We start from the raw sequence: 72,089 nt of genomic DNA on the forward strand, positions 1-72,089 counted from the left end.
CACGTAAAGGTTTTGCATTCTTTAACTCTTGTATATGCCCCAAATGTTCATATCAACAAGTTGTTAATGACTGTAATAGCAGACAGTTGTGTTCCGTTTATTGATGAGCATCTTCTATTGCCGTTCACATTAATTGTTTGTTGGTTGAATCAGGTTTACTAAGTGATGAAGGATTATGGGAGTTATGGCCAAATACCTAAGTAAAGATACCCGTGTTAGTGTAGCCCAAGTGGGAGATTGTTGGGTTGTGGGCTTAACTAACACTAGTCCATTATTTGGGCCCATATTCATTTAGGTTATTTAGTTAGCTGTATTACTAACTTTACCATCGTGGGAGTGGTTAAGGTTAGGGTTTTATATTATAAATAACTTCTTAGGTCTCCGTAACAATCACACGTAATATTTGGGTTTGAGGTTGTACTCACACACACTCAAACAAAGGATTCCAAAGAGTGCAAGGCATCAGAAGATACAAGGAAGAGATAGAAGGCAAACCTACAACAAGAACACTAAAGGTATTTATTCATCTACGCTTCCGTTGATTGTATTCATCATATACATGTTTTAATTATTATAGAAACAATATATATCATCATGTATCCAACACTAATTGTAGCAGCAAGTCGTCCAATGGAAGCAAGAAAACAGACATTTCAAATTGTTTGAAAATAAACTAGTAGTCCTTTTGGTAACCTATCATGCACAAAATAATCCAATAAAAGCCTAGGTTACAAAAGAAGAAAATTTTGTTTTATACAATGATCTTAATTATATAACCTCTTCGGAATTAATATTTCACGACAATAGGAAGCCATATATACACATGACATCATACTAATAAGTTAAAGAAAATAAATATCAACTATATGATTAAATTGGCATGAAATAATTTCCTAACAAAGACCAAGCATGCTGATTGAGGTAAAACTAGAAATTAAGAACAGTATAGACATGGATCCATGAACTATTTTCTACATAACACAACCTAAGAAACCATACAAATGTGATTATAACTGCACCCCTCCGAGCTTGAGCAATGTATTGAGATGCAACTGTGGTCAGAGCAACAATCTCTGCACATGGATATAACAAGAATATTAAGTCATTTATTCCAAGTTTATAATCACAGACCTGCATAAGATGAAGTTAAGCTCAATTGGGCTAAGAGCTTAAGGAAAGAAGCATGAACTCACAAGTGAGAAAATGCCACAGAGGTGATTAGATAACGCACAGGGTCCTCCAAAGCACCCTAGAAGCTTTTCTCATAAGGATGTTCCTGAGATAGGTTCCCATATGGCAATGTAGCAGTTCTTGGCATTGACTACTTGTAAAATTTTCTCAACAGCCTAGGCATGACCACCCAAGCCAACATGTTAGCAGTCAACTACAGATATATTTAGACGAAATGTAAGTTGAAATTATTAGTGTAAGTGCAAAATTTTAACATATCTAACCTCGCCAAATATCCCAGCTAGACTATCATCATTGTGAGCAAGGAAAAACCACCAAGATTGTATCTACAAAGTGAAAATTCAACTTCAATATTGACATTTTCATTGTAGACTTTTTGTTCGAGGTGGGGATCAATGACCAAAGTATAATACCCAAAAGATTCAACTAATCTAAACTCGTTTGGGATAAAGCTTGCGCAATTTCTACTTTCATGAGATGGAGATGATTTAGTGCACTGAGGGCCTAACATGTTTTAACATAAAAATTCATTCATTAATGAAAGTGCAAGAGAACACAATGAGAAAAATAAATCAAAGATCATGAATGTGCATATAAAATAATGAACCAGATGTAAAAGAATATATGCCTTCCTTTGAACAACCATGGAGGTTTGGCATGATTAGAAGAGCGTTTTGCTTCTCCAACTCCCAAATCCTTGCAAACCTTGGAGCAACTTAACTGCCATGTATTGTCAATTACCACTAGGGGGTTCTAGAACAAAACTATGCTTTATTAAGCACATAACATAGAAGTAATACAAATGAATATAAAATATGTTATTGAATTTGAAATAAAAAATAAAAAAGAAAAGAAAAAATTCTATTACCATTCAAATCTAAATTCATCACCGGATGAGTGCCCTGTGTATTGTCATCTCTAGTTGAAGAATGAACCTATAATTATAGCACGTACAATTTTCTGTTTCAAAATTATTCATAATAATAATAAATAAAATATTTACTCCACAAAATACAATAACTGGAAAGAAGAATATTACCCATGGACATGTCGTGGTGTTATGCCCCAAAGGATTGCAACCAACAATAATCCCTTATGCTATTAACATCTTCAATGCATGAAACCAAATGAGATACTCTTGGTATTCCTTTGCTTACAGAGGGATGTGACAAATCAAGTACTAGAGGACCCGTTGGTCTTGAAGGACACAAATTGGCAGTTGAAGTGCTAACAGTCGGTTGCAAACTCAACACCTCCTTAAGACCATCATTCAAAATTATAAAAGCAACATCATACCTCTCTTGTGAAATTGATCCTTCAATTGCTAACTAGTTGGCAAGGTCATGTAGAATCCAAACAGGTTGTTGACGTTGTTCTTGAGATGAGCCTTCGCTAGTTCTAGATCCACTATTATCCGTACAAGTAGCTTTTGTCCATCCATGCAAAATATACTTCATGGGAATCTGAGATCTGTTTGTTATCACATAAATCTTAAGTATGTGCCTGCAAAGTATACATTTTTGCTCAAACAACTTACAACTGCAACTAATGACTTCTCTCTTGATTATCCAACACAAACAGCACCCCACTCTCTTGATCTCCCCATTTTAAACGAACCTTATACCTATCATCATCGCAAAGCTCTACCTTAAGACCAAAAGAATTATACCACTCAGTTGAGAAAACATTAAACACTTTTTCCATGAAAATCTCAGCAGCTTGATGCTCAATTTTATGAGCAATACTACAAGCAGAGATGGAAGTGATGTTGGTGACATCTTCTTTGGCTTCCTTTCCTCGCCTTTTCTTTATAGTCTCTTCATATTGAGTTACAAACTCACTAACTAGGGTAGATGGTGTAAAGAATCCCTTAAAATACTTATTCATTGACTCTCATCTTTGAATCGTACTCATACCAGCCAAAAAAACATTATCAGAATAACATTTCACTCAATCTTTCCATAACTTGAATTGTCTTTTTAACCACTTATGATTTTCTAAAAGGTATCTCTGTATCATCAAATGCCAACTCTCCTCAAACTCTTCTGGTGTCCTTGAATCATTAATAGAACTGTTGTAAGTCGATTTCAAGTCAGGAAGTCACTTGTACAATGGCCTCATGTGTTTGATCTTGTGTTTCTCCAAATCCCATCCATAGAGTCGATGGAAAGTTGATAGCAAAACTTGCTTATTGCTCTCAATATTGCTAGATCTTCATCAGTCAATATTGCCTTCAGTTGTATATTATGCATAGCTTGAAGCCATTTCCTAAATAACCATATAAATGAATCTTTTGTTTCATCAACTATTAAGCCACAACCAAGCAATATACACTACATATGATGATTGACACCAATGAAAGGGGCAAACACGAAGTTATATTTATTCTTTTTGTAAGTAGTGTCAAACACCACTACATCACCAAATTTAGTATATTGTTCCCGTGCTCGAGAATCCACCCAAAATATCCCAGTCATTTGTTGATGGTTGTTAACTCAAACTGCATAAAAGAATCCAAGATCTGAAGCTCTCTTGCTATCCAAATAGTTAATTTCTTGTTGACAATCAACTCCTATGGACTCCTTACGTTTGGATCAAAATAAATTCTCCAATGTATTGCTCTCCACTAGCAAAATTAGAGCAATACATTTTAAAATTGGCATTATTTGGGACTATCGAATCCTATAACTATGCAACCATTCTACCAATTCAACTATACCTCTTCTAACTTTCTAGTGAGATCAAAGTCTAAAGGACTCTTGTTGATCCCCCATTAGATGATTGTGATTATTTACCCATTATCATTCCTATTCTTTATCCTCATTAAGGCTTCACAGTTAGTTTTCTTTATTACACGAGCCTGATAATCCTTTCCCCATCTTTGCTTGTCATTACCCCATTTTTTTACCTTGGTTTGCACAACAAATGATCTGCTAAGGACATGTTTATCAACCCTAGAACTCTCCACCCTAAACTTACGGACTGGAAAAACCCATCTCCTTTGCATAATTAGTGTAGTAACTATACGCATCACCTTTTGTCTCGAACTGCATGCCAACGGATGGATCAAGTTCATGAATGGACGTTTTTACTTGTTCTATGGTTGACTCATCACTAATAGACACAAATGGTGTGTTGCTATCCTCATTCTCATCACTATCAGAATAATTAATTTCTTCTTCTTCTGAGCTACTCTTGTCATCATAACCATCATCATCCTCTTCATCCGCTGTAGTCACATTATCCCTATTATCATTCAACACATTTGTCTACCTAATTATATTATGCTCTCTCGTATTGTTTTCCTCACCAAGGAAAGATGCATCATTACTACTTGGTAAGGGAACCTGGCCCTCTAAGGTTAAATGGTCATGTGACCAGTTCCTATCCATATCCCTAGGTAATTAATTGTACTGCATACTTGCAAATAAAACTGACTAACAAATTAATGTCACACCCAATCTCAGTAATTTTCTATTTATATGTACTACATATTTTCATATCAAATAAATAAATAAATGGACTTTAGTAGGACCAATAGTTAATAAAAATAGATAGTTTAACCATTGCAAAAAATCTTATTGGGAGTAGTGGTGGAAGATTGATCTTAAAAAGGGAGGGGGGGGGGGGGGGGAATCAACAAATCACCTGTGTAGGAACAAGGAAAAAATTATTAGAGAAAATTAGACAATTTAATCAAGACAAATTTGGTATACATAAAATTCTAGTACATTTCTTTAACCCGTCAATATAATAGGTCTAAAAGATTATCAAAATTTGACAATAGATTTGGATGTATACAGAGTTATTGTACCGAGTTCAATGAGTGCGAAAGTTAGAATTTGACAAGTAGGTTTCTAGGTTTCTGATTATAAAATAGAACTATAATATCAATTAGATACAAAAAAAATAGCAAGCCAATAATGCTAATTTAAATGATGATCAGATTAGAATTTGGCTCTTGGACAAAATAATTTTTTGTTAATCCCAATTCAAGAAATTGCATATGGTTGCTGGTATATGAATGAGAACTAGATTGAGGGATAATCTAATAACTCTATCAAACCAAATATGATATGTACATAATAGTGATAGACATCTCTAATTAGTCAGTTTAACATGTCTATAAAGGTGATCTAAATTTGACAGACGGATTCAAGGATGACTACTACTAGGAGTAGGAAAGTTGGAATGATACAGAAGCCAATACGACATGCCTTTGGGGTTTCATATTAGAGCAAATAAAAACTTTCAAATAAAGAATAACTAGAGGCCATAAAACAGATACAAAGCAGGTTTAAAAAATCTGAACGGAAGAATTATAGCAAGAGAAGGATTTCAGAAAATAGATGGGATGTTGAAGTATGTATAGGACACCATCTATAGATTTCAGTAAGTACAATGAAACAACAACCTGAAACTTCATCGATAAAGTTAGCACAAGAAATATAAGATTTAAAAGTAGTTTGGATGGGAAGATTTGTTTTTACACTAAAACTGTGATTACAACAACAAACAAAAGTTCAAAATAACAAGCTAGAGAAAAATATAGCAAAATTTCAGACATGAAATTTATACTTAATTTAGGAGAGAAGAGAATAAGTCAGGTCTAAACTGTCAATCCTATATGCCAAGCTTAACAACTGAAAAACTTCCTTATTTGTATTATGTCTAATTGATGGGGTAGGTTACATATTTAATGATCTTCAAAAGTTTTCAAATCATCTTATAAATTAACTCATAATCACTTTGTTGCTCTGACTTTAAGATAATAGGCTAAAAACAAAACTCTTAAAAGCTGTTAATTTTCTTATCGAACTCAACCACCGACAACAACCTAAATCCAACAAAATAAAAGGACCAACTTAAAATATTACTATCCATCACTTGTTTTGAATCCATTCAACTGCTACATAGCATTGTATGAGCCTCTATACTAGTTTAGAGGACTAGAAGCAAAAGAGTGGGAATTAGGGTAAAGCTTTTTCATTCCTTCCTTAGCTCATTCCACCAGCTTATAAAGATCGATGACTGTAAATACCGGTAGAGTAGGAAAAGAGATTTGATATTCTGTCATTCCCAATCATAATCCCACCAATCCAAGACAATAACTAATTTCGTTATAAGGAAGTACAGGGAATAATCCTTTAAATATGCAGGGAGTTTTCCTATGAATGTTGATCATTTGGGAGGCCCTGTGGCAGTAGTTGTTTCCCAAGAGTGAAGGTTTGATTTCAAACAAGTTAAGAAAACTTAGGAATGTAATGCGTACCTTAAAGAGATGCTGTGAAACGAAATTTCTTTTTCACTTCTTCAAGATGACAACAAAAGAACTACTGCAATCAAAGGGTCCAAACTTGATGAATGCAGATGAAATTGTTACTCTAACGGCCAGTCCGCTAGCGACAATCGATCGTTGTTTTCTTCTTTTCTTTTTGAAAATTTAATCGGTGTTGGAATGTTAACTAAACTAACCCATAAATAATGGGAAGAAAAATACGAATTTTATTAGACAGTTTAGATTTAGTTAATAAATTTGACCGTAGAAATTTAAAGCCGCTAACATATTCACACATCCATTCACTACCACTTCCCAATTTAGATTCGTAATTTGAAAAATCAGTTGTAACAAGTCCTAACCCTATTTTGTTTCCCTAATTTTTTTCTCCCTTTTAGTTGGAACAAATCCGACGTTCCGAGTTTTAAAAGAGTTTGATAAATATAAACGCTAAACTTACCACGTTGGCAAGCAATCACCTCTTTCAACCTTCTTTCATGGTATCTCAGCCATCGTCGTAGGCCTTCAACAATATCAATTTTTTTTGCCGATCACTCACCTCTCAAACCTTGTTAGTGTTAAGCTACTCGGATTTATGTTAGTGACTTGTTTCCAAGTCTGTTAACTTGTTTCTTATCTATCCAGATTTTATGCAAGTGATTTTCAGTTGAAGTTTGTGTTGTTACCCAATGAAAGAAGTTCCATCGAATCCACTTTTGTTTCTTTTCCTTCACTTGCGTTGAAGGTTTCTCTTACAAATCTGTTGGTTGAAATGCTCCACTGTTATGTTCAATGATTTCTCAATAGTGGCTGAAGAAAACTTGGTCCTTCATTTTTTCCTGAATTAATCCTTAAAAGGGTTTCTGCAACTAGGATTTTGATGTGAGATGGCAGGAAGACGGAGGACTGGGCTGAATTCTGCAAAGAAGCAGCGACAGCCTGACTTTCAAGTGAAATTATCAGGGACAAGATTTGGGGAAGAAAGGGTTGATTCGTAACTGGAGAAAATGAAACCAACACAAATGGTCCATCATCCATAGACACCAGACTGAAGTTTGATTACAATAAAAGAAAAATATTTCTAGATGCAAGCAAATTTTTATTCAAACTATAGACACACAACCCATGAGGAACATAGATTTTTATTTGCAGTTAGAATTTTGCCACATATACAAAATTGAATTGGACGGTTGTGAGGAAAACAGTCAAGTTATATATTACATGTTTAAAATTTACAATACTTACAAAATCAGTGCCTAACTCTACTCACTGGATCACCTAATTTTCCAAACCCTAGCTCCTCCGCTTCACCTCCCCCTCCTCTGACCGTCATCGTTGCTGGTTGGAGAAAGAGCACAAAAGAGGTAAGGAACTAGACGTCTGTTTTATTCTTGGTTTCCCTTTCCTTTGCATTCAATTTCAGAACCCAAATCCTAAGATCCAGTGGAATCAATATCAGAAATTGAACTCAACTGGATAGCAGTAACAAACACTGACACAGGCGTGTTGATGAATAGAGGGTAGCAAGAACTTCTGTTTCGTGAATAATTCCACAGCGCTTGCAAATCAGGATTAACTCATATTCTAATTCAACATAAAGGCATCTCGTTGAAATTCTAACTGTCCACTGTTGAATTCTGTTGGGGAGATAAAGTTTTAAGTATGTCCGCAAAAATCTATCAGCTTTTCACAAATGCCCATGTTTGTGTATGAGCTTTTCTGGAAGGAGTGATGGTGTTGGTGAGCGTACTTTTTTGGATGGATCAGAGCAAGAGAATGAATGGGTAAGATTATTGAGGCCTTTTGGCCTTCAAGAATGTAGAACACTGTTTACCAAAAAAAAAGAATCTAAAACACTCAATTGAATTACACCAGAGCGGCTATGTAAGTTCCAAGAACTCCATTTCGATGTGCCTATGTCGATGGCCATTTTGATTGGGCTGGCACGCAGAAGGGTTAGAACCATCAATAGATTATTGTTGCAGATGAAGGAAGCAGGGTTGGTTTTCAAAGAAGCCCTTTTATATTGATTATGAAATGGTATGGAAAACTAGTACTTTTCTTGGGGAAGAAACTCATGTGCTAATGGAAATGAAGGATGTATTTGGCTGGAACCACGATGATGGCAGAGGTGGAGGTGCAGCAGTGGGGCACCATAGGTTTTGGAAAATTGGGGATCAAGTCGAGTAGATTTAGAGACTTGATTTTATAAATGTTGAAAATTTAAACCTTTGAATGCAAAATCATAATCTTATTTTACATATAAAACCCACAATTCACTCAGAACCGTTCGATTCAATTTTAACAGCAAGCTGCAATCACACTGATGCACATAAAAATCCGAGGAACATGATGATGTAATTAACACTTTCTTATCATTTCAACTTCATTGATAATTAATTCCTACCATCAAACCTGCCCAAGCTACAAAGTTAAAGTTGGACAAAAGGAAAAATAATTGAAAAACCAAAGTGCTACTAGCTAAAACAACATATTCCAAGATCAAAACAACATTCAAACTTAGATTCATTATTTTTTTTTTTTTTTAGAAATGATTAAATTAAACATAAAAAGGAAAACACAGAAGAATTCAAAAATACTCCTAAATAGGAAAAACTTCTTGTTGTAATCCTTGACATGAAAAAAATCGCAGAGGAACAATTCAAAGATACTCCTAAATAGGAAAGACTTCTTCTTATAATCCTTGATATGAAGAAATTCGAAGAGATGTTCTCCTTGCCATGATGATGTGACATTTCCTTTACAAAAATAAATATAATAAAAATTGTTTGGAGGCCATTGGTATTTGCGAGGCATATATTTAGAAGACTCAAATTATATGCATTTTCTTATCTAAAGTTTTTCTAAGGAAAGGTGGTTCGACATACCTCTTTCCACCAACGAAGCATGAGAATTTCAAAGATAAGATATATATTGTACTTTTAATTTTCAATGAATGAGAATATATATGTAGTTGGTTTCATCCAATATCTTAGCTGTTTGATCATAAACTAACAAAGATTTATAAGACATCGAAAATGTAAAACAATATTATAATTCTCGTTGATTTAACAAACTCCAAATTTAAAAACAATCAATTGAAAAGGCATCAAGCCTCTTATAGTTTGATTTCGAAAGAAATAAGACAGTTGTGTTTGTTTGATTGTTAACACGATAAAATCATGCATTCATAAGATAAGAGTGATATGATAATCACAATACAAGAAATGATATTCGTTTGTTAACGCCAAGCTAGTCTCTTGGGGAAATTTTTGGCAACACCCGGTGAGTTATCCCCTAAAATTAATGCTTCCTTTTGAGTTATTTAATTTATCAATTAGACTGAAGGAAAAATATATTAGTGACATCCCTTTCTATTACGCAATGAGAGTTAAGTGCTGATTAGGCAAGTTAAACTTGTTAAAAAGACAAGAATACCCTTGAACAGAAAACTCTACACTTGATTTGTCTTTGTCTTCTATTGTTTGCAACCACTCATCTTCTTCCATTATTGCATCTTGATAATTTCTATTCTAGCACAAATCTTTTACCATCTTCTTCCATTATAATATAGGTATAAACTATAAATCAATAAATAAAACTAAGACTCTTAGTGTTAGTAATAGTGGGTCTAATTTATAAAATGTATAACTTTAAGGAATTCCATTAATATTAGGAAGGAGTGGCGCAAAAAATTTCCTAATTTCTTATGGAGCCTGAAGTAAGGGTGTCAATTTACTACTTGTGAACTGTTAAAATTGAACCAAATCAGTCCGTTATAGTCCGAATTGACCAAACCAAACGTTAATGGGCTTAGGTGTCAAAGTCCAAACGGTTTTGAGCTGATTCGGGCCAACCTGTGTGCGGAACTAAATGGCCTGTTATCCATGACACGTGGTTTTTATTAAATGCTATATTACATTGTTTATGGTGCTAGCATTCTACTACTGCTTCCTCCTGCATATGGCGTGCATGATTTTCCATTTGGTTTTCAGTTGGAGTTTCTGTTTTCTTTTGGAAGAAATTGTGATGGCTAAAAGAATCTCTCTAATTAATCGTTCTGCAAGGAATTTTCCCACGTCTCATACTGTTTCCACCCAAGCAACAAATTGAGAGGTGATTTTTCATCTCTTTTGGGAGCTCCGTTTGTCTCTTTCATGTTTCATTATCGCATTTTTTTCCCCTTGTGTCATCTAAATTGTATTAATGGATTCAATAGGCTAAACACCCAACCTAATTCAAGCATTTCTTGTTTCTAAGAATATTCAAAGATAGATTGATGTTTATCTTGAATAACAAGTCGAAATAATCTGAACTTTTACTGCTCTGTTCGTAATCATTATTTAGCAACAGAGCTACAAGTTTTTGTGACTTAATTTTTGTTTTTTCCTGTTTTCTATTTCCATCCATCTAATTTCTTTTTCTTTTTTTGTTTTGTACTAGTGCTTTTTTAATGCTAGAAATGTAATGCCGTCTGCAAGGGTCGAACCGAAGACCTCCCCACTGAGAAGCATGGATCTTTACCACTCAACCATTTAATTTCTTTATTTCCTTCTTCCATTATCTCGCTTTTATATTTTCTATTTTACTCAACGGGAGAAGAAAAAATAAAAGAAAATTAAAAATCAATAAACCGTTAGTTATAGAGAATTTTTTTTGGGTAATTTTCATCTGGACCCCCTGAGGTTTGATCCATGTCATTTTTAGTCCAAATAAATTGACACTTTGCATCTACCTCCCCTGAGATATCCAAGAAGATCAATCAAGGACAAATTTTGATTTTTATGACTAAAATACCCTCACATCTATTCTACCGTAAGATTTGCATCATGTCTTCACAATTAAATCTAACGGTGAAAACCAAAAGAGTGGGGCATATGTGTAAATAAGTACTTTTAGATTTACGTTCAAAGGCATAATAATTCATTAATTTACAAAATAGAATCCCACAGCGTCCTCAACACTTCTTCTTACTTGCTGGGCAGAGAGATCCGATTGATCAAAAAACCAAAACCCCAATCTTAGGATATGCAAATCGATGCAATGGATGGTAGATATCCTGGCCGGACAAACCAGCAAAAGGCTAGACAAGAGCACCAGTACCCCTTGGAATCACAATACCTTTGAACCCTAAGCCAGCAAGAACTGAGTACACAAACTTGAGTAGCAGGACGAACTAATACTCACCAACAATCAAAAGTTTTTTCCCCCACCATTTTCTTTTCTTTGGGGCTTGCAGAGATCTTCCGTCTTCTCAGACTTGAGGTTTTTCTTTCTTCTAATTCATTGCTCAGGCACAAAATAATGAAATGAAAGAGTACAATCCAAAATTTATAGAGGAAGAAGAAATGATTGGGGGAAATTCAATAACGAAAATTTCAGAGAATTGTACAACACCAAAAACCAAACACGTTTCCTATTCTTTAAATATACCAACAAAAGGAAATTGCATATGGTTGTTGGTATATGAATGAGAACTAGATTGAGGGATAATCTAATAACTCTATCAAAACAAATATGATATGTACATAATACTGATAGACTTCTCTAATTAGTCAGTTTAACATGTCTATAAAGGTGATCTAAATTTGACAGACGGATTCAAGGATGACTACTACTAGGAGTAGGAAAGTTGGAATGATACAGAAGCCAATACGACATGCCTTTGGGGTTTCATATTAGAGCAAATAAAAACATTCAAATAAAGAATAACTAGAGGCCATAAAACAGATACAAAGCAGGTTTAAAAAATCTGAATGGAAGAATTATAGCAAGAGAAGGATTTCAGAAAATAGATGGGATGTTGAAGTATGTATAGGACATCATCTATAGATTTCAGTAAGTACAATGAAACAACAACCTGGAACTTCATCGATAAAGTTAGCAAAAAAAATATAAGATTTAAAAGTAGTTTGGATGGGAAGATTTGTTTTTACACTAAAACTGTGATTACAACAACAAACAAAAGTTCAAAATAACAAGCTAGAGAAAAATATAGCAAAATTTCAGACATGAAATTTATACTTAATTTAGGAGAGAAGAGAATAAGTCAGGTCTAGATTGTCAATCCTGTATGCCAAGCTTAACAACTCAAAAACTTATTTATTTGTATTATCTCTAATTGATGGGGTAGGTTACAAATTTAATGACCTTCAAAAGTTTTCAAATCATCTTATAAATTAACTCATAATCACTTTGTTGCTCTGACTTTAAGATAATAGGCTCAAAACAAAACTCTTAAAAGCTGTTAATTTTCTTATTGAACTCAACCACCAACAACAACCTGAATCCAACAAAATAAAAGGACCAACTTAAAATATTACTATCCATCACTTGTTTTGAATCCATTCAACTGCTACATAGCATAATGTATGAGCCTCTATACTAGTTTAGAGGACTAGAAGCAGAAGAGTGGGAATTAGGGTAAAGCTTTCTCATTCCTTCCTTAGCTCATTACATCAGCTTATAAAGATCGATGACTGTAAATACCGGTAGAGTAGTGATGCGGATCAATTATACTTCTGGATCCGACTGAGCCTCCTCTCGTATCCGGGACGATGAGCCCTGCAAGAAAGGTTAGATGCGGGCCGGCTTGTGTGCCGGGCAGCCACCTCCAATGGCAAAGTCAGATGATGAATAGAGTGAGGTCTCGTGCAAAAGCTACACAAGATTATACTCATAGTGTATTGGTTGCTTACCGGAGGGGTATGTCTATGCTTTTATATTGTAAGTGTTACCTTTTATGTATTTGGTAAGTTAGCCCGACAGGAGCCATCGTATCCCCGAGGATTATGCCTTTCCATTATTGGTTCCAGCAGGATAGTCGGTGGAGTTGACTTTCTCAACAGGGAGAGAGTGCCTTATTTGTTGAGCGTGATGTATGCTGTGGCCAACTTAATCGGTCACATCTCGATTGACCGTGGAGCCCCATTTGAACATAGCCCGTTGATACAGGTACTGGTGTGATAACCCGTTCGGACATACTCCTAGGATCGGGTAACACCCGATCACCCGGGTTGGGCCTGGTACAGTCGGGTTATACCCGTTAGATATAATCTTCCCGTATCATAAGCCCCCTATCCCGGTCGTTGTTTGCAAGGTTCGAGATAGTAAGAATAGACCATCCAATGAATTTTTAGGAAGGTACTGGTTATCCATGGCTGTAGTAATAACCGGATGTTGTCCCGAGTGTTTAGGGTAACTCCGAAGTCTTCTTCCTTGATCTCGACCATTACTATGCATTACTCGGGGAAATGTAGTTCAAAACTGAACTCGTTGCTTATCCTGGTCGATGGGAGGACTCTCCCCTTGAACTCTGTTTGGTATTCTCAGGAGACTCCAGGAGTATTCTTAACGGATGCATTAAATGTCTGCAATGAAGTGACCAGCCATTTTTGTAACGGCTTTCCTCGAGGACCTCGCCCAGTCTGGGAACGACACGTCAGGCGGCTAGGTGTAGGTTCATAATGAGTGCTTCGGGGGAGGTGAACCGTCTCCACTTTGTAACCGTTGATCATCAATGGTCGTAACTGTCTGATTGAAGAGTGTAACACCTCTTCCGGCAATATAAATAGGGACCTTCCCTTTCATTTTCTTTTCACTATTTTCTTTGCTCTCGACTAAGAATTGCTCCCGACTAAACTTTCAAAGTTTCTCAAGCCTTCCAAGTCTTCAAGCAGTAAGTTTTCTTCTTCCTTATGGCCTCGAGGAAATATAAGGCCCCGAAGAGGCCAAAAGTGAGCTTGAGGGGTTTTAGGCATCAACCTAAGGTTCCCATTCCCGTATATCGGGAGAAACGTCGTCGGGCCTAGGGGTACGCTAGCGAAGGTGATAGTGATCAAACCAGGAAATTCAACCTAACCGGGGATCGTCTAAAGGACCTTCATGAGCAAACCTTAGACGAGGAGTGATCTGGCTCCTCTAGCAGCTCCACCGAAGACGACGATCCTCGGCTTGTTAGGGAAATTCTTGAAATGTTCCATAAGGATAAGGAACAGCGTGAAGCTCAGCCCCTGACCATTCCATCTATTCAAGACGAAGTAGAGCCCGAAATAGAGGCCATTCCCAGTGTTGAATCCCGAGAAGGTCCTAATTAGGATTCAAACTTGAATCCTGCCGTTGCCTCTGACTCTGCCACACCTTCTGTTGAAAGCGTTCTGAGACCCGAGTCTACTGCCACATCCCGAGACCCTCCAGCTTCAACTTCTCAAGCCTTCTTGCAAACAGATATTTCGTCTACCTCCCGGTCATCAAGATCAAAGGCTCCTCCTCATCCACCTTTTCAACGCCCCAGTGGTTTTCGGGGGCCTATTCCCCGAAAACCCGATCGTAAAGAACTGGACTCTGCTGCTCTACCGCTGGCCGAGTCTGAGCCTTTGAGTCCTTGGCATGTTAGTTTTGTCCAGAACTCCTCGGGACCAGAATTTTACCTCTGTTCCCTTTTTCCTAAAGACTTAGATAGATTTAAACTTAGCTTTGGTATACCCGAGGGATATCAGATTATTCTCCCAACAGATAGTCAAAGGGTGAACAATCCTCCAAAGGGATTTTTTCCCTTGTATTATGATGCCTTAATCGGGGGGCTGCGTCTTCCTTTGCACTATCTTTTTATTGATGTGCTTGACCACTACGGGCTTAGCCCGTCTAACTTGAGCCCGAACAGTTGGCGGATCATGATCGGGTTCGTCGGCTTCTGTCAATCCTTGGGAGTTTTCCCGACTTTCGGCCTGTTCCACCATTATTACTCCCTTCATCCTCATAGCCAACGCGGTTGGTTTTTCCTGTCCAAGAGAATTTCCTCTTCTCAAGGAAATTTTATTTTAAAAGACTCCCTCCCATCCACCACCAAGAAGTGGAGGGAATTTTATCTTTTCTTCAAGCCACCTTCTCCCGAGCCCTTCCTTACTCAGTTCCAGGAAGTACCCAAGGAGAAGATTGATCGTCTAAATATCCCAGTCGACCTATATCCCGAGGAGGAGAAATATGTCGATATCATTAATAAGGTTGACGATGATGAACTCGCAGTCCATGGGTATTCCATGGAGTATGAGTCAGTGCTTCGGCTATGGGGTTGCTCCTCGAGTAAGTCTCTGTTTTTACTTGGTTTTTTCTCGTACATGTTGTACTGACCTGATATATCTTCTTTGTCTTCCAGTGAGCCATAACATTTCTGAGGATGACCTATTGGCGATAGCGCTCGGGAGTATGGACGAGGCAAAAAGAAGAAAGCCTGTGCCTACCAACAAACCGTCTGCTTCGGAAGTGTTGAAGACCAAAACTCCAGCACAAGTTTCCGCAAGAAACTGACGCGGATCAATTATACTTCTGGATCCGACTGAGCCTCCTCTCGTATCCGGGACGATGAGCCCTGCAAGAAAGGTTAGATGCGGGCCGGCTTGTGTGCCGGGCAGCCGCTCCGATGGCAAAGTCAGATGACGAATAGAGTGAGGTCTCATGCAAAAGCTATACAAGATTATACTCATAGTGTATTGGTTGCTTACCGGAGGGGTATGTCTATGCTTTTATATTGTAAGTGTTACCTTTTATGTATTTGGTAAGTTAGCCCGACAGGAGCCATCGTATCCCCGAGGATTATGCCTTTCCATTATTGGTTCCAGTAGGATAGTCGGTGGAGTTGACTTTCTCAACAGGGAGAGACTGCCTTATTTGTTGAGCGTGATGTACGTTGTGGCCAACTTAATCGGTCACATCCCGATTGACGGTGGAGCCCCATTCGGACATAGCGCGTTGATACAGGTATTGGTGTGATAACCCGTTCGGACATACTCTTAGGAACGGGTAACACCCAATCACCCGGGTTGGGCCTGGTACAGTCGGGTTATACCCGTTAGATATAATCTTCCCGTATCAAGTAGGAAAAGAGATTTGATATTCTGTCATTCCCAATCATAATCCCACCAATCCCAAGACGATAACTAATTTCGTTATAAGTAAGTACAAGGAATAATCCTTTAAATCTGCAGGGAGTTTTCCTATGAATGTCGATCATCTGTGAGGCCCTGTGGCAGTAGTTGTTTCCCAAGAGTGAAGGTTTGATTTCAAACAAGTTAAGAAAACTTAGGAATGTAATGCATACCTTAAAAAGGTATTGTGAAACAAAATTTCTTTTTCACTTCTTCAAGATGACAACAAAAGAACTACTACAAGCAAAGGGTCCAAATTTGATGAATGCAAGATGAAATTGTTTTAATGAAACCGATAAAGAAGGAACAGAGGAAGAAGAAAGAGACGTTACTCTAACGGCCAACCCGCCAGCGACAATCGATCGTTGTTTTCTTCTTTTCATTTTAAAAATTTAACCGGTGTTGGAATGTTAACTAAACTAACCTATAAATAATGGGAAGAAAAATACAAATTTTATTGGACGATTTAGATTTAGTTAATAAATCTGACGGTAGAAATTTAAAGCCGCTAACATATTCACACATCCACTCACTACCACTTCCCAATTTAGAATTCGTAATTGGAAAAATCAGTTGTAACAAGTCCCATCCCTATTTTGTCTCCCTAATTTTTTTCTCCCTTTTAGTTGGAACAAATCCGACGTTCCGAGTTTTAAAAGAGTTTGATAAATATAAACGCTAACTTACCACGTTGGCAAGCAGTCACCTCTTTCAACCTTTGATCAACCTTCTTTCATGCTATCTCAGCCATCGTCCTAGGCCTTCAACAATATCAAATTTTTTTGCCGATCACTCACCTCTCAAACCTTGTTAGTGTTAAGCTACTCGGATTTTATGCTAGTGACTTTGTTTCCAAGTCTGTTAACTTCTTTCTTATCTATCCAGATTTTATGCAAGTGACTTTCAGTTGAAGTTTGTGTTGTTACCCAATGAAAGAAGTTCATCGAATCCACTTTTGTTTCTTTTCCTTCACTTGCGTTGAAGGTTTCTCCTACAAATCTGTTGGTTGAAATACTCCACTGTTATGTTCAATGATTTCTCAATAGTGGCTCAAGAAAACTTGTTCCTTCATTTTTTTTCCTGAATTAATCCTTAAAAGGGTTTCTGCAACTAGGGTTTTGATGTGAGATTGCAGGAAGAGGGAGGGCTGGGCTGAATTCTGCTAAGTAGCAGGGACAGCCTGACTTTCAAGTGAAATTATCAGGGACAAGATTTGGGGAAGAAATGGTTGATTCGTAATTGGAGAAGATGAAACCAACACAAATGGCCCATCATCCATAGACACCAGACTGAAGTTTGAAGTTTGACTACAAAGAAAAATATTTCTAGATGCAACCAAATTTTTATTCCAATTATAGACCGAAAACGGTGGAGTTATATATGTAAATATGAAATTTTGATTTTACATGTTTAAAATTTACAAAATCAGTGCCTAACTCTACTCACTCGATCACCTAATTTCTCAAACCCTAGCTCCCTCTGCTCCACCTCCCCCTCCTCTGACCGTCATGTTGCTGGTTGGAGAATGTGCACAAAAGAAGTAAGGAACTAAACATCTGTTTTATTCTTGGTTTCCCTTCCTGTGCATTCAATTTCAGAACCCAAATCCTAGGATTCAGTGGAATCAATATCCGAAATTGAACTCAACTGGATAGCAGTAACAGACACTGACACAGGCGTGTTGATGAACAGAGGGTAGCAAGAACTTCTCCAAATGCATATGGTTGTCCCACATATATAGATTGCTGGAAAGTTCTCCTATTTTTGTAACTCAAAGGTCATTGTGGAATAATTCCACAGCGCTTGCAAATCAGGATTAACTCATATTCTAATTCAACATAAAGGCATCTCGTTGAAATTCTAACCGTCCACTGTTGAATTCTGTTGGGGAGATGAAATTTTAAGTATGTCCGGAAAAATCTATCAGCTTTTCAGAAATGCCCCATGTTTGTGTAAGAGCTTTTCTGGAAGGAGTGATGGTGTTGGTGAGCGTACTTTCTTGGATGGATCAGAGCAAGAGAATGAATGGGAAAGATTATTGAGGCCTTTTGGCCTTCAAGAATGTAGAACATTCAATTGAACTACACCAGAGCGGCTATGTAAGTTCATAGAACTCCATTTCGATGTGCCTATGTCGATGGCCATTTTGATTGGGCTGGCACGCAGAAGGATTAGAACCATCAATAGATTATTGTTGCAGATGAAGGAAGAAGGGTTGGTTTTCAAAGAAGCCCTTCTATAGTGATTATGAAATCGTATGGAAAACTAGTTTTCTTCGGGAAGAAACTCATGTGCTAATGGAAATGAATGATGTATTTGGCTGTGAACCTACTTTTAGATCTGCAAGTGGTGCTGGAACATGATGATGGCGGAGGTGGAGGTGCGCAGTGGGGCACCATAGGTTTTGGAAAATTGGGGGATCAAGTCGAGTAGATTTAGAGATTTGATTTTATAAATGTTAAAAATTTAAACCTTTGAATGCAAAAACATAATCTTTTTTTACATATAATACCTACAATTCTCTCACAACCGTTCGATTCAATTTTAGATACGTGCAAAATCCTAAAGGTCAACAGCAAGCTGCAACCACACTGATGCACATAAAAAATCGGAAGAACATGATGATGTAATTAACACTTTCCTTATCATTTCATTATCATTTCAACTTCATTGATAATTAATTCCTACCACCAAACCTGTCCAAGCTACAAAGTTAAAGTCAGAAAAAAGTAAAAATAATTGAAAAACCAAAGTGCTACTAGCTAAAACAACATATTCCAAGATCAAAACAACATTCAAACTTAGATTCATCATTTTTTTTCTTTAGAAATAATTAAATTAAACATAAAAAGGAAAACACAATTCCGGAACAAAGAGGAGTAATTCAAATATACTCCTAAATAGGAAAGACGGATAACTCTTCTTGTAATTCTTGACATGGAAAAATTCAAAGAGGAATTCAAAGATACTCCTAAATAGGAAAGACCTCTTCTTGTAATCCTTGACATGGAGAAATTCACAGAGGAACAATTCAAAGATACTCCTAAATAGGAAAGACCTCTTCTTGTAATCCTTGATGTGAAGAAATTCGAAGAGATGTTCTCCTTGCCATGATGATGTGACATTTCCTTTACAAAAATAAATAGAATAAGAGTTGTTTGGAGACCATTGGTGTTTGCGAGGCATATATTTAGAAGACTCAAATTATATGCATTTTCTAATCTAAAGTTTTCCAAAGGAAAGGTGGTTCGACATACCTCTTTCCACCAACGAAGCATGAGAATTTCAAAGATAAGATATATGTTGTACTTCTAATTTTCAATGAATGAGAATATATATGTAATTCGTTTCATCCAATATCTTAGCTGTTTGATCATAAACTAGCAAAAATTTATAAGACATCGAAAATGTAAAACAATATTATAATTCTCGTTGATTTAGCAAACTCCAAATTTAAAAACAATCAATTGAAAAAGGCATCAAGCCTCTTATAGTTTGATTTCGAAAGAAATAAGACAGCTGTGTTTGTTAAATTGTTAATACGATAAAATCATGCATTCATAAGATAAGAGTGATATGATAATCACAATACAAGGAATGATGTTCGTTTGTTAACACCAAGCTAGTCTCTAGGGGAAATTTTTGGCAACACCCTGTGAGTTATCCCCTAAAATTAATGCTTCCTTTTGAGTTATTTAATTTATCAATTAGACTCAAGGAAAAATATATTAGTGACATCCCTTTCTAATACGCAATGAGAGTTAAGTGCTGATTAAGCAAGTTAACCTTGTCAAAAAGACAAGAATACCCTTGAACAAAAAACCCTACGCTTGATTTGTCTTCGTCTTCTTCTATTGTTTGCAACCACTCATCTTCTTCCATTATTTCATCTTGACTATTTCTATTATAGCACAAATCTTTTACCATCTTCTTCCATTATAATATAGGTATAAACTATAAATCAATAAATAAAACTAAGACTCTTAGTGTTAGTAATAATGGGTCTAATTTATAAAATGTATAACTTAAGGAATTCCATTAATATTAGGCAAGAGTGGTGCAAAAAATTTCCTAATTTCTTATGGAGCGTCAAGTAAGGGTGTCAATTTACTACTTGTGAAGTGTTAAAATTGAACCAAATCAGTCCGTTATAGTCCGGATTGGCCAAACCAAACGTTAATGGGCTTAGGTGTCAAAGTCCAAACGGTTTTGAACTGATTCGGGCCAACCCGTGTGCGAAACTGAATGGCCTGTTATCCATGACACGTGGTTTTTATGAATGCTAAATTACATTGTTTATGGTGCTAGCATTCTACTACTGCTTCCTCCTGCATATGGTGTGCATGATTTTCCATTTGGTTTTCAGTTGGAGTTTCTGTTTTCTTTTGGAAGAAATTGTGATGACTAAAAGCCTAAAAGAATCTCTCTAATTAATCGTTCTGCATGGAATTTTCCCACGTCTCATACTGTTTCCACCCAAGCAACAAATTGAGAGGAGATTTTTCATCTCTTTTGGGAGCTCCGTTTGTATCTTTCATGCCAGTTTCATGTTTCATTATCTCATTTTTTTCCCCTTGTGTCATCTAAATTGTATTAATGGATTCAATAGGCTAAACACCCAACCTAATTCAAGCATTTGTTTCTAAGAATATGCAAAGGTAGATTGATGTTTATCTTGGCAAATGGAAGGGGATGCCAAGTCGAAATAATCTGAACTTATACTGCTTATTCTGTTTTCTCCCTATCTTTCTTTTCCCCTTCCCTTCCCCCCCCTCCTTTTCTTTTCCCCAGGAAAAAAAAAAAAAAAAAAAACAAAACCAATTTTTTTTTTTCCCCCCCCCCCCCCCCCCCCCCCCCCCCCCCCCCCCCCCCCCCCCCCCCCCCCCCCCCCCCCCCCCCCTTTATTGGATCCGATCCTGTATTGACACCCTCCCATTACCTCCAGTTGTCCGTTAGATTTTAGACACGTGGATCATTACAATCGAATGAACATAAATTCATCTGAAAAAGTACAAATTTCTAAGTCCCAATTCTCTCTCATCTCCTTCATCGTCTGTATCTCTCGATACTAAGATTAGGTTCCATTGTTGCTGCAAATTGATTTAGAAAAGGGTTTTAAGACTTGGAGAGGTAGGTTCTGGATGGATTTCTCAGATGCGGTTCATTTGATGATGAATTAAAATTCTGGATGCAGATTCAAAATTAAAAATAATAATAATAATAAAATAATAATAATAAATAAAAAAAAAGAAAAGAAAGAGAGAAAGAAAAAAAAAAAAAAAGGAATGAACTTTATTCACTGTACCGTAAGGTTAATATCATTTTACCAAAGTTGCATTGAGAAAACATCATTTTATTCATTGTCGCGAGTTGAAGAGGGAAAAACGCAGAGATGCGACTACGCCGGACTGAAGATGGAGGCGATGAAGGAGATGAGAGAGAATGGCTTTATATTCATCCGATTGGAATGATCCATGTGTTTAAAATCTAACGGCCAACTAGAGGTAATGGGAGGGTGTTAGTACATGAGCAAATACATTAAACACCCTACTCTTTTGATTTTTACGGTTGCATTTAATTGTGAAGAAAATATGCAAATCCTACGGTAAAATAGATGTGACGGTATTTTGGTCATAAAAATCACAAATTGTCCTTAATTGATCTTATTGAATACCTCAGGGGAGGCAGATGCAAAGTATTAATTTTTTTGGACTAAAAATGACATTAACCTAACCTCAGGGGGTCTAGATGAAAATTACTCTTAATATAATAAAATAATGGGATAATTACTGTTGCCCCCTTGTACTTTAATTTTATTACTACTTTATCCCCTGTACTTTTTAAAATTACTATTCCAACCTTTAACTTTGTCAACAATTACTAATGCCCCCTACCGTTAAGCTCCATCAATTTACTGATGATGTGGCATCTACATATTTTTTCAAAATTTCAAAAATAACCCTGCAATTATCTTTTTACTTATTTGCTCTTTTTTCAAGTTATAATACTACCTTTAATAGGAAAAAATTAACTTTAATTTCACTTTTCTTTTTTAAAAGGAAATCACCAAATAAAGGAAAGATGTAATTAAATAGAAAATAAAATATTAAGAAATATCAAATTTAATTCAAAGCCGAAAATTGAAAATCACCTAATATACGATGACCATTATGTATGTTACCAAATTTTCTATCAATTAGATCTTATATGCTAATTTGTTTGTAAAACTTCCATCATGGTGATTATGAAAAATTTAAGTGAAATGTGAAAGTTTCAACAATCATAAGTATGTGGTTCTACCAAATCCAAAACTAATTCTAAAATATAAGATTTTAAGGATATAATTGACATGCAATATAGTTTCTATAAATGAGGATAATGCCATATTTTTTACTTCCTAATTTTAAGGGCAAAATAGACATTTTATATTTGATGTTATAAACAACCACTTAACACCTTTAGAAGTGAGGGGGGCAATAGTAATTTCATAAAGAATGGGGCTTGATTAGTAATAAAAACAAAGTATAAGGGGGCAATAGTAATAATCCCTAAAATAATTCATAGGTGAAACCCCCAATTGGTCTTATAAGGGCACACACAATATGTATAACCAAAAAATATTGGTGCTTCCCCAATTTGGACTTCCAAGTATGTGTGTGTCAAAAACACTTAAATAGCCTAGTGTGCACACATGCTTGAATGATAAACCATCCTCACTCATACACTACGCATACACGCGCTAGCGTGTCTTTTTTATCATAAACTAAGATTAATGGGTAGCACCTATTAATTAACACAACATCCTCCATCTACTGCTCTAGGCAAGTGGTTACAACAAAATCCTTTATCAGTCCAGCCACCATACTCATCTCATCATCTGAAGAAGCACCTGTAGCTAGATGATGATGGGAAGTAGGTTAGGTTATTCAAGAGTAGATGAATAACCTCACTGCTATAGGTGCTATCTGTTAAGAAGGCCATTCAATGGCTTTTTTTTGCATCAATTTGTTTTAGGAACCACTCGTGAAAGCACTACCGGATAATAAATCATCAAAATGTGGGTCCCTGGCCTTGAAAATTGTAAAACAAGAAGACAAACTGTTGGATCCTTCCATGATCATCTTGTATTTCATTTAGAACGCGATGGGGAAGAATTCCACGACTGGCGAATGTGACATTGTGGGAAGAGGAAAGAGACGAGAGTAATCGTGTGTCACTTGTACTGGTTTTGCCAAAGGATATTAGCGAAGAGAAATTAAAACACAACCGTAAGCCAACCTCCCCCCGAACCGGCCCCTACCCCCTCGCCGTTGACCCTCTTTAATCGGACGCGGGCTCCCATCACTTGTACTTTGGTTTTGTTACTAGTCAAACTTTGTCCTTTATTAAATTACAATTGCCCCCCTCATTTCTAATGGTGTTAAAAGGCTGTTAATATTGAATATGTAATGTCTATTTTTTTCTTTTATTAAAATTAAGAAGTCAAAAAAATGATATTACCCTCATTTGTAGAAACCATATTAAATGTCAATTATATCCTTAAATTCTTATATTTTATAATAAATTTTAGATTTGAAAGAGTAGCGGTCATTTCAATTTAAAATGTGATGATAACTCAGATCAAGAAAGTTTGTGAATGAATTACCTTTTGAGATCTTGTTTCTTTGTCCCTAACTCTACCAAAATGTGCATCATAGTAAAAGTAAACCATTTCACAGTATAAATTCAAAAGTACAAGTAGTATCTATGAGAAAAGAAATGAATATTTGTGTGTGTTTTGGTTCTTGGAATTTACACAAAAGAACAAAGCAACAATGATCTCTACTGCAGTGTGATACTTGTCAATGAGGTTCTTATTATTGCACTAAAAATATAACTCACATAGATTTTTAGATTAGGTTTATCTTCAATGGAAGCGTTGTCCTGAAATTATTTTTATTTGTATATCTTTTTGAGAATTTAATTTGGAGATTGGTGGGACCACATGCTTATGGTTGTTGAAATTCTCAAGCTCGACTAAAATTTTTTATATTCATAATTATCGAAATTTTACAAACAAATTAGCATATAAGATGATAATTGATAGAAAATTTGGTAACATGCATAACAGTTTAGCACATATTAGCATGTATTAGGTGATTTTCAATTTTCAATTTTGAATTAAATTTACATTTCTTCATCTTTAGACTTTAGTTTCTATTTTGAGTTTTATTAAATTACATATTTCCTTTATTAGGTGATTTCCTTTTAGAGAAGAAAAACCACATATTTTATTTTCTAAGAAGAACTGGATTTAAGGTTAATTTTCCCTCATAGTTAATTACAAATAGTATTATAACTGGACAAAATAACAAAGAAATCATTTCACGGTTATTTTTGGAATTTTGAGAAAATATAAAGATGCAACATCATCAGTAATTATAGACAAAGTTAAAAGTTAATTAATAATTTTAAAACATACAGAATAAAGCAACAATACAACCACAGATGAAAAAGAGGACACTTGGTTAGGGTCATTAGATGGCCGCTTCAATGAATGTGGCGGAGATTTTTTTTTTAGCTGAAATGGCGAATGATTTCAACCACCTTTAGTTTCCTCTAATATCTCAGCTGTTAAAATATGAATGAGAATAAGATTTATGAGACAAAGGAGATGGAAGGATGCACTCTTCATTGGCTTGTGAACCTAAAGTTTACATGCGAACTATTAAAAATGGCCATTTATAATTACTATTCATTTGAAAAATGGTTCGTTAACACGATTAAATCATGCGTATTCATTGGATAAGGGTGACAAGACGCATACTAATAACTTGTTTTTTTTTTTTGGAAATTGAACCAAACTATATGAATTGACCGATCAAAAAAATTAGCTTAATAGGAAACCTTAAAATTTTAGATTCTTTATTTTCAATGTGAGAGTTCAAATCAATACTGTTTTTACAATTACAATTAAATTACAATCTTGTTGTCAATGACAGGTTAATTAAGTGGTTAAAAGTCCAAACTCTCATGGGAGGTTTTGGACTCACATCCATCCGACGGGACCTATATTTTTTTACTATTGTCCCCTTGTCATTAAAATTTAGTTGTTAATTGATCATGATGCATCTTTCAATGGTTTATACAATGCCCTAAATAACCTTAAGTAATGTTGGCCACTTTTTCTTTTTGCCAAATGTTAGCATTGATTTAGCCTTCAGTAAAATAATTTTCTACCATTAGTAAATAATAACTAAAATACTTACTTCTAGCGATTTGACCTTATAGTGAAGTTTACACCAGAGCTGATAATTTGTCTACAACTCAGCAATGAACGCAAAATGGTAATTTTACATATATCTCATTTTAATGAATGGTAAAGTAAACTTTATATTGTATTAGTATTGAAGTTAATGAGGGGTAAAATAGTATTTGTACATTACTACCTAACAACCATTTAATATTATTTGAAGTGAGGGGGAAATTGTAACTTTATAAAATATGAGGCTTGATATTTAATTTTACTATAAACTATGGGGGTATCGATAATGATCCATTACATAATCAGTATAACTTAAACAAAAAAGACTTTTCGACCAAAAGAAAAAGAAAAAGAAAACTAAAAAAGATTTGGGTTAGCATCACATAAGCCCAACACAATTAGGATCATGAAAACAGGGGAATAGGGGATGAACAAGTATAAGAGTCACAGCCCAACCCAATGCTTTTTCTGTCAGGCTCGACGGAATTAAGTATTATTTTGTAGTTTTGGGACAGTTTTGTCCAGGTGTTCTACATTTCTGCAATTTTCTATCCAATGGTGAGTTTGGTTCTCAAACCTTTCAGACGTTGTTTATATAGAGATATTTTTGATAATAAACAGTGATTTAACTGTTTTCCGTGATAAATTTGACAAATATATCTAATGAAGATCTAATTTTGATCTTTCTATATTTTCTAAACATAAAGTGGGATGTCAGTGCTTTAAGACCTCTATTTTGGAGTGCTAGTGTAATTGGCTCTTCTATTATTGATATTGATTTTGTATTGTTTTTGGTTAAGCTAGTGTTTATTATTATTGGTTATTATGTTGAATGTGATTTTCAATCAATTTTCAACTGATTCCTTGTAGTCCAAGCCAAACCGGTTTTTAAGAATTAAGTTGGTTTCTTAGAGTTTTTCAAACTTTAGCGGATTATACACGAAAACCAGGATAAGGAAATTTCCTATTATCTAATGAATGGAGTATCCGAAGGGAATGAATTGAACCCTACCATGACTTTGAAAGCTTTAAATTCAAAATCTCCTCTTTCTAGAAGCTGAGCATCTCGATTCCTAGTATGAGATAAATGACAAAAGCTGATAGAAGCTGAAGTTACAAAGCAAAATAGACGTGTCTTCAACTACTAGAGAAGCAGCTCTGTCTAGAGGTGTAAGTTATCATGAGCTCGCCCGCCCAGCCCGTTCCTAATTTTTTGCCCTGACCTAAGCCCTAGTTTTGGCCTTGATCTTGATGATTTTGGCCCTGATCTTAACCCTGAATTTGGCCTTGATTTTGGTTCTAATTTGAGTCTTGAGACTCTGGAGTTTGGCCCCTACACCTACATGGAGAGGAATTAATTCTAATACATATGGGTGGATACATGACCATTTAATATTATTTGAAGTGAGGGAGAAATTGTAACTTTATAAAATATGAGGCTTGATATTTAATTTTACTATAAACTATGGGGGTATCGATAATGATCCATTACATAATCATTATAACTTAAACAAAAAAGACCTTTCAACCAAAAGAAAAAGAAAAAGAAAAAGAAAACTAGAAAAGATTTGGGTTAGCATCTCAAGCCCACACAAGGCGCGGGCAAAGGTGGGGGGGAAAAAGAAAAGATTTGGTTTTGTTAGCATCTCACTTTTAAGCCCAAAATCCCACAAAATAGTGGGGTTAAAAAGCAGGGGGGAGCACAAACACCCAGGATTTAAAGGAAAGAGTACTTTTGTTTTCCCCTTTCCCCCCCACCTTTATTCCAACAAACAAACGCACCCTTAGGATTAGGAAAACAGGGGGATAGGGGATGAACAAGTATAAGAGGCACAGGCCCAACCCAATGCTTTTCTGTCAGGCTCCACGGAATTAAAGTATTATTTTGTAGTTTTGGGACAGTTTTGTCAAGTGTTCCACATTTATGCAATTTTCCATCGAATAGTGAGTTTGGTTCTCAAACATTTCAGACACTGTTTATTATAGAGATATTTTTAAAAATAAACAGTGATTTAACGTTTTCTTGTGATAAATTTGACAAATATATCTAATGAAAATCTAATTTTGGTCTCTCTGTGTTTTTTAAACATAAAGTGGGATGTCAGTGCTTTAAGGCCTTCATTTTGGAGTGCCAGTGTAATTTTCTTTTCTATTATTGATATTGATTTTGGATTGTTTTTTTGTTAAGCTTTATTATTATTATTAGGTTGAATGTGATTTTCAATCAGTTTAGTTCAATCAATTTTCAACTGATTCCTTGTAGTCCAAACCAAACCAGTTTTTAAGAATTAAGTTGGTTTCTTAGAAATTTTCAAACTTTAGCGGATTATACACGAAAACCAGGATAGGGAAACTTCCTATTATCTATTGAATAGAGTATTCGAAGGGCAGGCCTGTGATTACTCTCTGACTCGCCTAGCTTGTCCGAGCCCGTTCCTGATTTTTTGCCCAGACCTAGGCCTTGATTTTGACCTTGATCTTGACCCTAATTTTGACCTGATTCTGGCCCTGATTTTGGTCCTGATCTTGGCCCTGATTTTGGCCCTATCTTGAGTCTTGAGACTCTAGAGTCTGTACCCTCCACCCACATGGAGATGAATTAATTCTAAAACATATGGGTGGGTACTTGACTTGTGTAAAATTTTAAAAACATGATCATGTTTTGTAGAAAATTAATAAAAATAATTTATAACCTCATTACCAATGTAATAAGCATCTGTTTGATTTTGACCTTGATTTGACTCTAATTTTGGCTCTAATCTTAAAATTAATTTGACCTTGATCATGTACTATATTTTTAACCTGATCTTCATACTAATATTGATATAAGTATTGATTTTGACATTTAGTCATTTTGATCATATTAGACTATAAGTTCACTTTTTATATTATTTTTAAGGTAACTTTTATTTTTAGAACTAAATCATTTTTAGTTTAAAAAATATTGATTTTTTTTTTACTAAGGCAACATAATATATTATAAATAATAAAAACTAGTATATAGAGAATTAATATTTAACAAATCTACACCCCAACTTCTCATCATGAATATTGATATCTTTCTTTTGCCTCTACTATGACATTTCAAAAAAACTTTTTAAAGACATATAGCTATGTTTGTAACTAAAATATCATTTTCTTTAATTACGAAAAAATACATTTTTTTGTTGAATACTAAATTATCGTCGATTTACTTGTTAACATGGTTTTGAGTATGAATTTTTTTGTATTGAATAAGGATATTAATTTATCAAATAATTGTGAATGAAAACATACTTACCTACGGCTTAAGTGCTTGACTTTGAAGATAAATTTTTCATTTATTAGTTCCCTTTTGAATTTTGAATCTCTGATGTTTCTAAGTTTACAAAAAGAGTTTATGTGTGATCATCTCTATAATTGACTTGACTTTCAAGTATGCCTAAAATTAATTGCAATTTTTCTCTCTTCCTGTTTTATTTCTTGAATAATTTTAACTCTTTGTTGCTGGAAAAAAAACCAAAGAAAAAACCATAACAAAAAAGAGAGAGGGAGAGAGAACCTTGGGGGAAAGACAAATTGAAATGAAATTTGACCACTGTCTTAGAAGTTAGAAATTAAGAATTGAGATAATTTTCTTTTTCTTTTTTCCCTTCGAGCTTATATATAATAACCTTATAACCCTAATTTTCATCGAATAGCAAATTAGAAAAACCTAGAAATTTTGATTTCACTATTTCTTTAAAATCTAAATAGGTATAAATAGTTAAATGGTTAAATGCAGATTGAATACAAGTTTTGGACTATTTGTTGACATCTTTACCATTTTATTTTTATGAACTGTGTTTGGAATTTAAGAATTTAATTACTTTAATATTTATTTCAAATGAAAATCCAAAAAAGAATCACTTATCCCAAGTAAAAAAATTATACAAAAATAAAAAATTCAAATAAGTAATTTAATTAAATAATAATCAGTCTGAAGAGTATTACCATATCCACATTCTATTACTAATTAAACGAATTTAGATACCCTTAAACAGATGTAGATGTAGATTCGAAAGCGTATTTCAGTTATTTGTTTAGTCATTTACATGCTGAGCAACATTCTATATTTTCATTAATAGAATTTATGTAAATGAATATGAGTTATTTGTAATCGAATTTTTAATTCAATTCAATTCAATTTTTTTAGAATCAAACTTGTAAATAAATAAGAATATATTTTAAAGGCCACAAGTCTTTTGTCTTTTGAAAAATATTCTGTTAGTAGGGCCTAAAAGGGGTAATCCCGATACAAATTGTGATTGTCATTGAAACCATTTTGAATCAAACCTATATTGGTAAGGCTTTTTTAATAATTAATTGTAATAACTAATAGTAATTGTGAGAAAAAATGATCACTTTGGAGAGAATTTCAATTCGACTTATCTCCCCTAACCTTTTTACTCAGGGTATGAGAGTGTATCCGTAGAAAACATTTGAAAAATTGTTTCAATAGATAGAATCAACTAATTTTATAGGATATAATAAAAAAATGATACTTTTGATTCGGGGATTGATGCTTTATCATTTGCACCACCAAACTTGCCTTTCGAGTAGAAACGCATGGGTTTTAACCCTCTTAGATCACTAGTTAGTAGTTACATTTTTTTTCCTCCTATTTTTTAAATATTTTTGTTATTAGATTTGAATTTTTAAATGAACCATGCACTATAGTAAATTATTAGAAGATTTCTAAGGAAAAAATTAATACATAGTAACTAAGAAAAAAGTGAGAAAACCTCCCCTATTTTAACAATGATCTTACCAAAGTATGATTTAGCCTCCCCTAGAATTTAACACAGTTTATGTTTTTGGTTGTAAAAGCTTAATATACCTAAAAAAGTGAATTCTATATGAACAAATAACTTGGATGGTTAACCATTTATTCCCCACCTTAATTTATTAAAAGAATGGGTAAGTTTTATGTTATCCATTTTTAGAAATCATTATAATAATGTACTTTAGAAAATTGTCAATTTTATCTTAAGGCTAGTTGTATGAACTCAAAGTATGATTGAAAGAAGATGAATTTTTATTTCTATAGTTTTATCATAACCATCTCAAGTCATTATTTGAACTCGTTCTTTTTACAATATTCAAATTTTAAAAGAACTCAAACTTTCTCTTACCTACATTTAAGGAGAGAATGACAAAATTTTTTTAAAATATAGTCACATATCAAAGTCAAATCACATTGAAAGAGACAAGAACATAAGAAATTGGAATAAACACTTAAGAAGTGTGTTTTAACAAGTAAGGTGAGAATAGAGAAGACGTTCTTACCAAACAAAATTAAAAAAAAACAAAAAACAAAAAAGAAGCTCAAAAGACACCATCTTCTTCACCGGTGTGCAGTGGTACTATTCTTCTCTTCTCCATCTCAAAGTCTCAAAGTCTCAACTCTCATTAACTCAAGTCTAAAATCATCATTAGTTCTTCAAAGGTTTCAAGCTTTCTTTAATTCAAAGCTTGCAATTCAAGGTGTGTTCCCATTCTTTGAATTATTTTCCCCCTTTTGTATGCTGTGTTTTTCATTTTTTTTATGGTAGGTTCAACAGTAAGTTCTATTTTAGATTCTCTGTTGCTTCTAAAAATACCTTGGTGTTATTGACTCAACCGATCTTGTTTTCTCTTACCCTTTTAACAATCATCCTTTCACTCTCTTACAAGTTTTAGATTCTCCAATCCTGATTAGCTGATGGAGAAGTATTATCTCCAAGGCCTCATTAATTTCTAGTGTTCATTAGTGACCTTCCAGTGATTATGGTTCTTCTTGATGGCGCCAACGTTGAGTGGACCCTACAAAGTCCAACCAACCAAGATCAAGAAATTGGTTGATCCATTATGATGGAGATTTTCTAAAGATGCTGGGGCTGCAGGAGTTGGCCCTATAAGCATTGTTTTCGAGTTGGTTTAGAGGTCACTATTTATAGTTAGGTTCCATTGATTTGCAGTTCCTAAGCTCCATTAATGGAAAGCAAACAATGTTGAGCATGTGCACCATAAGTTTGGCAAGTTATATGGTACTGTGTTTCCATTCAGTAAAGCAGAATTTACTGATCTTGGCATCTTTATGTATGAATTATAGTTGCCAATCAAGTAATATAAATATATAATAACTGATCAAATCTAACAATCTATATCTTGGTCTGGCAAAGAATTAAGAACATAGCAAATTGGTAATTAACCAAAAAAAAAAAGATCACAAAACACACAATAGGGTCAATCAGGGCCAGGGTCAGGGCCAGTCAGGGTCAAGGACAAGGCCAACTAGGGCTAATCAGGGTCAGGGCCAATTAGGGCTAATCAGGGTCAATCAAGGTCAGGGCCAACCTGTCTCGACCTAGCCCAATTAGGGCCAATCAGGGGCGAGAATGGGCTTGGCTTGGCCCTGTAGGGCTTAGGGCTAGGGACAATAATCCTTGGCTCTGAACTAGGGTCAGGGCAGGATTAAGAACGGGGTTTGACTCTGTATTGATAAAATGAATCAGATGAGACTCCCAGTGGGCCCCACATGGATCCCTCCTAATATATGTTGGAGAGGTATAAATGAAGCAAAAACCTATGCATATCATCCTATCAAATCAAAACATTTAGGATCTATTTGATAATCCATCGAAAAACATTTTTGGTGTTTCTTGCTTCAAAAAGCAGAATTATTGGTCTAAACGGCCGTTTCGTTTCACATGATTTTTGCAACACAAATTGAAATTTATGAAAATTTTTGCTTCGAGAAATACGTTTAACGCAACAACTATTTGTATTGCATTTGTTTATCAAAAGCAAAATTGGGTGTGGGTTGGGTTTAAGTAAGACAATTTTAGTAAGGGTATTTATGGAATTTGACACTTTAAAAAAATAACAATGGATAATTTCATAAATTTAATTACTAATTTCAAAATTTTCCAAAAGCAAATTTTATCAAAAAAAGTGTTTCTGTTTCAAAAAATACTCAGAGGTGTTTCTATTGTTTTTCAAAAAAAAAAAAAAAAAAATACAATATTTTAGTTCCTTCTCCAAGACTTAGTTACATTATCACTTATTTTCAATAATTATAATATTTTCTTAATAAAACATTGTTCACTCCCTAATAACAAGATAGTAAAACAATACATAGTTTCATATCATTGCCTTTCATCTATCATAAAAATTAAAAATAAAATAATCTATACAATGGTAAATGCAGATTGAGATAGGCCACGTCAAGCACTCAACCCTAATTCGACTCTGGCCTATCTTCAAGTTCACGCTTTTTTTTCAGCCCAAACAATGGTTGGTTAAGTGAACTTACGAGATTCAAAGAGCAAATTTTTGCAATCCCTACATAATTTCACAGTTACGTTGACACGGGCTCTTATATAACTCTTTTTATTTTTATTGCAAAAGAAGCTCTTATTTTATTTAAACATTAAAACATAATAGAGAAACAAGAGAACAGCCATGCATTCTTCCCTTCCTTTCCCTAACAAACTCAATCCTATATTCTACTTCAAATTCTAAGAGCACGCAGGCGTTGAGCTCTCCGGCTTAAAGGAAAATTGTTTGTCCCATGCATAATTAAAATCAACCGATTTGTAACCATACAAGGGCTGTGTAAGTTCCAATAGTTTTTCTTTATTCAGAGTCACAACTGAAGCATCTGGTTTCTCCACAGTAGAAAATCCTGGGCTACTCAATATCACATTCCCTTGCGTGCAAATGCAATTGTTTTTTATTGTCACCTTGTACTCAGCTTTCCCTTGAACCTCCTTCATTGTTGCATATTGTGAAATTTGAAGACTATCAATGGTACATGGCTGGCAAAAACCTGTAGTTTTGATACAAAGAAACAAAATCAAACAAAAAATCAAAATAAAATTCAAAACGTTAAAAAAGGGCGAACTTGGTGTCTCATGCTTCGGCATAAGAAGAGTCTGTGAATGCGGTTTTCCTCCATAGCATTAACCCAACAATTTTTGCTGGAAAACTATTTTAATATCTTGATCTCAGGTTACAACTGAGGTCACCTGACTGATTACACCAACATCTATCCCTACATCTTATAAAAATAACTCAGTAATATATCTAAGAATCATAAAATTAATCAGAACAATGAAAGCTAACCTTTTCCTAACAGACTGAGGATGAGAATTGCACAAAGAAAAGACACCATTGAAGCTGCTGCCATTGCTGCTCTGCTAAATATATATAATCTTTCTAGTCTTCTTCTATTTTATGATTGAAATTCTATACAGGTTTCAGTTATTTATACTCTCATTTGCACAAATTTTACATCCAAAGACTCTTAATGTTTAGAACTAAATGGGAATTAAGATTTCCTAATCCAAAAACAAGGACGTAAATCTTTTGACCAATCGAATTAGTCAATGCATTTGAAACCTTCATTTGGATGTCTTAAAGGGCCTGTTTGTTAACATGAATCTGAAAATTATACCTATTTGGTTGTAAAAATCTCTAGATTCATGAAATCTAGAGATTCACCTTTTTACACTAAAAATGTGAATTTGTAGATTTATGGGTAAGGGGTGAAATCCAGATTTCAAAAAAGCTATATATTTGCACAAATTTTACATCTAAAGATTCTTAATGTGGAAAATTAAATGGTAATTAAGATTTCCTAATCCAAAAACAAGGATGTAAATCTTTTGACCAATCGAATCAACGGTCAATGCATTTGAAACCTTCATTTGGATGTCTAAGAAATCATCAAAGAAAAAGGTGGGAAAGAAATTTTGGAAAAGAGATAGACTTGAAGTCTATTAACTAAATATGGGGACAATCAATTTCCATAAATTAAGTAAAATATATATAAATATATAGATTCAATGATTATAATTAGATCTACTAATATTAATGGCTGAAATTCTAAACATCCCATTGATAAAACTTAAAATTTAAATTGTTATTAGTATAATAGTAAGAATGCAAACTTTAGTAGAAAGTTTAGGGATTCAAAAATAAAATTAATTGATTATGATTAGATCTGATAAAATTGATGGCTGAAATTTTAAACAATATTTAAGTTTCTATGAATAAGAATTGAAATTTTAGGAGAAAGTTTAGGGATTAAAAAAAAAATCAACGATTATGACCCAATAAAATCAATAGATGAATTTTAACGAGATTTAAAATTGCTATTAGTAGAATTGAAATTTTAGGAGAAACAAAGAACAAAGAATTAAATAAAAAAAATAAAAGAAAATTAGAGAAAGAGAAAGAAAATTAAGTTATTTCAGAAAAAAAACTTGCAGAAATAGTGGGGGGGAGAGTGGGGAGAAGGAAGAATTTGAGAAAGAGATAGTGAATACCTACAGAAAGTTTAGAAAAATTAAGGAAATAAAAGAGAATAAATATGAAACAAAAATGAGAAAATAAATAGGAAAAAAAAATTCATGGATCATGAGTTAGTTTTTAATTAGAATTTAATCTTTTATTCCTTAAAACTAGGTATTTAATAATAATTATTAGATAATGATTAAGAATCACACCTACACCCATCATCTTTATTTTAAACTTTTATTTTTAATTTTGGGGGACAAATAGTGATATTTCACATGTGAAGTGAGAGAAATAAGGAAAAAATATAGCAGAGTTTTAAATTTTTTAAAAAATCCGAGGAGGCCCATGGCTCCCGGCCCCAACGTGACTCCACCACTGGCCTCAATATTTTCAATACTTTGTTAGAACACGTCCAGCATAAAGTTGAAAATCTTATTCTTTAATGATGGAAAATGTATGCATTATGGCAGCTTGTACTTCTGTCATGTCGATTGTAGAACTTCCAAAAGGAAGTCCTGTATCTTGGTTAGAGCCCTTACAACCAAGAATAGATTAGCTTCGTTAAAAACCTACAAGGTCAATAACAGTTTATATAAATAATTTTCAATCAATCTTGAGAATGTATAAAAACTTCCATAACTTCTTTCGATAGAAAAATAAGTTCTTATATACTTGCCATCATCAGTTTCCTCCAATACCTTAAATGTGCAAGTGTAAACCCATGAGGTTTGTGAGCCATAAAAATATAAGAAGATGAATTTCCTCTTGACATTCTTTAAATATAAATGCAATCGATTAAGGATGATCAATAAGTATAGTCCCACTTTTCATTTAGGAAAAAAAAATGCAATTACTGTTTTTCATTTAGTGTAGACAACTGTTATGGATATTTTATAATAGACCTACCTAGGTCGACCAAAGAACAACCAGACTAATCAAACCTTGGTTAGACCACGGATAAAACAAAGGCACTAAGCAAGGTGTACACTTTGAATCACATCCAACCTCCTTAAAGATAGGAGATAAGGATTACTCTTAAAGTCCAGATCAGACTCAACAACTACATCCAAGTAATACTCTTTTGGTAGATAAGATTCCTCTCTCCAGAAAGTTAGCAACAATTATAGAGTTATATTCGAACTCCATTACTACGGTTAAGGTAACCTCTCCTAAGATTTATAAATACCTACAAATTCATCATTATGAGATAGGCTTTCTTGAGTTATTCAAAAAATTGAGATATTGATGTTAATCTTTCCGTTCATTCTGAACTAACTTGTTCGTCGGAGACAAAACTCGGCCACACCGGTCGAGCATGTTTTTACCGGTACAGGTTCGAGCGATCGTACGGAAAGGACCGAATTCTACAACAACAACAAAAACATGTATTCATAAGATAGAGCTGTCATGAGAATTACAAATAGAAAACAACCATCATTGATTTTGAAAATTAGTTCAAAAAATAATAAGATATCGACAAGTACAAATCAACTACCACTATTGGGTAAAACTATAAGGCAATCTCTATGGTTCATAGATGTAAGACCGCCCCGTTCCCTATTGAGTATTCAGATTTATGCCCATCTAACATAAAAATTCAGTTTATAAAATCCCCAACTCCGGTGCCTCATTTTTCTTTTTAGTAAGAATTCAATTGACCGAGAAAAAAATTCCTTTGTTGAGTCTAATCAATTCATTTGGTGGAGACATAAAAAAGGTTTAGAATGAGAAATGATTTAGTAATACTACCTGTAAAATAATTGTTTTTGTAAAATGATCACAAATTATCAAATCTCAGATGTAAATTAAGTGCTTGGTGAGGAGAATCAGAGAACAAGAGTGTCCTCCATTCCTTTCAATATAAACTTTTTCAACACCCATACATCCCCAATATAAAAGGAGAACCAGAGATTCATTTTCACCCAATTATTAGTCCTAAAGGATAGCATAGTAGCTGACATAGTTTTCCGCATAAAAGTAAATTTTAGAGCTAACAACTCAACATAGCTGGATCTGATTCATCCATGCAGACATTATGTTGGTGCCTAATCTTTTTTCATATTAGTTCTGTTCTTAGATGGTTCTAGCTCCAAATGCTTACCAAGGATTCGGCTGCCCCAAGGATGAATCGACTACTTGAAATCCAGGTTTTGAAGTGTTGATACGGAATCTCGCTCGTCCTTCCTTGTCACGAACTTGCAAAAAATGAGCTTGACCTTGGGGGGTCGAGGTACGTCTCCGACGAGCAAGTCAGTACCAATGATATGATCTCAACTACTCAATAGAGAATTCAAGTAATTGATCATATAGAATATGAATACCTACCCCATAGTGTTTACCTGAGGTGTTTATATAGTGTATGGTAATGGAGTTATATTCAGAATATGACTCTAATATGAGTTGCTATAGGAGAGTAACTCTTTAGGAGAGTTCTTTTACCAAGTGGCACTTTTCTTTAGTTGTTGGACAGTAGGACTCTACCCTTGTGAGGTTTTTTCATCCTGCTAGGCGGATGTTGTTTATCACTATGGTCGGTCCTACCATGAACCGCCTGGTCGAACTTACTAGGTATCGTACCTGGTCGGATCGTATAACTGCTGGTTCAGACCGGGAGATATAGAATGACCATTTTAGTCATTAGCATAAGGCCCCCAGTCCATTGTGTTCGAGAACTGTGTGTTCGGCTCAAGGGAGTACATTTTTCCCATATATGGGGTGTAGGGTCGAACCAACCAACACACTCTTTATGGAAATCTGTACCGTCCCACTCATGAGTAGCCGTCATTTTTTGCGCGGAAGCCAAAGCAAGCTCCTCGAAAAGTGTGTGTGATTGACACGTGTCATTGGTGTCTCTTCGTATTAAATGCTTGTCATCATGATGAAGAGACCGTTGATCTCCCACCATCCACGTGATGCTCCTGTTATTCGTTAGATGAGGATCTTTGGGTGATTGGATCTCCACTGTTCATTCATGAATTTTGTAAAGTCGTTGGATTGGAATCTTTTTCCAATATATAAGGATGACTGTCGTCTCCTTCCTCATTTTTGCTTCTGGTTTTTGCAACTCTATGCGTGAGTGACTCCAAGTGTTGCTGCTTCATTTCTCTTTGACAAGCTTTGCTTCCTTCGAATTGGGTTTTCACTTCGTTTCCTCCAACTATCCTCTTGAAGAAGTAAGTCTTCTTTTCTATTGCTTGTATACTTCCATTTGGTGTTCCATGTATTTTTTCCATAGAGAACTTGAATTTTTTTTTTTTTTTGTTTCTTTGTTCTGTTGATGCCTCTGTGTATGCTCTCCTTGTTTTGTCTTCTATGCTTTCCTATCCACTTCTGCTTATAGTCTTCTTTGTAGTCCAATAGAGCTTCATGGTAATAGTAAGGAAGGGCTCTATGGCCTTGAGACATAGGAGAGATTTAGAAGAGGAACCTTCTGATGAACCCGAGCTCTCGATAGGTCCCGACCATAGTAATGATGATAGGACCAAAGAAACCCATGAATCTTTATCTGGTCGAGAGCCTCCCAGTAATGACGGTGAAGGGGATGTAGAATCCCGACCACTAGTAATTGGCAAGAGTGCTCGGGCTCGTGGCTCATTTTAAGGCCGATACACAACATTGGAAAGATAGTCTGTCCTTAGAAGAGTATACCCTTGAGAAGAACAAAGATCTAACTCTTGACCACATTGACTATGATCCGTACTCTACGGGTCCCGATTTCCTTCCTTCGTCCATGACCGAAGGAGATTAGAGTATCTTCGCCAAAAATATGAGATACCTTTTGACCATATAATCCGTGTCTCGAGCCTTGATGAACGGGCGAATTCTCCTCGGCCCGGGGAGTTTGCACTTTATGAAGACGCGTTGAGGAGTGGCTTTTGTCTTCCCGTCCATCCTCTCTTTAGAGAAATTAGTATCCATTTTGGTATGTGTCCTGGGATGTTCGTATCCTGAACAATTGGAGGAATGTCATTTGCTTTTGGGGCTTTTGTCAAGGGAAAAAGGTTAATGTCCGACCATCTCTTGCTCTTTTCCTTTATTTTTTTATGACAAAAAAGCAAGAGCAAGACGGGTGGTTTTATTTATCGAAACGTACAGCTTCCAATGTGGTTGGGAAGGTAATTTCGTCGGGACTGGTACCCTCCGTCTAATACTAGGGGGTGGCGTCCCAAGTATTTCTTTGTCCAACCTCCTTCAAAACCTTCCTTCCCTATATATTGGGTCCGAGGACCGCTTCAGGGGTCAAATGATTTTCCTTCGCTAACTGGGACCAAGGAGCGTGCTAGGGAAAAGATTTGCCATCTTCCTTCCGAGGATAGAAACATGTTTGCCGTTCATGGGTACTGTCCGGAATACCCCAATATTCTACGTCATTGGGGATTCCTTCCCGGTGAGTGGTACTTATATTCCCTTTGTTTATAGATTATGTGACCTTGTCCGGGATTAACAGTATAGATATACTTTTTGTGCAGTGAGGCTCAATCGTAATGTTGCTGAGGCTACCGAGGCGGATGCCTCTGAGGCCGAGGAGAGAGTACCGACTAAACTTGATAGGAGTCGTACTAGGGGTAAGCAGAGTTCTGTCTCTACGGCTCCAAAGAGACCTCACTGTGGTTCCAAACTTCCTCCTCGAGCGAGCAAGAAGAAAGCTCCCATGTCCTTCATTGCTGGCTCATCCGAGGAGAGTCCTCTACTCCCAATCCCGATCTTGCAACAGTCCCTTCCTCGATCTTCATGCCTTCTTGGTCACTCAATTCTTCTTCACATGTTTTAAGCAATCAAAAGGATGGGACTGAAGTGGCAAAAGAGTGGTTGCCGGGAGTGACTCTTCCTGCCGATCAGAAGTTTTTATTGGATGTTGGTTCTTCTCGTACGCAAGATATGATGACGAGGTGTGCTGCTTCCCGAACAACCTTTTCATTTTCTCTTAATTATTGGCCTTTGGACTAACTCTTTATCCTTTAGGTTGGTGTGTGCTTTGACACAAACATGGGCTGGAAATTTGGAAGTTGCCTGGCGAGATGTGTCACTATTCATATGTTGGAGGACAAGGTCAAAGATTTGAGTCTTAAGGTGGAAAACTTGATCGTTCAGAGATCTTGACCTCCATAAGTTCGAGAAAAACCGAGCAAAGGAGAACAACCAGGACGGAAAGCAAGATTGAGCGCCACCGAGCGAGAAGTGAGAAACGCAAAGATCCGACCGACAAACGCCAGCTCCGGCCCATTGCGACCCAAGAAGCGCCAGAAGAACCGTAGGGGCGGACAAGGGGGCCAACAATGTGCAAAGGGGCCCCCGGTTTAGATAGGCGGGGCAGCATCCATCATTGGGGAGTGGATCTTGACCTCCATAAGTTCGAGAAATATGTCGATCCGAGCATATACGATGATTTGAAGATTCCTCCGGCTTGCTTGGGCGGTAGGCAAGGAGTCATTTGGTTTACCAAAGGACGTGGACTGTTCAGGATTTTCTTGATTCCGACTGGGAGCCGGCCCCTGAGGAAGAAGATGAAGCCGGTACTTCGACAACCACTGAACCCACCGACCATAGAGATTCGGATGCTGTAGTTGCCGAGTAGTTTCTTCTTATTTTGATCAACCTTTTTTGTTGCTGTTATTAACAGTTTTTAAACTATGATAATTTTGTAAGTGATATTCCTTATTTATCATAGTTTATTTTGCATGTGGTAGACCTTTGTTCGTCAATGGTATTTTTTCCTCCTTTGTACCAAGTATACTTGGTCAATGGGATACCATTGTTCAGCATATTTCCCTTCTTTGTACCAAGTATACTTGGTTGGTGGGATACCATTGTTCAGCATATTTCCTTTCTTTGTACCAAGTATACTTGGTCGGTGGGATTCCATAGTTCGGCATATTTCCCTCCTTTGTACCAAGTATACTTGGTTGGTGGGATTCCATTGTTCGGTATGGTAGGGTCTATTCGTTCATGGCATGCATTTGTATTTCTATCATTCCAAGCCATGCTGTTCGGTATAGTAAGGTTTGCTCGGTCATGGACTAAGTAGTTGTTCGTCAACAATTGCTCGTTCATAACCCCTACCTCCCGGGCATGATAACTTGGTATGACTTTGAAGTTTTTGTGCCTAAGGAATTTTAGGTCTTTATTGCCTATTGAGTGTAGGTCTTTTCTGCCTAAGTAGTATCTTAGGTCTTTTATGCCTTAAGATATGTAGGGCTTTCCTAGGAATCTCAGGTCTTTTTCTGCCTGAGAATTTCAGGTCTTTTCTGCCTGAGAGTTTTAGGTCTTTTCTCCCTAAGAGTTTCAGGTCTTTTTTGCCTGAGAGTTTCAGGTCTTTTTTGCCTGAGAGTTTCAGGTCTTTTCTGCCTGAGAGTTTCAGGTCTTTTCTGCCTGAGAGTTTCAGGTCTTTTTTGCCCGAGAGTTTCAGGTCTTTTCTGTTGAAGTAGAGTATTAACTTGTACGAATGTCTATATATAAATATATATAAAAAAAATTTCGAAGCCTTGAGATTATGAATCTCCCATGGTGCTTACATATTGAAATAAATAGCAAGACTGAAGTAAATAACAAAATTTGTCGTGTTTGCGACATTCTCGGAGACTATGCTTATTGATAGTATTTTCGGAGATTGTTTGAATTCTATGATCGAGGGATCTTTTCGCTCGTTCCGGATCTTGTAAATGATATGCTCTAGGGGCGACTTGGCGAATGACTATGTATGGTCCCTCCCAATTTGGGGATAATTTCCCTTGATTGGTTGGATCTGAAGCAGCCGTTTGGCGAAGCACCAGTTCACCGGGTAAGTATTGTTCATTCCGAACCTTGGCATTATAATATGTCGCTATCCTTCGCTGATATTCTTCAAGTCGGAATTGGGCTTTGTCTCTTACCTCGTCAATCAAATCCAAATTGGTTCGCATTCCTTCGATGTTTGCCTCTTCTTCGAATTCTATTTCCCGAAGTGATCCAATTTGGATTTCTACTGGGACTCTAGCCTCTGCTCCATAGGCTAGTCGGAATGGTGATTCTCTAGTGGTCGTCCTGGGAGTTGTTCGGTATAACCACAGTACACTAGGTAGTTCGTCTACCCATCTCCCTTTGAGCTGGTCGAGCCTCTTCTTGAGCCCATCGAGCATGGTCCTATTAGTAACCTCAACTTGACCGTTACTTTGGGGATATGCTACTGAGGAAAATCTGTGCTCGATCCATTGTTCTTTGCAAAATGTTGAGAAAGCTGCATTCTCAAATTGTTTTCCATGGTCGGTTACTAATATTTTTGGAACTCCATATCTGTATGATATGTTATGCTTGACAAAGCGTTTCATCTGCTCGGTGTTGATAGTTGCAAGGGGTTCAGCTTCTACCCACTTTGTAAAATAGTCTACTGCTACTACCAAGTATTCTCTACCTCTCGATGCTTTAGGTAATTTCCCTACCAAGTCTATTCCCCATCTTGCGAAAGGTATTGGGGATAGAATTGATGTCAAAGGAACTGCGGGGATGTGGGAGACCTTTGCGTGTGCCTGGTCTCTAACTCTTGTAACTTGAGTTATCTCTAACTCTTTAAAGTACTGTTTGTACTTGTTGACCAGGTTTAGATATTTTTCCATTCTTCTTTCATTGGCTTCATAGACTCCCTTCACCTGATTAACTATCAGCTGTGAGTCACTTTTAATTTCTAGATGTTGAATGCCTAGAGCTTTGGCCATTCTGAGTCCTGCTAACATGGCCTCATATTCAGCCTCATTGTTGGATGCTTTAAACTTGAAACGAAGGGCATATTTTATTTCAAATCCCCCTGGACTTTTCATCAATAGTCCTGCTCCGCTTCCCTACGAATTGCTCGATCCATCCACGAACAAAGTCCATCTTTTGATTGATTCTTCCCCTTGCTTGTCCTCATTTTGGCCTGTTTCTTTTATTTCAACAATGAAGTATGCTAGGGATTGAGCTTTGATGCTTGGTCGGGGCTTGAATTCTATTTGATGCTCACTTGATTCTACCGCCCATGTCACCATTCTTCCGGCTAGGTCTGGTAGGTGAAGGATCTTTTTGAGTGGTAAATTTGTCATCACCGTAATGGGACGAGATTGGAAATATGGATGGAGCTTCCTGGCCACTACAACTAGTGCCAGAGCTTGTTTGTCCACTTCTGGATAGCGAGTCTCGGCGTCATTTAGAACATGATTGATGTAATAGACATGTTGTTGTATATTATCTTCTTCTTGTACAAGAACCGCACTAACCGCCATTGATGAAGCGGCTAAATATAGTTGTAGCTCCTTCTTGCTGGTCGGCATCATGAGCAAAGGTGGTTGGGATAGTTTCTCTTTTAGTTCTTCAAATGCTCCTTGACACTCGTCATTCCAAATGTTGCCTTTTTGATTGGCTACCTGCTTTAAAGCTTTGAAGAATGGCAAGCACTTCTCCCGTGATCTTGAAATGAATCTGTTCAGCACTACCACCCGACCAGTCAAGCATTGAACTTCTTTGATGGTTCTGGGTGCTTTCATGTCCAAGATTGCTTTGACTTTCTCAGGATTGGCTTCGATTCCTCTTTAAGACACCATGAATCCGAGGAATTTTTCAAAAGACACCCCGAAAGCGCACTTTTCAGGGTTAAGCTTCATCTTGTATTTTCGAAGCACTTTGAATACTTCTGCTAGGTCAGTCAGATGATCTTTCTTTGATATGCTTTTTACCAACATGTCATCCACATATACCTCCATGTTCCGGCCAATTTGATGTGTGAAGATTTTATTTACCGCCCTTTGATATGTTGCTCCTGCATTCTTTAGACCAAAAAGCATTACTTTATAGTAATAGTTGTCCCTGTCAGTCATGAATGCTGTATGTTTTTCATCTTCATGGTGCATGAGGATCTGATTATATCCTGAATATGCATCCATGAAACTGAGCATTTCATGCTCGGCCGTTGCATCTATGAGAAGATCGATCCGTGGAAGTGGATAGTGATCCTTCGGGCAAGCTTTGTTGAGGTCTGTGTAATCAGTACACATCCGCCACTTCCCGTTTGCTTTTTTGACCATCACCACGTTAGCCAGCCACTTCGGGTGGTTTGTGCGCTTTATGAAGCCGACTGTCTTAGCTTTTGTACTTCAGTTCGAATGGCTTCATGCTTTTCAATGGCAAAATTTCTTCTTTTTTGAACCACCGGAATTGCCTGTGGATCGATACAAAGTTTATGCTCGGCAACCTCCCTGTCAATCCCTGGCATGTCTTCAGCCGACCAAGCGAATACATCAGAATTTTTTCTTTAGAAACTCGGTAAGCTATGATTTGAAGTTTGCTTCTTGTTCGGCACCGATCATGGTGCCTTGTTCTTCATGGTCGGGATTTAGGTGGATTCTTTCTAGCTCTTCCACGGGTTCGGCCCTTTGCAAAGTTTCTTCATCGCGATCGTCCCTGACTTCGATAGTCATGGTTGAGTTTGTCCTTCTCTTCTTTCGCATGTAGTTGTTGTAACTTTGCCAGTTACTTTTCTGGTCGGCCAGACATTCTCCAATTCCCTTCGTGGTCCGGAATTTCATCTTCATGTGTAGTGAGGAGACCATTGCTTTGAGTGCACAGAGAGTTGGTCGTCCTATGATAGCATTATATGCCGACAAATCTCGTACAACGATAAAATTGGTTTGTATGATCCTATCTCTTGGGTGCTCTCCAATCCGTAGCTCTAATCGAATCATACCTTCTGCTCGGGTGGATGATCCTGTGAAACCGTAAAGCTGGGTTTCGCATGGAACGAGCATATTCTCTTTCAACTTCATCTTTTTGAAAGCCTCCATGACAATATGTCCGCTGATGATCCAGTATCCACTAGAACTCTATGGACTTCTGTTCCTTCTAGGAGAACTTTGACTACTAAGGCATCATCATGAGGGGTTGTGATGTCCCGTAGATCCTTGGAAGAAAAAGTAATTGGCTCAGTAGATATATTTTTATTGGTTTCAGTATTCCCAATATATCGTACTTTTCTCTTTGTTTGTCAACTTGATTCTTTAGCTGGACCACCAAATACAATATATACTAGACTTCTTTTTCTCTGACCTTCATCCGCCTCAGGTCGGTGCTTGGCCGGACTTCTTCTTTCTTCCTTATAGTCCGACCTTTCTCTCTTTAGGGTCGGTTTGTCTTGTGGTTGTCCTTCCTGTTTAGATTGTATGAATCTCTTCAAGTGTCCTCGAGAAATTAGATTTTCGATCTCCATCTTCAGATTTTTGCAATCGTCCATCCAATGATCGTGATCCTTATGATATTCACAATATTTTTGCTTATCACGTTTTCCCGGTGGTGCTCGAATTTTATCCGGCCACTTCAGAAGCCCTTGACCTTTGATTTGCGTCAAGATTTCTGATATCCTTGCATTTAGTGGGAGATTATGAATCTCTTGAGTTTTTGGGGGTTCTGCTCGACCATTCCTGGTCGAGCTTATCCCTAGCATCCTGGTTGGAGGTGCTCGTTCACAACTGTTCCTTCTTTCGGCCTAGGCTCTCTCTTTCGAGACTCTAGGGTTTCCGAAATTTCCGCTTGTTTATGGCATCTTTTGTTCAGTTCTGAATATGTTTTCGGCATAGAGTCGCTCTAGCAATCCTTCATGAGTAATTCCTTGGTACAATGCATGGAAAGCAATTTTTTCGTCCATGCTTTCAATCTGCATGGTATGGTTGTTGAATCATTGAAGAAAAACTCGTATAAACTCTGTCCGATCTTGTTTTATAGCAAACAAAGTATCCTCTTTTTTCTTCATTCCAACCCCGCTCTGGAAGCGTAATACGAATACTCGACCTAACTGATCGAAACTCTTAATCGAGCCGCTTGGTAGCGCCAAGAACCAATCCAATGCTGAACCGGTTAGAGAGGCGGCGAAACTTTGGCACATGGCTACCTCGTTATGCTTATAGATTGACATGGTCGACTTGTAACGAGTGATGTGATGTTTTGGATATCACGATCCGTCGAACAACGTAAAAGTAGGGCATTTGAAGCTTTTTGGTATTTCCGCCTCAGAGATAGCTTGGATGAAAGGATCCTCCTTTAGAAAAGCATATAGCTCATCTTTGTTTTGGTCCTTTAACTTCTTTAGCTTCTCATCTAATTATTTGATTTGTTTGCTCATGCGCTCCTCTCGCTTGCTCGATCCGGGCACGCTACTTTTGTCTTTTGGTTCTTTGAGCGGATTGTTGCTGCTACCTTGGTCGTTATCTTCGTTGATCAGAGGATCCTTACTTGGAATTTCTTTCTCAGATGCACGGGACTTCTCGCCTACCTTTTCTTTTAACTTCTGTCCATTTGCTTGAGATGGTCAAGGCTTTTGATCGGGAATGATCAAGAGGTTACTCTTGCTTCTCTCCAGTACTTTCTAAGTTTCTTTAGGTTCTGCAGTCAGGGCAATTATATGACACATGGCCATCCTGATTAGTTCATTCAGGGAGGATATCTCCTTCCGATGCTCTATTTGTCCCTTCTGGAGTACCTCCACCTGATTTGCCAATGTTCCTTGCCGCGAGTGTTTGGAGTTTTTCTCCTCCTTTTCGGGGTCTTTCTCCACCTATTCAGGATCTTTCTCCCCTTGGTCGGGGTTTTCCGGAATTTTAGGTGGAAGATCTCCCTTTGAAACATCATCCCCAACCTCCTTCTCGATCACGATCTTCGATTTTGGTCGTCCCATGACTTTTCGATGCAATTCCCACAGACGGCTCCAATTGTTGATACAGAATCTCGCTCGTCCTTCCATGTCATGAACCTGCAAAATACGAGCTCGACCTTGGAGGGTCGAGGTACGTCTCCGACGAGCAAGTCAGTACCAATGATATGATCTCAACTATTCAATAGAGAATTCAAGTAATTGATCACATAGAATATGAATACCAACCCCATAGTGTTTACCGGAGGTGTTTATATAGTGTATGGTAATGGAGTTATATTCGGAATATGACTCTAATATGAGTTGCTATAGGAGAGTTCTTTTACCTAACTGGCACTCTTTTTTAGTTGTTGGACGGTAGGACTCTACCCTTGTGAGGTTTCGTCATCCTACTAGGCGGATGCTGTTTATCACTATGGTTGGTCCTACCACAAACTGCCTGGTCGAACTTACTAGGTATCGTACCTGGTCGGATCGTACAAATGCTGGTTCAGACCGGGAGATATAGAATGACCATTTTAGTCATTAACATGAAGAAAAAGGTGAAGGTTGATGAGGAAGGTACTTCATTAAATAAGGAATATAGTTTACACCCGAATTAGGCCATTGTTTATTTCTTTTTCGGAGAGACTATTATTTTGATAAAAATATAATAACAGAAATTTTGGCATGAAAGTAGGATTAGTGAAGCCCATACAGCCAAGGGCGGAGCCAGGATTGAACATTGGGGGGGGGGGCAATGTATGTGGGCCAATGTGGGACCCACTGTAGGTCCCATCTCAAAATATATTATTATATTTTAATGTAGAGTCTACATTAAAAATTAGGTAAATTAATAGAAAATTTGTGAGTGAGAGAGAGAGAAAGGAATAATTTGAAAAAAAAAGAGAGTGAATACGTGATGTGGAGAAGATTTAGGAAAATTCCAAAGTTTGCTAACTACTTCAATATTTTGTGAGACGTGAAAAAAAAAAAAAAAAAAAAAAAAAAAAAGAGAAGAAATAGGAATAAAAGAGGAGATTCATGAAAGAATAAATAGAAATGGAAACAGGAGAGAATATATAAGGAGAAATTCATGGATCATGAATAGTTTTTAATTAGAATTTAACCTTTTAATACTTAAAACTAGGGATTTAATGATAATCATTAGATCAAGATTATGAATGACATTTGTACCCATCATCTTTATCTTAAATTTTTATTTTTAATTTTTAGAGGGGGCCAAATAGTGGTATTTCACATTTAAAGATAGAGAAATAAGGAAAAAAACAAGAATATAATTTCAAAAAACCAGCCTTACATCAAGCATTCCATGAATGGAGCCGGTGTTTTCGGTGGCTATTTCCAATGTGATCTCAGAGTTCTAAGAAGATTTCAATCCAAAATCTCAAGAAATGGGAAGGTCATTGTTAGGTTTTTTATTAAAATCTATATTATCTATATATTAAGTTTCAAAATTAGTTTATGCATTTCTTTTATTTAATTGTTTTGTTTGTGTGTGGGACCCTTGAGGTAAAGGTGATAATGAGGCACCATGAGGTAAGGGTGGTAATGAGGCACCATGAGTAAAGGAGGCCCTTCATGACCTTGGTTAAAGGAGGCCCTTCATGACTTTGGTTATGAGGCTCTTCATGACATTGGTCATGGGTCTTAAAGGTCTTGATCATGGTGATGAGATGGGCTAACTTGAATGGTGGAATACCGCTCAAATTCTAACTCTTGGACCTTTATTATCTCATTTTAACTTCATGACACACATTCATTGGCCAAGAGGGGAAGGTCTTTGAATGGGTTAAAGCCATTCATTCCAAAGAAGTGAATATGAGAGACCCCCAAGTAGTGGGGGGGTTGGGGCAGGGGGTTTTTTCACATTAGTGGAGGAGGGACAAACCATTGATTCTCCATTAGTAGAGAATTGATTTTCCCCTTGTGGGGAGGTGTGGTTTGGGCCATAAAACCCAACCCTTCCTTGCATATTGTGTGCTATTGTGACTCTCCTCACTCACATTATTTGTTTTACAAAGTTCATTTCTTTCTTGAGTTGTCTAAGTGTTGTGATCTAGCTTTTGGCTTCTTTAAGGGACTAGAAGAACTACCTCATCTTCTAGTTGGAGGTTGCTTTATCTTGGAGGGGGGGGTGCGAAGAACCGGGGGCACAATGTGATCATCAGAGTTCATCAATCACCGGGGAAGCTCTTCAAATTTGCTAAAGATCTTCATCTCTCAATTGTATTGCAATTTCACTTTTATATGTTTGAAGAATTTGTAATACAATTACCCCAACAGTCATGCTCACCATCATAATCCTTACCCTTGTTCCTTACTCTGTTCTCTTGCTGGCTGATCATTACGTTCGATACCTTGGCTCATGGATTTTATCACCAGAGTTCTTCTATTGGGCTAGAAAAACGCAGAAGCCCTGAACGTACCAAATTGCTCAAAGAAATCAAAGAAGACGCCAGAAATATTGCTGCAATTCAGCTCATCTTCACAATTGGGTTTTGTTTTATCTCCCTCTTCTCCGATTGACTGCTACAATCCATGCTTCAGCCATGACCGCAGCTAGGAAGAAAATAACCTTCGAGGATCTTATTTCGATGATCATAAGAACATGGACACAACCAGTTATGACTATGTTCTATGTATTTCTTCTGGGTTCTGGTTATGCCCATTTTGGTCTTGGCTTCCCTGGGTGTGGTTGTGGTGGTTTCCGATGGTTTTCTTGTCTTGACCGTCTCTTGCATTTTGACTGCCCTTTTGGATTTTCTTCTCTTTCTGGACTTGGCCGCGAATTGGGGTCTTGGACTGGTGATTTCAGTGGTGGAAGAAGGTTCCTATGGCTTGGAAGCTCTGGGAAGAGCTGCAGAGATCATCAAGGGAAAGGTGCTTCATTTCCAGGGCTTCATCATCAATCTTGCTTTTTCCATGATTTGTGGTACCATTCTAGGGGTTCTTGGTTACAAGTTTGTGACTAGTTTACTAGTAGCAAAGAGATTGGTGATCTTGCTAGTCATAGTGAACATGCTTTCCCTGGTTAATATCTTATATCTTCTATTTCATTGCCTACACCATGTTCTATCTCCATTGTAAGAAAACCCATCAAGAAGAAAGGAAAGTTCAATGAGATAAATGTCTGTACATCCGAAAAAAAAATAAAATCAATTAACCAGAACAAATTGAATTTAACCTATTTTCTTGTATTTTTAATCATCTAATTTGCACTGAAATATTTTGTATGAGGGCGAGACCCATGGTTGTTCCATTACGATCAAATGATGGTGAGTTTCTTTTGAAAATAGCTTCTTTCGAAACTATAATTAGCGTACTTATTCTCACAAGAATCGGTGCAATTTTATAGAGATACAGAATATTATTTTTGGACAGATGAGGAACTCTTTTGCTATATCAATTGACACAAAATTTTCTTATTTCTCTACAGCATTTGAATATTTGGAACTTCCACTGCACACACAAATAATATGATGATAGAAAAATTACTTTTTATGTATCCTTCACTTATTAATTCTCTAATATACGTCACACCATGTTGCCCTGGGAAGAGCGTTTGAGAAGGTTAAACAAACTTTAAGGGAAAGAAATTAGTTATATATAGAGTATTTTTTGTTTTGGGTAAAGAGTTTTTTTCCCTTTTTTTGATTAAAACAAAGCAGGCACAACGAACCCATAAAAGGCACTCTTGATCAAAGTATTCTCTTGAATTGCCGTGCACGCTAACTTGCTTCTTATCTCATTCAAAATGAGAGATTGGTCGGCCATAAAGAATGACAGTAAATCATCTCAAAACTTCTCATGATATATGGTCCCTACATAAGATGGGATTTTGTGATTGACCATACTCCGGCAGACTCTAGTTCCTTTTATTATGCTATAATTTCTCAGGCTAACGAATCGGGGTGGACCGTACAATTCAGTATGAGTGGTTTATGTGAACCATTTGATACATTCCGAAAAGTTACATTTCAAGGAGATCAACTTTACGATAAGTGTCATATGTGCATTGGCACATTATAGAATGGACGTCCAAAAGATGTTGTTACTTCTCGGGAGAACAGTGGAAGACAGTTGGAGCCTGGATCAAGATGCGTCAAAGCATTAAATTCGGCATTTAATGCTTTTCTCCACTACTTGAGTATTTAACATCAATCGCCAAGATATTTATCCATATTAATTGCACGTCAAATCAAGGGATTATGTGGGAAGATATTTCTTATAAAATCTTAAACCATGTGTATTACACCTTTAACTTCTTCAAGAAGATTTGGGTTTTGAATTCTCTAGCAAGTTAGGCATTAAAGTTTATCTTGGCTTGTCATTGGGCATATGCTAATCTGATGGAGCAGAGAATCTTCTCCATGAGGACATCATAGATCCTAAGTATAAAGGTAATAGATAAAAGAAAGATTGAAGACCAAGTGAGAAAAAACACATTAACTCTCTTGCAATAACTCTTAGCATTGAATGTTCTTTGAGTTCTAACTCTTTAATATAAGGAATTGTGTGATCCAGAATCTGATTAAATCGTTTGAGGTGGCTTCCCGTCCATAGAGGCAGCCCACTCTTACGGTTCATTTTGTGTACATACATCTGGTTTAGGGTCAGCTCAAGACCAGTGCAGATTCAGAAGCAACAAATTTATATGGATTCCATCTATTGTAGAGTTTCAACTCAGACTTCTCCATGCTGCAATATAGGAATTCAAACTCAAAAGTTTGTTGTAAAGTTTAAAATTTAATAAATATTTGTTATAGAAGACTTTAAGACTGTTGTGATTACAAATTTAACGCTGAAAAATACCACTTTCTTTAAGGTATTTAAATGCCCTAAATTCTTACTAAAATAAATAAATGCCATGAACTGTGCAACACGAGTTCCAAGTGCATTTTCACCTCCAAGATCAGCCAGTCCCAACCTTCATTGTTACAACCCAAAAAGGTTACTTTAGGTGGGATTCATCACATTCTCTACAATTCTCATTTCATGCAATTCTCTGCAATTCATATCTAGGATTGGTACACGTGATAGTTAATTATCTAGCGATCACAATTAAAACCCAACTAAGAATTGAGAATCTAATGAATCCCTCAAATTTCTCATAATTTTGTCTCTTCTCTTTCCTTGAGGCTTAACTTTAGGAATTTATTAGACTCAGATAATTAGTAGCCACGTGTCACAATGGAAGATATAGATCCCTTGTCACAATCGGAGATAAATTAAAGGAGGATATATCAAATCAAGTGCCTACAAGCAACAAGGAGCTCGAGAATATGGCATATTTTAAGTGTATCCATTGCTCAATCAGACTAGGGTTCAAATTGGGTATGGCATATTTTAAGTGTATCCATTGCTCAATCAGACTAGGGTTCAAATTGGGTTCAAGTTGTATTGCTTGGGTATAGTCCCAAACCACAAAGGTAAATAACATAGGTACTTTTTACATATAAACTAAATAATCATTTCCTCACTATCCAATGTGGGACTACATTTTGGAGAATAGAAGGGAAAAATAATAAATAAATAAATAATTATATTAAAATAATATTACACAACTAAGTTTTAAACATCTTCCAACAAAGTAGATAGCATCTTGTTAACTATTTTGTCATCTTCTTTCTTAAAAACAAACAATCTAAAAGGAAAAATAAATACCAAGCATGAGATCGATGGTTTAACATCATCATTTTTTTATTTTTGATTCCCTTTCTGTATTCCTTTCTTATCCCATTCACAAATGAAAAGAAAATATCAGAGAAAGTTGGACCAAAGCCTTGATCATTATGCAATTGTTGGCAAATGCTATGTTAGCATTGCCACAACAACATCCATTTGTTTTGATGATAGCAAATATAAATTACTAATGGTTGTATTGAGTTGTGTTTACATGAGAGCAAGTGAACCAAATCCAACTCAATGCCAAATGCCTAAATCCAAGTCAAGGCCAAAACCAAGCCAAGATGGACATAAAGTCTAAGTCAGGATGAGCATGAAAAATGAAGTGCAAGAAGACTCAAGATCATCAATGATCCTTAGCTCAAGCTCCAATAAGAAGACTTAGCAAATTAGTACTTAAGTCAGTTCATGTATACTCATATGTAATTGTAGTCGATTGTACACATATCATGTCATTAGACTAACTTAGGACATGTTTGGAGAGAGTAAGAGGATTAGGGTTGGCTAGAAATCCCTAAAACCCTTTTAAGTCCCTATGTTTCCCTATAATAGGCATTTTGTGCTTTAGACGAAGCTCCGTTTGGCCCTAGATAGACGTCTTTCTGATCACAGAAGCTCAGATGGAATTTTCATCTGGTCAGACGGAGCTCCATCTGAGACGGACATCCTTCTGGTCAGACTGATATCCGTTTGGGCTAAAAATTTTCCATTTTCTATCCGTTGGGGGTTGGGCTAAGGCACTTGAAACCCATCTATAGAAGCCAAATTCACCCCATTTGAGGGCTTGAACCTCACCAATTGATCAGCTACTCCCCAAATACTTTCAAGCTCTCAAATTACAAGAAATCAATTGGGTTTTGCCTCTCATCCTCACCCAACCTTGAAGAACATATCAAGGTGTTAATAAAGCTTGTGGAAACCAAGCTTGAGGTGATTGAAGGCGTTGGTGGTGTATTCATTTCCATTTGAGTATAGATTCTCATTGCATTACACTCACACAAGAGGTAAAATGTCACATCTCTTGTTAATAACGTCCTTCTCTTGTCTATTGCTTGTCTTCAATTATAAGTCTAGGTAGACTATAAATGATTTTGGGTGCTCTTGCTCATGAACAAAGATTACTTAGGTGCTCTTGCCCGTGAACAAAGATTGCTTGGGTGCTCTTGCCCGTGAATGAAGATTGAAGAGGGTGCTCTTGCCCTAAGATAAATAAAGATTGTAAAAGGTGTTCTTGACCTATTTAGAACAAAGATTGTAAAGGGTGCTCTTACTCTATTGAACATAGACTGTAAATGTTTGATCTCTACCCATTGCATTGAAAAAGAATCGCTAATGAAAATCTCTCTTGAGGCCAAGAGAGGAGTGGACGTAGACTTGTAAAGTCAAACCACTATAAGTTCCTGTGTTGTGGTTGATTTCACTTTTTTATTACATTAAAATTTACAATTCATCTTAAATTTGCAAACAAAACTGAAAATTTTGGCAATTCTACTAGTTGCAACCTATTCACCCCCCTCTAGGTTGCCTTAACAACCCTATTTTCATCAATTGTTCTCCCAATTGCAGTTAGTTCTCAACCGCTTAAAGATTAATAAGGAACCCACAAAGAAAGAAAAGAGACCATCAGAACCAATATTAATTCAACTCCACAAATAAAGATGCAAAGGAAGGGGAGAACCATTTCGTGATTCTCTACCTTTTTTTTTCTCATAAAATGTTTAGTCTCCGATTACGTTCGTCTATCCACGATTAGCTAATGTATCTTTAGTTGTCTCCCTCAATCTTATAAAATATTTATAAACATACCCAAGATTTTTTCTCCAAACTAAAAGTTACAGAATTGAGAATTGACCTTTACAAGCTTACAACATTACCTTGTGGTCAATAGCTTCAAAAAATCATCAAAAGAAGAATGCAATCAGTAGAGTTGTTGAATTGATATGATTAAATGTTAATATCATATTCATTTAAATCTTTAGCTGCAAATGAAAATGAGACAACCCTGAACCTTATTAACCATGAAATATATATATATATATATATATATGAAAAAATTTATGGGGGGTTTTGTTTTTTTTTTTTTTCTTTTATTTTTTTTTTTTTTTTTTTTTATATATATATATATATTTATATATATATATGTGAACACAGTAACTAAACTTTCTAGGGTAGAAAAATAAGTCACAACTTACCATTAATAGTTTCATCCAACGTCTTAGGTGTGTGGGTATAGATGCGTGTACACACAAGAATATAAAAGACTGATTTAACAACCCAAAATTTAAATGTAATGGATCGAATGAGAAAGAGTGGATGACCACTTATAGCAAACATTCATATATGTACCCAAAACGCAATGCTCTATGTTTGTTAAACCCCCAAAAAAAAAAGAAGAAACATATGAGGTGACACTATGATTTGCCTCCTTGTTTAAGTATTTTGATCTGATGAGCATTACAAAATGTATGGTGAACTTGATGTCGGAGGCATCTGCCCACAAGCAGATTTTGGTGGTAACGCAAAACAAAGTACTACCGGTTTATTTAAAAAATAATAATAATAATAATAATAGACCAAATTATACATATATGATTTGGACTTTTTCTATTCCAAAAGTGTAGAAAATCACAAGAAACAAGAATAGTGTTGTACAACTCTTTGGTTGGTTTGCAATGAATACTTTTCACCAACTCCCTAATACTCCTAACTGAAGCTGACCCAATAAGAAATTGTTTAATTAAGATTGATTTAAGGTTTTCTACAATCAGTTCTGGTCAATTCCAACCAAAATATGTGATATTATTTTTTTTTTCTTTCCGATAATGCCATTTGTTATCCTATGATTCATGTGTATAAGACCAAAGTCTCTTTGGGTGACTAGACAGCGGACCATGGCTCATACATGTGCATGAGAGGGTGTGTGAGAGAATACTTCCTGCTTTATCCAAAAAAAAGAGAATACTTCTTCATAGGAAATTTTTTTTCAAGTCTTTCGATAAAAAGTCTCTTTGGGTGACGATTCAGCAGACCATGGCCCATACATGTGCATGAGAGGGTGTGTGAGAGAATACTTCCTCATAGGAAACTTTTTTTCAAGTCTTCCCACCGATTACCTTGTAGTAAATAGTTATCAAATTTTTATTTATTATTATATTTTTATTTTACAGAAACAAGGTAAGGAAAAGACCCAAAAGAAGGAACTACACTATATCAGAGAAATTAAGGATACTAATAGAAACTCAAGGAATATTTATATAAAAAACCTTAAGCATATCAAGAGTATCATTCAAAAAAAAAAAAAAAAAAAAAAAAAAGAAAAAGAAAAAGAAAGCTTGCAGGGTTGAAGGCTACTTGCATGGGATTTACACCCGAGTTACGCCACTGTATTTTTCTTTTTCTCAGAGACAAATATTTTGATAAAAATATAATAACAGAAATTTTGGCATACAAATAGGATTAGATGAAACCCATAGCACCATTCATTTCTTCAATGGCTTCGGCGTTCTTCAGTGGCAATTTCCAAAGTGATCTCAGAGATCTAAGAAGATTACAATCCAAAATCTCAAGAAATGGGAAGGTCATGCTCTCCATCATAGTCCTAACCCTTGTTCCTTACTCGCTTCTCTTGCTGGCTGATCATTACGTCCAGTACCCTCGGCTCATGGATTTTATCACCAGAGTTCTTCTATTGGGCACAGAAAAACGCGGAAGCCCTGAACGTACCAAATTGCTCAAAGAAATCAAAGAAGACGCCAGAAATATTGCTGCAATTCAGCTCATCTTCACAATTGGGTTTTGTTTTATCTCCCTCTTCTCCATGACTGCTACAATCTATGCTTCAGCCATGACCACAGCTAGGAAGAAAATAATCTTCAAGGATCTTATTTCGATGATCAAAAGAACATGGACCCAACCAGTTATGACTATGTTCTATGTATTTCTTCTGGGTTCTGGTTATGCCCTTTTGGTCTTGGCTTCCCTGGTTGTGGTTGTGGTGGTTTCTGATGGTTTTCTTGTCTTGATCGTCTCCTGCATTTTGACTGCCCTTTTGGAATCTCTTCTCTTTCTGGACTTGGCCGCAAGTTGGGGTCTTGGACTGGTGATTTCAGTGGTGGAAGAAGGTTTATACGGCTTGGAAGCTCTGGGAAAAGCTGCAGAGATCATCAAGGGAAAGGTGCTTCATTTCCAGGGCTTCACCATCAATCTTGTTTTTTCCATGATTTGTGGTACCATTCTAGGGGTTCTTGGTTACAAGTTTGTGACTAGTTTAGTAGTAGCAAAGAGATTGGTGATCTTGCTAGTCATAGTGAACATGCTTTGCCTGGTTAATATCTTCTATTTCATTGCCTACACCATGTTCTATCTCCATTGTAAGAAAACCCATTAAGAAGAAAGGAAAGTTCAATGAGATAAATGTCTGTACATCCGAAAAAAACAATAAAATCAAGTAACCAGAACAAATTGAATTTAACCTATTTTCTTGTATTTTTAATCATCTAATTTGCACTGAAATATTTTGTTTGTGGGCGAGACCCATGGTTGTTCCATTATGATCAAGTGATGGTGAGTTTATTTTGAAAATAACTTCTTTCTAAACTATAATTATCAATATTATTCTCACAAGAACGGGGCAATTTTATATATATGGATGGAGAATATTATTTTTGGACAGATGACGAACTCTTTTGCTATATCAATTGAGCCACAATTTTCTTATTCTCTACAGTATTTGAATATTTGTAACTTCCACTGCACACACAAATAGTATTTGATGATAAAGAATTACTTTTTATGTCTCCTTCACTTATTAATTCTTTAGATATACGTCACACCATGTTGTCCTGGGAAGAGCTAGCGTATGATAAGGTTAAAACTAACTTAAGGGAGGAGGATTAATTATATATAGATTTTTTTTTTTTTCATTAAAGCCAAGTAGGCACAACAAACCCTTAAAAGTCATTCTTACCAATACTAACCACGTTTCGTTAGGGTTTTTCTCTCTTCTGTGAAGAGTTTCATGGGACTTCTACCAGAAGTTTTGCCTAGTTCTAGTGTTGCTAGCATTACGACCAGCTAGGTGTGGTTTGGTTTTTTTATGATCCTGAGTTCTCTTTTTTTGGTAAGCGAGTTCTTTATCCAAGATCTTGGACTTTGGGATTTCTCTCCCGTGTGGGGTTTGCCCCATTTTTGTCTCTTTCCCTCCACTTCATTTTATTTTTTTTTAAAATTACCTGCAACCATGTTCACCGTGTGGCTATACTTCCCCCTGTACCATATGTCCGCGAATGACCCTGCCGGCGCTGGGGGCGCACGGTGACATAGATCGACATTTCGAACATTGCCTGCAACTGTTTGTGTATACTTCGCTTGTTAATTGTTTGCTGAATGAACCCAATTTTCTACTGATTTTCATTGAAGCACTCATCCATCTTGCCAAGTGGTAGGTGGATGAAATTAATATACTATTGTTACTTCTTGAACTTAACGAAGTGTTATTTTATTTTATTTTTTTTGTCTTTTTCTCGTTTCTTCTCTGTGTAGTGTTTCTTTCTTTATTGTTTTCTCACTGCAGATTTCAATGGCGACCCCACTATCTAATCCACTTCAAGTGTGCGACCCTTTGCTTCCTGGGGTAGCTTTTTCAGCTGATATTATATTACCGAAAGATGACCCACATTATTTTATTTCTTTGTTAAATATTCCACCTAGGGGTGTCAACGGTTTGAGTTGGAGCGGTTTCGGGCCGGGACTAACAGTTTTGGGCTGAAAAATACTTAGCCCAAACACGGACCATTAAGAAAATAACGGTTTCGGATCGGTTTGGGTTCGGGCTGACTAACGGTTTGGGCTAACGGTTTAGAATTGGGTTTACTAACGGTTTGGGTTCGTTTTTACTAGCGGTATGTTTTGAGTACATTGTTAATATGTGAAATTTATCAAGAGTATGTGAACATATATAAGCATTAAGTTATCTCAAAGTCACTTAACTTTATAGAATTGGGTTGGGTTGGGTGTTTAAAATCAAAAAAATTTTTCTACAAACATTTATAAAATTTATAGAACTAATATACAAAAAAAAACTGGCATCATGATGAATTTTAGTGGGTTGTCTCTGCTTATTTTCCTCCTCCTTCTTGACACTTGTAAAAATAGATCAAAATAAAACATTAAAAGATTTTCAATTGATAATACATTTGCTAAATATTTACTAAGCCCATCTTCCAAATGGGGAAGGCTTTAACAAGCTTGTTGTTTGCATATTCCAAATCAAAATAATAAAGGAAAACAAATGAACACTTGGGGGGTTTTCTTGTCTTTTACATTTAAATTTATTTTATTTTATTTCTTTATAACGGGTTTAATGGGCTGGTTCGGGTTCGGTGGTTTCGGGCCAAACGGGCTGGCTCGGCCCAGCCCAAACCATTGCGGGCTGAGGTTGTTTAGCCCAAACAAAGCCCATTTTAAGCTTTGGTTTGGGCCGGTTCGGACTATAGCGGGCCGGTTCGGTCCGGTTTTAACGGTTCGGGTTAGGTTTTGACACCCCTAATTCCACCTCTGGATGTCATCAAAAAGGTTATCACCTCCAAAAGAGGAACGGCGTCCTCTGTTCCATAGTCTTTAACTAATGCTTGGGAATTACCAAGGGATCTAGCTGTGTACAAGGTAGGCAAACACGTTTTCCTCATACAGTTACTGAATCAAGTAGAAATTCAGAGAGCAGTTCATGGCGGTCCTTGGTGAATCAAAAGCCATTTAATGATTATTCAGAGGTGGGAACAACGTATTCCAATGGATAGGTATTTTTTGATATTTACGAGATATGGATTCAAGCTCAAAACCTCTCCCAGTGATGTACAACACTAAAGTTGCAATGTTCATTAGAAACAACCTAGGTACTTTCATATCAGTTCAACCTTATCTAGCATTGGGAGATTTAGGGAGGCCTCTGGCTATACGCCCATCAAGATCAATTAGAATTCCCATTAAGCCTAGAATAAGAATTTTTTTTACCGCTTCATTGTGTTTTGTGGGTAGCAATTTATTATTTTTGTGGTATGTTTGGTCACAAATACAAGAATTGTGTGTTGTGAATCCAAATGGATAGAGAGGGAATTCCAATGTTTGAAGGAATCAATAATAATATTTGTGGTGAACTATGCTCAGCAATGTATGGGGACTAGATATAGGCTACAAGTAATTGCCTGTGACCTACAAATTGGGAGGTCCGTAACCTCATGGCCAAAATGGTTTTGATTGAAAATAATCTCTTAGTTCCTCCATTGAACCGAGATGATGTTGTGCAACTACTTGCTGACCTCCACCCTTTCATTCTTGAGCTAGTCGATCCAACTACTCAGAATATTGGTTTGGGTCTAAACTTTCCGGCAATCTCCAGTGGTGTCGGGATTGGCAGGGAAAACAACATACATGGGCATAATTGTCATTTTTCTTCCAATCGTGTTACCCTTAATACCTCTCATCCGCATCATGCTCTTCCAACATTGACGGATTAGATTAATAATTCCCTGCACTTTCAGCCTAGGAAAGCAGGCCCATTGGTGAATGAAGGTCCAATATCCTTAAAGAATCTAAAATTTTCTGAAGGCCTACCTACTCGTTCTTCTCCAATTAAACCACATGTAAGATCCATACAGACCCAAATTGCCTCTTCAACTCTTTAAATACAGCCAAGCCCACTTCAACCTCTTTCTACCAGTGATACATAATCTCTCAATGCCAAACGACAGAGGGCTGCTTCATCCAGTTTTGCTGCTCATATTGTGTCTCGACCGAGTGCTACTGTGGCTCAACCATAGCCCTCTAATGCTCTACCTCACCAAGATTTGCCCTCCATGGTTACCACAAACAACATGTCACCCACGTGCACAATTAATGGTACCATTTCTGCAAATTTATCCCAACCAAGTACCCCCGGAAAACGCTTGATTCCAACAGTATCCCCACAAGGGGAAGCGTATCTCCCCTACCGGCCCCAATCGTAATTAGAATCACTTCTAAATCTTTTTCAACCCAAGGCCCAAGAATTCAAATTGAAGAAATTAATGAGATGGATGATCACCTTTTGCATGACAAAGTTTTAATCATAGAAAAAGGGCTGCTTCACTTGAGCATGTTGCAATTATGTTGAAAAAACTTCAGCTTGAGGATGAGGAGGTGTATCACCACCCTTGTAGGGGTGTGAGAATTAATGCCCTTGCTCGCAAAGTTGGAGGCCAATCTGCTAGATTCTTTAGGGTAATTATGAGAACCAGGGGTTGTCCCATTTCTTTTGCTAACAGGGTATGGCAGGCTACCCTTAAATAGCCCCCAAGGGGGCCATGAAGCTACGATCTTGGAATTGCCAGGGGCTTGGCCCACCCCTAACTCAATAGTACCTATAGAAAGTATGCAGGAAATGGAGGCCCATCATTGTCTTTCTTATGGAGACAAAACAACATAATGTTGAGATTCATTGTGTGACAAGGAATCTATGGTTTAATGATTTTTTTCTTTGTTAACTCCATTGGTTTTTCGGGTGGTATTGGTATCTTATGGAATGGTAATGTCTTTGTCAATATTTTATCATCTCCTTCTAACATTGTAGATTTTCTAATTACTATCTCTTCTTCTGGTGCAAAGTTTTGGATCACTCTAGTATACAACCATCCTCAAGTTGAACATCAACAGAAAATCTGGTATGAATTGTCACACTTGGGTTGTAAGTTCTCCTTGGCATGTTCTTGGTGATTTCAATGAATTACTGTCAAATGATGATAAAATGGGTGGGATTCCTAGACCTCAATGACAATTAGATGCCCTTAGAATGACCATTGATAGCTGCCACCTTTTTTAGGTTAAGTGTATTGGGCCTAAATTTTCCTGGTCAAATAAACGTCAAGGAAGGGATCTAGTCAAATAGTGTCTTGATAGGGCCTTTGTAAATGTTGAATTTCTTGACCTTTATGGGAGTGTCCAGGGACATAAGCACGCCATGGTGGGATCTGATCAGGCCCCTTTAGAGATTTCATTATACCCTGCAAACAAACGTCCTATGAGGTTTCACTATGAGACTAAATGGGAAGACCACCCTAGCTTCCTTGACCAAATTAATCTTGGTTGGAAGCCCTCAGTGTTGGCTTTCCAAGTTACCACCTCCAACAGAAAATTAAACATTGCACAAAATCCCTTCAATCATGGAGCAAGGTAACTTTTGCAAATGCATTTATGGAAATTGCCAGACTATCTAAACTCTTAGGGGAATGCCAACAAAATCCCCCTTCTGACTCTTCTGCAAAGGAAGAACTAGAACTTAAAAGGGAAATTTAGAAACATCTCTTGGCAGAGGAAAAGTTTTGGTATCAAAGATGTAGAGTTCTCTGGCTCAAAGAGGGTGATAGGAATACCAAGTTTTTCCATGCCTCCACCACCAATCGAAGGCAAGAAAACTCCATTACCAACATTAAGGACATACATGGCCATTGGTTGACTTAGGATCCCCAAATTCATTCTAAAATTTTCTCTCATTTCTCGACACTCTTCTCTTCTTCCTCCCCAATTTATCCCCAAGAGTTTCTCTCTAGTACACCGTGCATCACAGCTTCAGATAACTCCTCCCTCTACTCCTAGATCTCGGGTGAGGAAATAAAAAAGACCCTTTTTCAAATGAAGGGCACCAAAGCCCTAGGTTTTGATGGTCTCCCAACCTGTTTCTTTCTAAGATGATGGGACACAATTGGATCACAGCTTCAGATAACTCCTACCTCTACTCCCACATCTCGGATGAGGAAATCAAAAAGACCCTTTTTCAAATGAAGGGCACCAAAGCCCTAGGTCTTGATGGTCTCCTAGCCTGTTTCTTTCAAAGATGTTGGGACACAATTGGATCAGATCTTATATAGGGGATCCAACACTTTTTCATTGGGGTCATATGCTCGAGAGCCTAAACAAGACAATCATCTCTCTCATCCCAAAAAGAGGGCACCCCCAAGAAGTTTCTCATTTTTGTCCCATCAGTCTTTGTACCACTCCATATAAAGTCATAACCAAATGTCTAGCTAATCGCCTCAAACCTATCCTTAGGTCCATCATTAGCTAGACTCAGAGTACCTTTGTTTTAAGTCAAGCTATCTCAGATAATATTTACCTTGCTCATAAATATCTATATTTTTTTAAGAAGTATAAATCCACTTTTGGATTAATGGCTCTTAAGCTTGATCTGTGCAAGGCCTTTGATAAATTAGTGGGGTCTTTTATTGAACAGACTCTGAGACACCTAGGTTTTGTTGATTAGTAGATTCAGTGGGTGGTGCAATTTATCACCATGGTGGAATACCAAATCAAAATAAATAGTGCCCTCTCCAAAAAAATTGTTCCCCATAGAGGTATTCGTCAAGGTTGTCCCCTTAGCCCTTACATGTTCACCCTATGTCATGAGACCTATCCCAAAGACTCACATCCAACAAAGGGATCCCAAGACTCCCAGCCATTAAACTTGCTCGTGGTGGCCCGAAGCTCAACCACCTTTTCTTTGCAGATGATTGCATGCTTTTCACTCCTGGCTCCAAATCAAATGCTTCCCAGATTAACGTTCTCCTTCAAGATTTTAAGCTACTCTCAGGCCTTCATATAAACTCTATAAATATCTTGTCCTCTTTAGTCTTAGGACTCCCTTGAATACTAGGAGTGATATTGTTTCAACTCTAGATATCAAAAAAATCCAGTCCCATGGTACTTACCTAGGTCTTCCTTCCTCTGTTGGCAAGTCTAAAATGCAAAATTTTTCTTTTATCCTTGATAGACTTGCCTCCAAATTATTAGGCTGGAAAGGAAAACTTCTCTCCTCAACAGGGAAAGAAAATCTAATTAAAGCATTTGCTTTTGCACTCCCGGTATATGCAATGTCATGTTTTCTCATTCCTAATAAATTATGTCAACGAATGAATCAAAAAATTCGGCAATTTTAGTGGAAAGATGACCACAAGAAAGGTATATTTTGGGTTAAGTGGGAAACTTTGTGCAAAGGAAAATAGGTGGGGAGGACTGGGCTTTCGGGATTTTCAGTGTTTTAATAAGGCTTTATTAGCAAAACAAAGTTGGAGATTGCTAACAAACCCTGACTCACTGTGGACCCAGGTAATACATGCCAAATATTAAGGACACCCCTTTCTTATGGGTTTCCTCAATTTGATCCAATTTGACCAAGATCAAATAGCCCCAAATTGGCTCACATGTGGGTGATCCGGAAGAGTCAAATTCTGAAATCTTTTGCAAGGGGACGTACCATTACTCCCATACTCAAGGGAAACATTAATACAAGAAAACAAGAGCATCCAAGAGATACCTAATACTCTTCCTTTTCAAGATCTTACAAAAGAAGAGAAGAGAAAAACCTACAAAACTATGTCTAAAGAGAAGGGTTAAAGAAAACTAACATTTCCTAATGTTTTCGCGAAGATTCGGATCACAAAACACCTTCGGAAGGATGGGAACCGCTCTTCTCCTTGGTTTCTTCTCTTCCCGCAGCCTCAAACTTGTTCTTGCATAAAGATGTTACGGGTGAGTTAAAACATTAAATAGGGTTTAAAAACCCAAAATTTCGTTTTTGCCCCTAAACAGAACATGGGGTGAGGGGTTGGTTCACCCAACCGACCGGTCCATGGTTGGATCCTCAAACGGACTCCGAATTCGATGATTTTTGGCTTGATGGAAAGATCTTTCGATGATCTTCGATTTGATATCTTATTCGCATCAATTGGATTCTCCATCATCACCCTTTTATACCATCGTGATTAATCTTCTCTTCACTTAAACTCTAGGAGAGTTGTTGAATCATCACAAGGGTCATCCACCAACATTGGTTCCATTTCCAAACCTTCGGGCTCAACTTGAATGGCCCACAATTGTCGCCGACTCGAGGCCCAAGTTCTCGGTCTTGAAACCACGGGTTAAAGGGGTAGAAATCCGGGGGATTTCACAGTCAGCCTAGCCAATATTGATTCTTCATTTGAAAAGGATCCTTCAAGCAACTATGGCAAAGGAACAATCGGCATTTGTGGAAGGGCAAACCATCTCAGACAATGTAATAGCAGCTCATGAGGTATTCCACTTTGTCAAAAAGAAGAAGAAAGGAAAGAAATGATTTGTGATAATGAAGATGAATATGAAAAGGCTTTATGATCAAATGGAACATAACTTCATAATTAAGGTATTGCAATGTTTTGCTTTTCAAAGAAATTCACTGATTTGATTTATCATGCATATCTACGGTGAGTTACTCATTAATTAATGGAGTGATAAGATGTACCGTGAAACCATTTAGAGGTTTACGCCAAGGGGACCCTCTATCCCTATCACTTTTTGTGTTATGAGCTCATGTATATATCTCTATGATGGAAAGAGAGAAGTCTCATGATGGACTCCATGGTCTGCAAATCAAAAATAGAGGACCTGTTCTTACACATATGTTGTTCATCAATGATTGCTTGGTGTTTGCTGAAGTAAAACCTCAAGAGATCCAAAACATAAAGGAAGTGATGGCAACTTACTATAAGGTGAGTGGACAATTAGTTAACCTGAAAAAAAATCTAGCCTCTGCTTTAGCCAGAATACTCCATCTAAATTTAAAAGGTGGTTTTCCCAAATGCTCAAGATTCCTTATGACAATGGACCATGTAAGTATTTAGGATTGCCATCGAAGTTTGGTGGATCTAAAGTGGCCATGTTTCATGAGATAAATGATAGGGAGGATAGGCGGTTGAATGGACGAAGTCAAAAGTTATTATCCCCTACAGGTAAAGAAGTTTTACTTAAGATTTCAGCACTAACTGTCTCCAATTATGCTTCAATGCATTTTAAAATGCCTGAAGCTTTTCATAAGAGGAATTCTAAAATGGCAGCGAGATACTTTTGGGGTGGTACTGCAGAGAAAAAGAACACTAATTGAATATCTTGGGAGCGTTTGTGTAACTCCAAGGACATGGGTGGATTGGGCTTTCGAGATGTCTCATTATTTAATAAGACCATGTTGTTTAAGCTAGCTTGGAGATTACTAACAGAGCCTCAATCCAACTAGGCAATATTAATGAAGAGCATTTACTACCCTTTACATTCATTCCTTAAAGCTAAGGTGGGTAGGAATTCATCTTGGGTTTGGAGAAGTGTGTTGGTGAGCAGAGAAACTTTATTGAAGGGAATGCGATGGAAAGTAGTTGATGGAAGGAAAACCCACATCTGGATTGATAAGTGGATTCTAGGATTAAAGGATTAGATGATCCCCAAGGAGACAAAAAGAGATGAATCGTACCTCATGGTGGAGCAATTAGTTAGGGTGGATGGTAACTGGGATACAAACAATCGAATCTATTTTCCCACTGGTAATAAGTCAAGGAATTTTGAAGCTTCAACTTCCTCTCTTCCCAGTGGAAGATGAATTTATTTGAGGGGTAGACAAGAATGGCCTGTTCTAGGTCAAAACAGTCTTAACAAATGAGAAGATTGAAAATAGGCAAACCAAAGCATCCACTTTTTGAGGTAAACAATGGGAACAAATAGAACTAAAGGTATGGTTTTGAGGTGGACAACCAATAGGTCCCATACTCTTCCAAAAATATGGGCTTTTTTGTGGAGATCCTGCAATGAGGCTCTAGCTACATGGGTAAATTGTGGCCAGCATGGTTTTGAGGTGGATCCTTGCTGCAGGTTATGTGGGAAAGAAGAGATAATTGAATATCTTACAGAACTGTGAGTTTGCAAGAGCAGTATGGCTTGGTTCCTCGTTGGGAATTACATTTAAGAGCAATCAAGAACTGAGTTTAGCAGCTTGGATATCGGATTGGAGCAATTCCCAACCCTCGACAAGTCTCACTATAGGCAAGCACTAAGTATTCTACACTATAGGCAAGTACAAAGTATTCTATGTTTCATCTTGTGGTATTAGTGGAGAGCTCGAAATGACAAAGTTTATGACGAATGAAATTGAAACCAGAGGAGGTAATCCATCAGGCACAAAAGGCGGCAAGTGAAATCTGTGAAGCAGTACTAGCTAGTTATTCAATAAATTGACTTTCAACCCATTAAAAAAATAATAATAATAAAAATAGAAATAAAAATAAAAATAAATAAATAAACCAAACAAACAAACAAACATGACACGGGAGAAGTTTTGCTTAATCTAATAATCCCTTAGAATGCAACTAATCTCAGCATTTACAATTTACAATCAATTAGGTGAGGTTGATTCTCTTTCTCAATCTGTTTTTCTATCCTTCAATTCTCTTTTATTGTTGTTTCGAAATTTTTTTAATCGTTATTAACACAATATTTGCGGTTGTACTATATTTGCATTTTACAACCGATATGCTGCTGGATGGTTATCAAATGTTTGTATTCGGTAAAAACAATATTTGATGTGTAGTCCACTAAAATTTTAAACTCATCAATACAATATCACCTCTCATAAAATAAAATAATAATAGAAAGATCATGGATGGGCTATTAATTAGTTTCAAGTCCAATGCCTTAAAAACAAATGAAAAATTTCTATCTTTCTCCAGCTCAATTGGAAGAACTCAAATCTCGTCTTGCCCAATCATCCTTGTCAACAACAACTGAGGATCTGAGTGATGAAGTTTGCCATGAGGTCATTCGTCGCTCAGTTCGAACAAAAAAGTGTATGGAGTTTATGGCTGAAGTAGCTAGGCCCGGTTTTAACTATGGTCGGAGATATGCGTATAAAGATGTTCTATCTCATTATCCAACCTTAGATGTTTCCGGCTTTAAGGACTTCGTTGACCCAGGACTTTTTGATGAACTCAAAATTCCAAGACCTCAATGGGCAGTTGATAAAGCTCCTTTCCCGAGTAGTTATCCAATTGAAGTTTTTCCTGTTTTAGATTCAAATTGGGATCTAGCTCCTGAGGAGGAAGTTGGAGAGGATGATTCTTCAAGCAAGAATGACGATGGTTCGGGAGATGAAGAAGAGGAAGAGAATGTTGCCGTTTCAAGGATGTCCTAGCTTAGTCTTTTTGTTCATGTTTGCTGGATGTAGATGAACTTCTTTTGTTTATGTTCAAACTTATTTGTGTTCGAACTTTATTTGCCTTTTTGATGTTGATGGTTGAATGTTTTGAAGAAGTCCTTTTGGTCGACAATTAGTCGAGCATGTTTTATATTTCCGAGCATCTTTTGATTGTAGTCAAGTATGTTTGCCTTTTCTCTTGGATCCCTAGCATATTTGATTGTACTGCCCTTGCTCATGATTTCGAGCAAGGAGAGTTTCCTTTTGGAGCTGCCCTTGCTCATGATTTCGAGCAAGGAGAGTTTCCTTTTGGAGCTACCCTTGCTCATGATTCCGAGCAAGGGAGTGTCCTTTTGGAGCTGCCCTTGCTCATGACTCCGAGCAAGGGGAGTTTCCTTTCGGAACTGCCCTTGCTCATGATTCAAAGCAAAGGGAGTTTCCCTTTGGAACTGCCCTTGCTCATGATTCTGAGCAAAGGGAGTTTCCCTTTGGAACTGCCCTTGCTCATGATTCCGAGCAAGGGGAGTGTCCCTTCGAACTGCCTTTGCTCATGATTCTGAGTAAGGGGGAGTTTCCTTTCGGAACTGCCATTGCTCAGGATTCCGAGCAAAGGGAGTTTCCTTTCGGAACTGCCCTTGCTCATGATTCCAAGCAAGGGGAGTTTCCTTTTGGAACTGCCCTTGCTCATGATTCCGAGCAAGGGAAGTTTCCTTTCGGAACTACCCTTGCTCATGATTTCGAGCAAGGGGAGTTTCTTTTTGTATATGTTTGAGTGAATAGAGTTTTCAAGAGGTTTTTGCTTGACATTTGGAAAAGAAACAATATTTGCATTTCTATTTGAAAAGATTAAATGTAACAAAACTTGAAGAAATTGAATGTTAAAAAACTTGTAACAAAATTTGGAAAAACAAAATTTGGAAGAAAATCCCTTTTGATGTATTCGACTATTGATAGTACTTCCTGAGGTTGCTCGCATGCCATGTTCGAGGAATTGTTTCTTTGATGACTGGATCACGTAACTTGTAAGCCCCAGGGGCTACTTGTTGTATTACAATGTATGGACCTTCCTAGTTGGGAGCCAGCTTCCCTTGATTGGTTAGATCTGATGTTGCTAATTGACGAAGCACCAAATCTCCTGGGAGAAATTGTCTCATCTTCACTTTGTTATTGTAATATGAAGCTACCCGCCTTGGATATTCCTTGAGATGGTATTGAGCCTTATCTCTTACTTCATCAATGAAATCTAGGTTGATCTTCATGCCTTCAATATTTGCTTCTTCGTCGAACTCATCTTCTTGGAGGGAACCTATTTGTACTCAATTAGGACTCCAGCCTCAACTCCATAAGCCATTCTGAATGGTGATTCTCCTGTGATCGACCTGGCTATTGTTCGTTACGACCAGAGCACGCATGGTAGTTCGTCCACCCACCGACCTTTAAGTTGGTCGAGTCTTTTCTTTAAACCATCAAGTATGATCCTGTTTGTTACCTTTACCTGTCCATTGCTCTAAGGATATGCTACTGATGACATTCTGTGTTCAATTCCCATTTCCTCCACGAACTTTCTGAATTCATTATTCTCAAACTGCTTTCCATAGTCAGATATGAGAACTTTTGGTACTCCATACATGTATATAATGTTATTTGTGATGAATTTCCTCATTTGGTTCGTGTTGATTGAAACCAAAGGTTCCACTTCTATCCACTTTGTAAAGTAATCAAGCGCAACTACTAAATATTCTCTGCCTCTTGAAGCTTTTGGTAATTTTTCAACTAAGTATGTTCCCCATTTTGCAAAAGGAATAGGTAATAGTTCTGACGTTAGTGGACCTGTGGGGGCATGATGTATGTTAGAATGAGCTTGGCATTTATCACATGTTTTAACATAGTTAGTTGCATCCTCTTGCATGGTCGGCCAGAAATATCCCTACCTCATTACTTTTTCAGCGAGTGCTCGAGCTCTGATTTGTGTTGCACAGATTCCTTCATGGATTTCTCTTAATATTGTTTCAGCTTCTTGAGATCCCAAACAACGAAGAAGTGGTTGGGTTATCGATTTCTTGTATAGTCGACCACTCCTAATCGTGAATCGTGCAGCTCTATGCTTAATAGCCCGAGCTTCTTTTTGATCATCTGGAAGTTGATCATTTGTAACTTATTGGATTATAGGATCCATCCAACCTTTCTCAGTTTGTAGCTGCATACAGTCAACCAAGAATATGCTTGGACTCACAATCTCCTCTAGGTAGATAGATGATTTTGTAATGTCCAAATCTTATGTTGCTAAGCAAGAAAGTGCGTCTGCCTGATCATTCTCTATTCGGGGTACTTGCTTGACCAATAAATTTGTGAAATGTTGTCTGCACTGGTCTATCAATCCAAGATATTTGCTCATCCTCTTTTCTTTTGCTTCGTATAAATCATTCACCTGATTCACAACTAATTGTGAATCACTTCTGACTTCTAAATTCTTTATCCCCAAAGCTATTGCTAGTTTAAGTCCTACCATAAGTGCTTCGTATTCGGCTTCATTGTTAGAAGTTTTAAACTTGAAACATAGTGCATACTTGATTTCAAATCCTCCAAGACTTCGAAGAAGTAAGCCTGCTCCGCATCTTTGCAAGTTGCTCGACCCATCTACTAATAAAATCCATCTGACCACTTGGTCAGAAGAATGTTTGATCTCAAGCTTCGCTCGTCCTCCAGATTGTTCTTCATTGATACGGTGGGTTTCTGCAAAAAAATCTACCAGAACCTGTCCCTTTATGGTCGGACGTGGTCAGAATCCTATTTGGTGTTCACTGAGTTCTACCACCCACGTAACCAGTCTTCCAGCCAGATCAAGTCAATGTAGGATCTTCTTCAATGGAAAATTCATTAGAACAATGATAGGATGTGACTGAAAGTATGGTTGGAGTTTGCGAGCTGCTACTACCAATGCTAATGCTTGTTTATCTACTTCTGAATATCTGGTTTATGCATCAACTAGCACATGGCTTATATAATAAATAGGACTATGAATATTATTTTCTTCCTGAACTAGAACCGCACTGATGACATTTGGAGAGTTTGCTAGGTAAACTAATAGTTCTCTACTCGGGGTTGGTCGAACAAGAAGTGGTGGTCGGGATAACCTTTCTTTGAGCTCCTCGAAGGCTTTCTGACATTCTGAGTCCCAAATTCCATCTTGGTGCTTAGATATCTTCTTTAATGCTTTGAAAAAAAGGTAAGCATTTTTCTCCTACTCGAGTAATAAATCTATTCAATGCAGCTACCCTTCTTGTTAGGCTTTGTATTTCCTTGATGTTCTTTGGTGGCTTCATGTCTTGGATGGCTTGAATTTTCTTTGGATTAGCCTTAATTCCCCTTTGAGATACCATGAATCCTAAGAATTTTCCGGAAGACACTCCAAAGGCACACTTTTCTAGATTCAGCTTCATATTGTGTGCTTGGAGTACATTGAAAACTTCTTCCAGGTCGGCTATGTGGTCGACCTTGGTTTTTCCCTTTATCAGCATATCATCAACATGCACCTCCATATTTCTGCCAATTTGATGTGCGAATATCTTATTTACTGCTCTTTGGTATGTTGCCCTGCATTCTTTAGACCGAAAGGCATTACTTTATAATAATGATTGTCCCTATTTGTCATGAAAGCTGTATATTTTTCATCATCTAGATGCATTAGGATTTGATTATATCTAGAATACGCATTCATGAAGCTGAGCATTTCATGTTCGACAGTTGCATCAATAAGGAGATCTATTCTAGGAAGTGGTAAGAAATCTTTTGGACATGCTTTGTTGAGGTCGGTGTAATTTGTGCACATTCGCCATTTGCCATTGGCCTTTTTAGCTGACCGTGATCGATCCTCCTTATGAAATTTGATTCTTTGAGCTTTTGTACCTCCGTTCAAATAGCTTCATGCTTCTCTGGAGAGAAGTTTCTTCTTTTCTGGATAATTGGAGTAGCTTAGGAATCAATACGTAACCTGTGCTCGGCTACTCATCTGTCTATGCTTGGCATATCAGCTGCCGACCATGCAAAAACATTAGAGTTACTTTTCAGAAAATTTTCCAAATTGACCTTGTTATTCGCTTATTGTTCAGCTCCGATCATTGTTCCTTAAGTTGGTTGTTCGGAATTAAGGATGATCCTTTCAAGTTTCTCAACTAGCTCTGCCCTCTGTATGGCATCTTCATCTAGATCATCCCATACTTCAATTGACATGGTCGAACTTTTCCTAGCTTTCTTTCTCATATAATTGACATAGCTTAGTCTACTTGATTTCTGGTCGGCATTACATTCACCAATTCCATGGGAGGTCGGGAATTTCATTTTCATGTGTAGGGATGATATTACTGCTTCTAGGACACAAAGAGTTGGTCAACCAAGGATGACATTGTAAGCTAGTAGATCCCAAACGACCATAAAATTTGATTGAACCATCTTGTCCTTGGGATGTTCACCAACTCGAAGATCCAACCCTGATGGTGCCTTCGCTCGGGTTGATGATCCAATAAATCCATAAAGGTGTGTTCCACATGGGACGAGCATACTTTCCTCCAGTTTCAATTTCTTGAAGGCGTCAAGAGATAAAATATTTGCTGAGGAGCCCGTATCATCCAAAACTCTATGAACTTCAGTTCTGGCCAAGGTAACTTTTATCACCAGAGCATCATCATGAGGAGTTTTAACTCCCTGCATATCTTTTGATGAGAAAGTAATTGAATCTAAAGTTACCTTTGTCTTTGCTCCCTCTTTTCTACGTTCCCTATGTATCGAGCCTTTCTCTTTGCCTG

At 36.8% G+C, this 72,089-nt stretch overlaps 3 protein-coding genes across 3 annotated transcripts; 2 read left to right on the forward strand and 1 right to left on the reverse strand.

Moving 5' to 3' along the window:
• Nucleotides 1–33,156: 33,156 nt before the first annotated feature.
• LOC149018521 (uncharacterized) lies at nt 33,157–33,827 on the reverse strand. The gene is made up of 2 exons (XM_089153904.1): nt 33,764–33,827; nt 33,157–33,467 (listed from the first exon to the last, which is right to left on the reverse strand). Exons 1-2 carry the CDS (start codon nt 33,825–33,827, stop codon nt 33,157–33,159), a joined length of 375 nt encoding a protein of 124 aa, XP_089010030.1.
• A 21,934-nt stretch (nt 33,828–55,761) lies between these two features.
• LOC149018522 (uncharacterized) lies at nt 55,762–56,658 on the forward strand. The gene has a single exon (XM_089153906.1). The coding sequence runs from the start codon at nt 55,762–55,764 to the stop codon at nt 56,656–56,658; it is 897 nt and encodes a 298-aa protein (XP_089010032.1).
• An 8,002-nt stretch (nt 56,659–64,660) lies between these two features.
• On the forward strand, nt 64,661–65,214 carry LOC149018523 (uncharacterized). The gene is made up of 2 exons (XM_089153907.1): nt 64,661–64,822; nt 64,921–65,214. Exons 1-2 carry the CDS (start codon nt 64,661–64,663, stop codon nt 65,212–65,214), a joined length of 456 nt encoding a protein of 151 aa, XP_089010033.1.
• The last annotated feature ends 6,875 nt before the right edge of the window (nt 65,215–72,089 follow it).

The sequence above is a fragment of the Hakea prostrata genome, chromosome 4 (assembly GCF_041222555.1).
Source record: "Hakea prostrata isolate BN-2017 chromosome 4, UWA_Hpros_2, whole genome shotgun sequence".
Classification (NCBI taxonomy): domain Eukaryota; kingdom Viridiplantae; phylum Streptophyta; class Magnoliopsida; order Proteales; family Proteaceae; genus Hakea; species Hakea prostrata.

What these genes read in the sequence shown, in the direction of transcription:
- LOC149018521 (XM_089153904.1), bottom strand. Translation starts at nt 33,827, where the DNA reads ATGGCAGCAGCTTCAATGGTGTCTTTTCTTTGTGCAATTCTCATCCTC. An exon ending in CCTCAGTCTGTTAGGAAAAG is followed by an intron (nt 33,468 to 33,763) that starts GTTAGCTTTCAT and finishes TCAAAACTACAG; the next exon opens with GTTTTTGCCAGCCATGTACC.
- LOC149018522 (XM_089153906.1), top strand. Translation starts at nt 55,762, where the DNA reads ATGGCTTCGGCGTTCTTCAGTGGCAATTTCCAAAGTGATCTCAGAGAT.
- LOC149018523 (XM_089153907.1), top strand. Translation starts at nt 64,661, where the DNA reads ATGGAAAGAGAGAAGTCTCATGATGGACTCCATGGTCTGCAAATCAAA. An exon ending in TGATGGCAACTTACTATAAG is followed by an intron (nt 64,823 to 64,920) that starts GTGAGTGGACAA and finishes CAAATGCTCAAG; the next exon opens with ATTCCTTATGACAATGGACC.